We start from the raw sequence: 72089 nt of genomic DNA, 5'->3' as shown, positions 1-72089 counted from the left end.
GCGATCGCACGCCTGAGAAACACTTAACAACCGCGGGCTGTTGACATCGCGCAGGACCGGCGCTTCTCGCTTTTTGTCCCGGCTTCCTCCGACGTGACCAGTACTTTATTTTAAACTACTTTATCCAGAAGTATGTTTGGCGACCGTTCGCTTTAACTGAAACGGCCTAACTTGTCATCCACAAGCTAGCGACGGCGACGACTGCTGCTGGCCGTAAAGCACGGCTCGGCAGTCTGGGTCACACCGGCGTTTCACGTTCATCATATGCGTGCCCAGCGATGTAAGCAATAATTAATTTCAGGTCACTATTGCCAAAACTACACTCGGTGACCATTTTCATTCACTAAAGCTAGTGATTCGCTCATCACAACCGCCGCAATCACAGATCATATCCCACGGACCCGCTAGGCCTAGTCGTCGCGGAAGGGAAGGGAGTCGTCGTCGACTGAAATTAATTTGACAAGCGCTTATCGCTGGTGACTGTTCAGGTGTGCACATGTGAAATATGGCCGTTCGTTTCGCTCATTTAGAAGCGCGAACATATTTGCACCGCCGCCTCATCACCGTGCTTTCGCTCAGCCGCCGACAAGGCTGACCGTCCGCCGTTCGGATTCGTCGGTGTCGTTGGCCTGAAAAACGTGTCCCACTGCAATCATATTATAGTAAACTAGATATTTCACTATAATCACATGCTGCTGTAGACCGTGATAGTGTCGTTGTCGGAGCAGTGTGACCACCGCCGTCGTCATCGTTGTACACTGAAAACGAGCTGAGGCTTTCGAATGCGCTTGGAAGGTATCGTGTAGCACCGCGCGCGTCCGTCGAGTCCGAATGTCATTCCAGTTTTCGAATTTCATTCGACTCAGATGTCATTCGAACGTTCCCGTGTAGCACAGGTATAAGAAACAGCGATGGCGACGAGATGGCAGAGGAAGGCTTTCCGGTGATCAGGCGCAGTCGGAGAGACGGAACGAAAAGACGCGAGCGCGGCGCCGCAGGCGCCGCGGCGCTCCGTTTTCCCAGAGTGCTTTGCGCGGCCGTTTGGTGGCGCGGCGGAATTTGTGGAAAGGTCTATTCGCGCACGTACTGGCACGAATGTGTATATGTGTTTGTTTTTATTTTTAATTAGTGGTAGAGAGGGCGGTTTACCTTGTTGAAGCCGGAGGGCTGGCCATGCCCTTGACGAACCAATCATGTTAAGAGCACAACATGATTGGAAGCTACGAAATGTGGGCCGGGCCTTTAGGGCTTTAAAACCGGGCCCCGGAGCCGGAAGCGGGTTTCTGGGCTAAGGTGAGATGATACGCATCTTCGGCAACGCCGAGTAGGGGCCTCCCCTAGTATTAGCCAGTTCCGCCTTTTGGTTGTTTGTCTTTTTGCCGTTGTATCTAACTTGTATATTCTGTAAATATTTGTATATAAATCTTCAGTTATTCCCTTTTTTATCCCTGCGCCTCAACTCATCTTGAGACCGTCTATGACGGGGCACCTCCGGTACGAAGATCAAGCTTCAGGCTTCGAGTTATACCAAGCGTCTCTGGCGGGGAACCTCGGGTGCTAGGAAGGAAGGAAGAAGAACCTGTGAAATTTACTGGCGCAGTCGACGAGGATCCTGCGGCCATCGGAAGACGGCGTAGGAAGAAGATTGAACGCAGGGAGAAAGGCGACGGTCAGCCAACAGCAGCGTTCGAGAAAGGACCTGCGGAGAGACAGCGGTAAGGGCCACGGCAGCGGACCAGCGACGCAAGGAAGCCGGCCGGAAAAGAGTGCAGCAACTGGACCACCACCAGGAGCAAGCGAGACGACAGCAACGGGCGTGACGCCATCGGCATCAAAGGGAGAGTCTCTTATTGCTTCGTGCTGGCGTGAGCATTGCTGTCCAGTTAAGCTTGGGTGGGTGGCATGGATACGCGCTTCGCCCATTTAAACCCCGATAAGCAGAAAGCAAGGGAGATGGGCGACGCAGATGACACGGTGGTCATCGGAAACGAGACGAGCGAGGGGGAGACGCCGGAGATGCCACGGGTCGAGGAAAGAAATGCAAAAGTGCAGGACGACCTGCTGGTGTTAGAGAAGAAGTGTCAGCTGGCAAAGCTGGAACTTGAGCTTGCTCAGCTGAGACAGCGAGGAAGCGCTGGGGAGGACTCCAAGGTCGTTGAGAGGCATGCTAGCCCCAGCGAGCTAAGGCATTACTCAAAATTGCTTGCGGGAATACTCCCAAAATTTCCAAGCGACGCAGAAGTGCCAGTGTGGTTCGAAGCGGCGGAGAACGCACTAAATGCATATGAAGTGCCGAAAGAACGTTGGGGCCAAATTATTTTCCCGCTCCTTGCAGATAAAGTAGAGTTTCTGTCGACGCGCTTAGCGCCATCTCAGCACAGGGACTACGAAGCGGTGGAGAAATCGGTACTGGAGGAGCTGAAACTCTCCACGGGAGAGTATCTCAGTAGATTTAAAGGCGCGAGGAAACGGAGCACCGAAGGATGGAGAGCGTATACGACGCGTCTCCAGAGCTACTTACGCTTCTATATAGACGCGCGCAACGTCAGCACCTTTGAGCAGTTGCTCGAGCTGTTAGTGGCGGACCAGCTAAAGAATAACCTCTCAGACGCAGCACTAAAGTACGTTACGCTGCAAGAAGGAAACGGGTGGCGGAAAGCAACCGAACTGGCCGCACTGCTGCAAACCATCGAGGACGCGGAGGGGGAAAATAGTGCGGATAAGAGGGCAGAGCAGAAAAGAACGGACGCTCAAAGTGCAGGTGCCAAAAAGCCGGCTAAGGAACCGCATCGATACGATACAGGGAGATCACAGGCACCACAGGCAAGGTCACACCCTAGAGGTTGTTTCTCCTGCGGAGAAACGGGGCACCAAAGAGCGAACTGCCCGCACGCGAAAAGAAAGGATGCAGCAAACGCGCCTAACGATAAGCGGATCGAACGGCCTCTCAGCACGTGTTGCAACGCAGGAGGACTGAGCGGCACAACACCAGCGCGAGTAAATAACGCTAACTTGTCGAGATGGTGATATTGAGGCCATTCTAGACACCGGAGCTGACGTCACGGTAAGTTCGGGAGAGTGTAGTGCCGCCTGAACTGGTCAAGCCACACGGAACGATCAATCTGGTCTCCGCATTTGGAGAAAAGGTGCAGGCAAAGCTGGCAATCCTACCCCTTACGTTAAAGCGAAACGCGGGCACCTTGCCGACATCCGCGAGGCCGTGCCGGTCTGCTGAGGCATTTGATTCCTAAAGAAATTTAGGCGGGCTGAACAGCTGGGAAAGAGCGTAAAGCAGCCGGTTGACATTTTTTTTATTGAACGCCAGTTTTTGCAGTGGATCGCCTCCCTCACAGCATGAATGTTACTTCCCCCTACAACTCTAACATTTTGCGCCTAGTAACAGTTGTCTGGCATCAGCGCTTTCGCTCATATTCGCATTACCACGAAGCAAACGGCCGGTCACTATTTGCGGCGAATTATTAAAGAGAAGTGCTTTTTCTACTCTGTCTTTTCAGACTTGTGTTGACAGCACCTAACTCTGACAGCTGTTGCTTTGACAGAAACTTGGGAAAACACAAAAATGTGTGCGGGTGTCAGGAAAGCAAATAAACGCGACGCCAATTATGGATGGATATAATTTTTATTTATTTACTTATACAAATTACTCCTAAAGGTCCTCGACAGGGTTTTACATAAGGGGGACGTACAGGAAATTGATCAAAATAAAACAAAACCACAAATATAAAACAACAAATCCACCAATAAAACACTTAGAATGATATAAATATGCGAGAGAATCAAAAGTATGGCAGCGCGGCAATGAGTGAAAATTACTACAGTAATAATAGTATACAACTGAACTCTAATGCAAGAAGCATTTTAATATAACACCCTGGAAAAAAGGAAACCATGAACAAATAAAAGGACAATGTAGGGAATGAGTTAACCAGTAGTTATTGAAGATATCAGATTAAAATATTTATCAGGATCAGTGGTTGTTGCGACATGTGAAGGCAGAGTGTTCCAGTCAGACATTATGCGTGGTAAGAATGAATGCGCATTGTTGAATTTTCTGCACGTGAAACGCCTAATTTGTGGCTAATTGCGTTCCAGGAATAAAGAAGGATGTTCATGAATCTATGAGAAACAAACCGGGAACATTTCGTGTGTTGCCTGATAAAAGGGTAGCTTCGGGAAACTTAGCCCAGGAATACGTGACGCGTGGTGTTGAGCGTATACCAGGTCCAGGGTTTAATTGGCTCATGCAGCGGAAAAAAAAAATACAGAACAAGGAGGTAAACAAGATGCATTTTATCACTGGTGCATCACTGCATTTTAATGACATAGAGGCTATTTTCACAAAAAAAGAAGCTTTGATAACATTTTTGTTGAAAAATTGAAATAAATTAAACAAATCTGATGTAGCACGAAGAGAATAAATGTACTTTTTGAACATGCGGCAGAATTTTATACGCTGTTAACAAGGTAAATGACCAGTCTCAATAATGTAATAATGAAACTAGCATCAGAGATAACTTAACGAGAATCCGGTGGCGCTCGCACCGAACGAGAGAAGAAATGATAGAGGCAAAGCCAATCCTAACCTCAAAACAAAGACCTCCAAATATTGCTTCCTGTGAAGTGCGAAACGCCGGCAAAAGAGGAGAAAATATCCAATGTTTGAAGTTCTCCACGTATGTCACAAATGTTTGTTTTAGCGAACCCGCACGGTGGACCCTCTCATTTCTCTGGTAGGTTCTTGCGCTGTACGCGAGGCAATACGGCTCACAGTTCACGTCTGACCAACCTTTTCGGGGCTACTTCTATCTCGGAAAAGAAAAAGTGGACTATGAGCAAATGATATAAATTCGGCCAGTGGTGTTAAGTAGGTTTGAAGTGTTCGAATTAGAAATCCACGTTTAAATATTCTCTACGATGTCTAAAATAGGCTAAAAAGAAGAAGAAAATGATAGTGCTCTCGGCCACGTCCCAGCAGATCTGACAAAAGCACATCCTTCAGGTGCTACCACAACCGCTTCTCTTGGGACTCTGCTGAGGGAGACTACAGTGAATTCGAAGGCAATGCACATGGAGACGGCGGCGACAGTCAACCTGGCTCAAAATTCCACTGTGCTGAACGGAGCTACATCGCTGAACTTAACACAGCTGCCTCCGCTCCTTGAAATAGAGCAGAACACCTCGTGAGACGTAAAGCAGAACAAGTTCGTGTACACAGGCTCCGTGCAGACACCACATCACCCGAAGACCAAGAAACCATGGGTGAGCAATATCAAGGAACCCCGCCGGCCGCGGCCCAGAGCCACCCGTTGCCGAAATGGACCTTCATCCTTCTGCTACCGAGAATGTGAAGTGACGGACGAACACGTGAAAGGAATCAATGATTGGGGTGACCGGAAGAATGGCCACAAGTCAGCTTTCATTTCGGTGCCCGGCATAACTGTACTCATCGCCGCGACACTATGCCCTCATCCACCACGGTGACTGCTCCTACTGCTCTGGCTGAGCGATCGGCTCCGCTTTGAAGACATCCACGGAACCCCCCCCCTAAGCGACCGGTGTGCGTCTTTCTTCATCGTTACGCTGAAGGTGCACAGACAGTGAAGAGCAAACCGAGCAAATATCGTTCTCTCCTTCCTCAGCAGAAGAAACATTCGTGGCGTGTTAGGATACTTCCACTGTTTTTCCTCCTGAGCAGCTCCCGTGTCGAAGGAATCCACGCCGTGAGCGTTACGGTGGACCGAGCAAAGGAAGACTGCGTGCTGTACGCCTGGACGACAAGCGGAGATGGCGAATTGCAACGGCGTCATAGAGATCGACGCGTAGGTGCAGGCCTTGCGCCTGCTATTGGTGACTCTTCACTTGTCACGTGCCATAGAAAAAGAGCCACACTTTTCATGTAACTGATATTACATTGAACTACATGCCCTCCTTAAAATACTGCAGGTGCTGCTAGCCTGCAACGCGAACACCGTTCTGCAAAGCTTTGTGCCAGGAGTGCCGAGGAGTTTCGCCTCCCTACGTTTAACCTTTTTATTAAGTAACGAAAGTGAATAAACCCAGTACTGATGCAGGAATCTAGGTTCATTAAACGGGTGGATGATTGTGATTTAAAAGATAACGCGTATAGCTTGAAGTATGGGTTAGAGAAAAGTGCTTCTGCGGAGAGTGCCGCTGCCGACTTCAAGAGACGCTGTCGCATTTAAATTACTGCATGCAGAGGCTGGATTATAATTGGGCATTCGATATACACCGATGTTAACCCAATACTGTTGCTTTTCACTCAGTCTAAACATACCGTCGCGTTGAAACAGGAAGCGAGGCTTTGTTTTTTCACAAGCGATTTAAGCTTGTTGAGACAGCTGCTGTGTAACCAGCGTGAGGTTCAAGCATAGTCATGCGCACCAAAGGCAACGTAATATAATTTGCCTAGTCGCATGTACCTACCTCCGTTTCAGAAGAGTGCCAATTTGTGTGAGGATCGTTGCGGTTTGCTTTTATACGCGGGAGGAGGAGGACTGCGTCGGTAGCATTTGTTTCAAGGCTACATGATATGTTAAGCAAAAGACAGGTAATAATTTGCACTCCCTATTATTCAAAAAGCATGTCTTTGAAAATTCTGGACTCCATGTTGGCAAGTGCCGGTGCAGAAAGGAAAAACCGTTCTAAGCAAGATTAATCAATCAGAATTCAAGAGAAATTATTTTCCGCAGACTGTGGTGATGCCTAAAATATAAAACTAATTATCTCCATAAAAATTATCTTGTAGGACAGGTAGAATGGGGTCTATTCGCTTTTGCATAGTATATTCTTGTAAGTTATTTTCCTTCCTTTCGAACGGAGTGTGAGAAGTCCTCACCTGTGCAGTACGGTATGTACGGCTACTAGAAAAAGAGAAAAAGAGTATTCGTTTTGGCAATTTGACGGTTAAAATTGAGGCCTCAGCTGTTGACTCCTTCTGGCAATTTCTTTGGCGAAGATTTGATTGTTTTGCGCATTATACTTTTGGTTAAACTGGGAATACAACGTGCTCCGGGTAAAGATTCAAGACTATAAACGTAATAGAGTTTTTTGTAAAGAGTAGAGTTGATTTATGTTCCCACAGCCAAAGGCGTTGCTGCGAACTCTTTTATATCTTCTATGCGTCTTTTACGACACATATAATCGAGAGTAAGAGATGTAGTATCCCCAGAACTTAAGTTCTCTTGTGTCGTCTAAAACCTGTGAAAGTACTTTTCGCACAGATTGAGGAGAAGTACACGAGCATTAAATTTTTTTCTTTCTCTAATGATCAAAATGAGGAGAATAAAAAAAATTTGAAAGACAACATGCAGGTAAAAAGTGGAACTGCTGTTGTCGTCAGTGTGACAACGTACAGTGTACGAAATTTTGCGGAAAAGTTTTGAAATATCAAAGCAATATAAATAGAAAGACTAGTTGACTACTAGACCTTGCGGCATTGGTGAAAATATGTGCGATTTTGATGGTTATAATGATGGTTTCTATAGCGGTAGGGCTGCTTTCACCCAAAGGGCGCCATGGCACAAGGTACGAGGTCTGTTAGAAAAGTATCAGGCCTTATTTTTTTTTTCGAACACCTCATGGATATGAAAGAAGCGCGCTTGCATCAGCCGACCTTGATCCTTCGTCCGCATGCACGAATTTTTTCACGCCTTCCGAGAGCGTCAGTCGCTGAGACGCAGCGTTTGAGTCTGGTAGTGCGCAGTGCTCTCGTCGGTTTTTTATTGCAAGGAAAATGGCGGAGTGACTGGAGCAGCGCTACTGCGTCAAATTTTGCCAGAAACTGGGCGAAAGCCAAGTGGAAACCATTCAAAATATTCACGGCTTTCGGTGATGATGCTATCAGCAGCACACAGGTTAAGCAGTAGTACATCTGGTTTAAAGACGGCGGCACATCTGTGGAGGGTGAGCCACGCTCCGGTCGTCCATCAACATGCCGAAATGACCAGGTCATTGCTGAAGTTAACGCTGTGGTCATGCGGGACCGTCGTGTGACTATCTGAGAAATTGGGGAAGAGGTAGACATCGGCACTTCTACTGCACATTACATTATCACCGAAGATTTGGCCGTGGAGAGATTTGCGGCGAAATCGGAGCCGAAGCTGCTCGCGGAGGAGCAAAAGCAGCTTCCTGTTGAAGTCTCACAGGACATGCTGGATTCCGCAAGCAGTGACCCCGACTTCATGAACATCACAGTCACTGGTGACGAGTCTCGTGTGTACGGGTACGACCGGGAAACCAAACCCCAGTCGTCACAGTGGAAGCATTTCACGTCACCAAGAGCAAAGAAGACCTGCCAAGTCCGCAACAATGTCAAAGTGATGCTGACTGCTTTATTTGACTTCCGCTATGTGGTACACCACGAGTACGCATTACACTGTCAATGACCAAAGAGTACTGTATGTCCTCCGTCGCCTACGTGATGCTGTGCGGCGCAAGAGATCGGAGTTCAGGTCAACAGGAAATTGGCGCATTCATCACGACAATGCTCCTGCACATTCCTCGCACTTTATTCAGACTTTTTTTGGCGAAATATCATGCTCCTGGTGTTCAACAGGCTCTTTACTCTCCTGATATGGCCCCCTGCAACTGCTGGCTGTTTCTAAAAATCAACAGGCCATTGAAAGCAGCGCAATTCCAGACAAGAGAGGACATTAAGGCTGGAACTCCAGCTGAGCTAAACTCCATTCCCAAAGAGGCCTTTTCGAAATACTTTCAACAATGGCAGCAACGCTGGGAGAAGTGTGTGGAGTTCCAAGGAGACTACATTGAGGGTGATTAGGTTTCCAACGCTCTAGTTATGCCAGTTTTTTTTCTACGGCCAAAGGTCGGATACTTTTCTGACAGACCTCGTATTTTTTTACTGCACTGGCAGGAGTCCTACACCCGTTTCCCAAGGATTCAAGACCAAATAATCATATCATCGCGCCAGAGGAAGGATTGCATACGTTTTACCACCATTAAGCGTAGAAAGTTGGGCTAGTTGGTTGGTAGTAATATTGTGATACATTCCAGCGGCTAAAAAGACAGGGACGAAGGTAGACGAGACAGGACGAACGCAGGACACAAAACTTTGGGCCTTGGCTTAGCACTGCTTCGACCGTTTTAGGCAAGGAACACTCACCGATGCAGGTCACTTTGTTAGCTGCGGATTTCTTCCGCGCTTGTGCTTTCCTCAAGGCGCACAAATTTGCAAGACACACATTCCACAGCAAATCTGTAGTCCTTGCGGCTTCACGAGTAAGCGTCCGGAAAAGCGGTTCACCATTCTGGCCAGACATGTGCCGGCGTTCGTCCTGTCTCGTCTACCTTCGTCCCTGTCTTTTTAGCCGCTGGAATGTATCACAATAGTACTACCAACCAACTAGCCCAACTTTCTACGCTTAATGACATACTTTCTAGTACAATGGGCCCTGTGATCCCTCCTATTTTGTGTGTGAATCCTTCTTCGACGCTCGTCAATCTTTTAGCCGTGACCACTTGTCGTGCAAGGGAACTCACGTTTGCTCTTGACCACCACCTCGTTCTACCTGGCGTCAATACGCTCTTTACACCGTGCTTTCCATCTGCGCGGCATGCTAGAAGGATGATGAAGATTCTGCGTTCCGAGCTGTGGAGACAGATCAGGCATCTTCAAAACCAACTGCGCAGCTTCACCGCTTCGCACATGTCTGGCCAGAATGGTGAACCGCTTTTTCGGACCCTTACTCGTGAAGCAGCAAAGACTACAGATTTGATGTGGAATGTGTGTCTTACAAATTTGTGCGCCTTGAGGAAAGCACAAGTGCGGAAGAAATCCGCAGCTAACAAAGTGACCTGCATCGGTGAGTGTTCCTTGCCTAAAAAGGTCGAAGCAGTGCTAAGCCAAGGCCCAAAGTTTTGTGTCCGGCGTTCGTCCTGTCTCGTCTACCTTCGGCCCTGTCTTTTTAGCCGCTGGAATGTATCACAATAGTTTTACCACCGACGGGTAGCCGGCGGAATTGGGTATTATTCCCCGCACTTCCCTCATACAAGGCGGATCCTGAACCAATTAGCCGACCGCTCCGGCTAATTTACGAGATTTTAACGCGATGGGCACGTTTGAAAGCGATCGAGCTGCCACGAGAAGTAATTGGAGCGGCCAGTCGGCATTTCCACCGAAGCGGTTGAAGCGGGTGGGGCGTGTATTCCGGTGCGTTGTTACGTCGTCGCAAAGTCACAGATGTTGTTGTTGTCGTCGTGAAGAAGATAATGACGCGTACCCACTGCGGGGGATTTGCCAAGACACAGACGGCGAGTGAGAGCTGTTGAAAATGTAAAAAATGAAAAGTAATGAAAGGAAATAAAATTTTTCAAAGCTAATAGTAAAAATAATAATAATTAGTAAATAAAAAGGAATGCTGATTTGTTGGTTTAAAGAAACAAATCAAACACAGTCAGACTGGTGACTGGAAATGGGAACGGATTCGAAAAAAACCAGGGAGGAAAAGGAAGACGCCACAACGGCTTCAAAAGAAGAAAAAAAAAAGGAGTGCTAGCCCCGCTAAGATGGCGTCAGGCGGTGATGAAGAGTTGTCCAAGGAGGAGAAGGCCCGAGTACTGGCAGACTTCTGCAAAAAGGCATCAGCGGCCGAGGTCAAAGATGAGTTAAACCAGATCCACCACATGCCTCCCGGTAGGTCGCCGCCGCGCAAGCCATCGCCCGAGTCCTTCGCTCGAGCCCGGGATGTGAAGCGGAGTCCAATAGTGGACGCTGATGGATGCGAACACTTCGAAGGCACAGGAGAAGGACTGTGGCATGTGCCCGCTCTGCACCGTCGTGGGAGCCCTGTGCAGAGCCAGAGCACCGCAGACGACTCCATCAGCGAAGGGTCTCTGCCGATGCTCTTCGCGGGAGCCTCACCCGAGTCTGGGTGGTGGCCGTGGAGGAGGTTCGGGGAACCAAGCCCCCGTGCCCCGCCACCGAGGGGCGTGAGGCGCCCCCGTCGAATGCCGCCCACACGCCGGGAAGCTGGATCCGACGGCGTTCCTCTTGGAACTCCGGACGAAGGCTCTGAACTGGCTGGACTGTCCCTGGACGAGCGTCTGGACCGTAAGTTTAACTTCGAACATTAACGCGGCTGATGTGAAAGGACTCCTCGACATTGGGGATTAGTGACTACCGGGACGCAACCTGAAGGCTCAAGAGAGCTATGCAAAGAGATCAAGAGCACTTGCAAAAGTAAAGAAGCGCTCAGAACCCACGACATGGCTATCAAGGGGACGTACCGACTTCCTACGCTTACCCTAGAGACTGTCCTGGAGATTCCGAAGTGGGGTGAACTGGTTTGTTTAAATAAAATACTATCCTCCTCCCACTATACCTCGTCCGTGTGCGATTCCTCTTGCGGTGTTTTTCCTTCACAGCCTTGTATTTTAAAGACATAACGATGAAATCGGCGGACAGAAAATGATTGCACAGAAAAGCCCGTCGTTGCCACTCGGTCCAACCAAAAACAAACGTAACGTCTGCTGGGAATAGAGAGGTCTAGCACCGCGGTACGGTAAGTATGCTGACCACGGTAACAACAAACGCGGCAAGGCAAGCACGCACCTCGAACAATGGCGACGTGTTAACGTATAGCACTTGACGGCAGGCCGGCTGTGCTATATCTCTCAATTGTCTCGTCGCAGACTCGGAAGACAAGACGGTAACCGAGCGCGGCATGCGGCAATGTGGATTTCCTTTTTTTTTTTCGTCCTTGCTGGTGTGCTGCTCTCTAGACGCCATCCATTACGACGCTTTTTTCATGCCTAACGAGCTTCTTTGGTGGTACGTCTGCGCCGGTATAGAAACACTGCTGAGGCATTTGATTCCTAAAGAAATTTAGGCGGGCTGAACAGCTCGGAAAGAGCGTAAAGCAGCCGGTTGACATTTCTTTTATTGAACGCCAGTTTTTGCAGTGGATCGCCTCCCTCACACCATGAATGTTACTTCCCCCTACTACTCTAACATTTTGCACCTAGTAACAGTTATCTGGCATCAGCGCTTTCGCTCATATTGGTATTACCACGAAGCAAACGGCCGGTCACTATTTGCGGCGAATTATTAAAGAGAAGTGCTTTTTTTTCTCTGTCTTTTCAGACTTGCGTTGACAGCACCTACTCTGACAGCTGTTGCTTTGACAGAAACTTGGGAAAACACAAAAATGTGTGCGGGTGTCAGGAAAGCAAATAAACGCGACGCCAATTATGGATGGATATAATTTTTATTTATTTACTTATACTAATTACCCCTAAAGGCCTTCGACAGGGTTTTACATAAGGGGGAGGTACAGGAAATTGATGAAAATAAAACAAAACGACAAATATAAAACAACAAATCCACCAATAAAATATTTAGCATGATATAAATAAGCGAGAGAATCAAAAGTATGGCAGCGCGACAATGAGTGAAAATTACTACAGTAATAATAGTATACAACTGAACTCTAATGCAAGAAGCATTTTAATATAAAACCCTGGAAAAAAGGAAACCATGAACAAATAAAAGGACAATGTAGGCAATGAGTTAACCAGTAGTTATTGAAGATATCAGATCAAAATATTTATCAGGATCAGTGGTTGTTGCGACATGTGAAGGCAGAGTGTTCCAGTCAGACATTATGCGTGGTAAGAATGAGTGCGCATTGTTGAATGTTCTGCACGTGAAACGCCTAATTTGTGGCTAATTGCGTTCCAGGAATAAAGAAGGATGTTCATGAATCTATGAGAAACAAACCGGGAACATTTCGTGTGTTGCCTGATAAAAGGGTAGCTTCGGCAAACTTAGCCCAGGAATAAGTGACGCATGGTGTTGAGCGTATACCAGGTCCATGGTTTAATTGGCTCAAGCAGAGGGAAAAATATACAGAACAAGGAGGTAAACAAGATGAGGCTTGAAGTGACTCTGTGGAGAAAGTGCAGTTATCCTGAACCGGTTCATCACTGCATTTTAATGACATGGAGGCTATTTTCACGAAAAAAGAAGCTTTGATAACATTTTTGTTGAAAAATTGAAATAAATTAAACAAATTTGATGTAGCACGAAGATAATAAATGTACTTTTTGAACATGCGGCAGAATTTTATACGCTGTTAACAAGGTAGATGGCCAGTCTCAATAATGTAATAATGAAACTAGCATCAGACATAACTTAACGAGAATCCGGTGGCGCTCGCACCAAACGAGAGAAGAAATGATAGAGGCAAAGCCAATCCTAACCTAAAAACGGGGACCTCCAAACATTGCTTCCTGTGAGGTGCGAAACGCCGGCAAAAGAGGAGAAAATATCCAATGTTTGAAGTTCTCCACGTATGTCACAAATTATTGTTTTAGCGAACCCGCACGGTGGTCCCTCTCATTTCTCTCGTAGGTTCTTGCGCTGTACGCGAGGCAATACGGCTCAGAGTTCACGTCTGACCAACTTTTTCGGGGCTACTTCCATCTCCGAAAAGAAAAAGTGGACTATGAGCAAATGATATAAATTCGGCCAGTGGTTTTAAGTAGGTTTGAAGTGTTCGAATTAGAGTTCCACGTTCAAATATTCGCTACGATGTCTAAAATAGGCTAAAAAGAAGAAGAAAATGATAGTGCTCTCGGCCACGTCCCAGCAGATCTGACAAAAGCACATCCTTCAGGTGCTACCACAACCGCTTCTCTTGGAACTCTGCTGAGGGAGACTACAGTGAATTCGAAGGCAATGCACATGGAGACGGCGGCGACAGTCAACCTGGCTCAAAATTCCACTGTGCTGAACGCAGCTACATCGCTGAACTTAACACAGCTGCCTCCGCTCCTTGAAGTAGCGCAGAACACCTCGTCAGACGTAAAGCAGAACAAGTTCGTGGACACAGGCTCCGTGCAGACACCACATCACCCGAAGACCAAGAAACCATGGGTGAGCAATATCAAGGAACCCCGCCGGCCGCGGCGCAGCGCCACCCGTTGCCGAAATGGACCTTCATCCTTCTGCGACCGAGAATGTGAAGTGACGGACGAACACGTGAAAGGAATCTATGATTGGGGTGACTCGAAGAATGGCCACGAGTCAGCATTCATTTCGGTGCCCGGCATAACTGTACTCATCGCCGCGACACTATGCCCTCATCCACCACGGTGACTGCTCCTACCGCTCTGGCTGAGCTATCGGCTCCGCTTCGAAGTCCATCCAGAGAACCCCCTAAGCGACCGGTGTGCGTCTTTCTTCATCGTTACGCTGAAGGTGCACAGACAGTAAAGAGCAAACCGAGCAATCATCGTTCTCTCCTTGCTCAGCAGAAGAAACATTCGTGGCGTGTTAGGATACTTCCACTGTTTTTCCTCCTGAGCAGCTCCCGTGTCGAAGGAATCCACGCCGTGAGCGTTACGGTGGACTGAGCAAAGGAAGACTGCGTGCTGTACGCCTGGACGACAAGCGGAGATGGCGAATTGCAACAGCGTCATAGAGATCGACGCGTAGGCGCAGGCCTTGCGCCTGCTATTGATGACTCTTGACGTGTCACGTGCCAAAGAGAAAGAGCCACACTGTTCATGTAACGGATATTACAGTGAGCTACATGCCCTCCTAAAAATACTGCAGGTGCTGCTAGCCTGCAACGGGAACACTGTTCTCCAAAGCTTTGTGCCAGGAGTGCCGAGGAGTTTCGCCTCCCTACGTTTAACCTTTTTATTAAGTAACGAAAGTGAATAAACCCAGTACTGATGCAGGGATCTAGGTTCATTAAACCGGTGGATGATTGTGATTTAAAAGATAACGCGTATAGCTTGAAGTAAGGCTTAGAGGAAAGTGTTTCTGCGGAGAGTGCCGCTGCCGACTTCAACAGACGCTGTCGCATTTAAATTACTACATGCAGAGGCTGGATTACAATTGGGCATTCGATATACACCGATGTTAACCCAATACTGTTGCTTTTCACTCAGTCTAAACATACCGTCACGTTGAAACAGGAAGCGAGGCTTTGTTTTTTTTGACAAGCGATTTAAGCTTGTTGAGACAGTTGCTGTGTAACCAGCGTGAGGTTCAAGCATAGTCATGCGCACCAAAGGCAACGTAATATAATTTGCCCAGTCGCAAGTACCTACTTCCGTTTCAGAAGAGTGCCAGTTTGTGTGAGGTTCGTTGCGGTTTGCTTTTATACGCGGGAGGAGGAGGACTGCGTCGGTAGCGTTTGTTTCAAGGCTACATGATATGTTAAGCAAAAGACAGGTAATAACTTGCACTCCCTATTGTTCAAAAAGTATGTCTTTGAAAATTCTGGACTCCATGTTGGCAAGTGCCGGTGCAGAAAGGAAAAACCTTTCTAAACAAGCTTAATCAATCAGAATTCAAGAGAAATTATTTTACGCAGACTGCGGTGATGCCTAAAACATAAAACTAATTATCTCCATAAAAATGATCTTGTAGGACAGGTAAAATGGGGTCTATTCCCTTTTGCATAGTATATTCATGTAAGTTATTTTCCTTCCTTTCGAACGGAGTGTGAGATGTCCTCACCTGTGCAGTAAGGTATGTGCGGCTACAAGAAAAAGAGAAAAAGAGTATTCGTTTTGGCAATTTGACGGTTAAAATTGAGGCCTCAGCTGTTGACTCCTTCTGGCAATATCTTTGGCGAAGATTTGATTGTGTTGCGCATTATACTTTTGGTTAAACTGGGAATACAACGTGCTCCTGGTAAAGATTCAAGACTATAAACGTAATAGAGTTTTTTGTAAAGAGTGGAGTTGATTTCTTTTCCCACAGCCAAAGGCGTTGCTGCGAACTCTTTTATATCTTCTATGCGTCTTTTACGACACATATAGTCGAGAGTAAGAGATGTAGTATCCCCAGAACTTAAGTTCTCTTGTGTCGTCTAAAACCTGTGAAAGTACTTTTCGCACAGATTGAGGAGAAGTACACGAGCATTAAATTTTTTTCTTTCTCTAATGATCAAAATGAGGAGAATAAAAAAATTTGAAAGACAACATGCAGGTAAAAAGTGCAACTGCTGTTGTCGTCAGTGTGACAACGTACAGTGTACGAAATTTTGCGGAACAGTTTTGAAATATCAAAGCAATATAAATAGAAAGATTAGTTGACTACTAGACCTTGCAGCATTGGTGAAAATATGTGCGATTTTGATGGTTATAATGATGGTTTCTATAGCGGTAGGGCTGCTTTCACCCAAAGGGCGCCATGGCACAAGGTACGAGGTCTGTTAGAAAAGTATCCGACCTTATTTTTTTTTTCGAACACCTCATGGATATGAAAGAAGCGCGCTTGCATCAGCCGACCTTGATCCTTCGTGCGCATGCACGAATTTTTTCACGCCTTCCGAGAGCGTCAGTCACTGAGACGCAGCTTTTGAGTCTGGTAGTGCGCAGTGCTCTCGTCGGTTTTTTATTGCAAGGAAAATGGCGGAGTGACTGGAGCAGCGCTACTGCGTCAAATTTTGCCAGAAACTGGGCGAAAGCCAAGTGGAAACCATTCAAAATATTCAGACGGCTTTCAGTGATGATGCTATGAGCAGCACACAGGTTAAAGGGAGACTGAGGCGGTTTTCGAATCAGCTAATTTTTTAGGGTTTTGAAGTAGTGTCATTGCTGATCATGTCTGTGAATTTATTTTTTCGATTTTGGCTAAAACAGTGGCGCAATCACCAATTAAAAACGCGATGTTCAAATCTCCCGCGCCCCCCGCGAGCGTAGGAGAGGAGAAGAGCGGAGAGGGAAACCTCGTCCATGTCGGCCAACGTGACGTCACGTTGAGGAGCCGGGGATATTTCGGCGCACCCGAGCGAGCTTTCAGCGCGCGTTGTTTCTCGTGCTGCGTGCGTTGTGACGTACAAAGCGTGTCAGCCGACCTTGAGAATCAGATTCAACACGAGGTACTACTCTGCGTTCGTGTCCATGAACAAATACGGCCGAGACTGTGTCGTCTTCCACTGTTTTTAGCAAGATCAAAAGCTCGCAGCGCAAGCGCTCGCTGCTGTGACGAAGAATTCAAGCTGACCAAAGCAAGCCTACTCTGCTTGAAGCACTTTCGTAAGAGCGGCTACATGCAGAGCTTGTCCCTTATGTGACCTCTGGAGATTTCTGTCGAAAAGGCGCGGCTGAACCATGACACAGTTCCTTCGATTTTCTCGCGCATGAGAGGCGTGTCACCATTCCGAAGAAGCGCCTCTTTTAAAAGTAGAAACATGCTCACTTAGCCCCCTGAAGAAACCTTATAGAGGCTTAAGCATGTGTCGCTCTCCTCAGCTTAGGTGCGGCCAGACCACCTGAGACGTGCTCAGCAAGGCTCGGTTAGTGATTTTATACTCGGTTCGACGTGTCCGAGCAAGCAAGCAACCAGGCAAGCAGAACAAAGCACAATAAAGCAAAGCAAGCAAGCATCGAAGCTCTTCATATGCGGCATCTCGTTTAATCGTAGCTAAGCAATTAAAATAAAAGCGTTCTACGTTGATTTCGGATGCAAATTTATGAGAGAAATGAATTCCAACCGAGTTTTCGCAAAAAAACACCGCAACCTTACTCGGTTTCTTCATCAAGTTGTGGCAGCGGGCGAGTTGCAGCTAGCTTGGCTTTTAAACACACATATAGTTGGCAACTACTTCATTGAACGTAAACTGCAAATCTAGGAAGGGCGAACGTTTCCGAGGCAGCGATTAATATTTTGTGGCATCTGCTGAACGCGCCACGAGTGAAGCAGCAGCCTTGTGCGCGTATTTGGCTTGGTTTCCAGCGCACAATGATTGCGTCACTATCTTGTGGTCACATGCCTCGCAGTGCTTGGCCACTGCGCTTCGCTAATTTTGGCACCAACTTTGTGCTCCTTCATCGCTTCCTTGAAGTACTTTCTTGCCCCAACCTGCAACGCCGGGTACTGAGAACAGGATTTTTTGTACACAGTGCTTTGGGCCTTTTCTTTAGGATGACGCTCTTCCGGGCGAGCAAGGAGGCGTCCGGTTGCGGTAATTGACTTGAGTATTGTTCGCACCCCTTCCTTTCCGAGAATACGAGCCGAGGTTGTGCTGGCACCTTTTACGAATGGTCTCCATCGCGTCTTTGACGCTGGTGTATGCTTGTGCTAGGCGTAGAATTTTTTGCTTGTGTCTTTTTTGGTTTCAGGCGATACGTGGAATGAGCAAACTGTAGCATCCTTTTCTTCGGAGGTCAGTAAAAAAAATGGTCGCCGTATTCGCTTTTACAACGACACGGAAAGCTGCGATCTGCACTCAACGCAGCGCCGGATCCGCATCGGCAGCTTCTCCAGTCCTCAAAGTGAAGTCATGACCTCTCTTGACCAATCACGGGCGGCGGCGCGCCGCGCGGCGTGCCCCGCGGCACAGGCCGCATATTTCGGCTAAAAAAGGCAATTCTCGCTTGGTTTTGCCTTATTTGGATGCGATATTCCAGTATACAGCATGAAAAGCTACAGGATGCCGCTGCCAGCCCGATTTTCAAAAAAAGTGCTTAAGTCTCCCTTTAAGCAGTAGTACATCTGGTTTAAAGACGGCCGCACATCTGTGGAGAGCGAGCCACGCTCAGGTCGGCCATCAACATGCCGAAATGACCAGGTCATTGCCGAAGTTAAAGCTGTGGTCATGCGGGACAGTCGTGTGACTATCTGATAAATTGGGGAAGAGGTAGACATCGGCACTTCTACTGCACATTACATTATCACCGAAGATTTGGCCGTGGAGAGAGTTGCGGAGAAATCTGTGCCGAAGCTGCTCGCGGAGGAGCAAAAGCAGCTTCCTGTTGAAGACTCACAGGACATGCTGGATTCCGCAAGCAGTGACCCCGACTTCATGAACATCACAATCACTGGTGACGAGTCTCGGGTGTACGTGTACGACCCGGAAACCAAATCGCAGTCGTCACAGTGGAAGCATTTCACGTCACCAAGAGCAAAGAAGGCCTGCCAAGTCCGCAACAATGTCAAAGTGATGCTGACTGCTTTATTTGACTTCCGCTATGTGGTACACCACGAGTACGCATTACAGGGTCAATGATTAAAGAGTACTGTATGTCCTCCGTCGCCTACGTGATGCTGTGCGGCGCAAGAGATCGGAGTTCAGGTCAACAGGAAATTGGCGCAATCATCACGACGATGCTCCTGCACATTCCTCGCACTTTGTTCAGACTTTTTTCGGCGAAAAGTCATACTCCTGTAGTTCAACAGGCTCCTTAATCTCCTGATATGGCCCCCTGCAACTTCTGGCTGTTTCTAAAAATCAAGAGGCCATTGAAAGCAGCGCAATTCCAGACAAGAGAGGACATTAAGGCTGGAACTACAGCTGATCTAAACTCCATTCCCAAAGAGGCCTTTTCGGAATACTTTCAACAATGGCAGCAACGCTGGGAGAAGTGTGTGGAGTTCCAAGGAGACTACATTGAGGGTGATTAGGTTTCCAACGCTCTAGTTATGCCAGTTTTTTTTTCTACGGCCAAAGGTCGGATACTTTTCTTACAGACCTCGTATTTTTTTACTACACTGGGGGAGTCCTACACCCGTTTCCCAAGGATTTAAGACCAAATAATCATATCATCGCGCCAGAGGAAAGATTGCAGACGTTTTACCACCGATGGGTAGCCGGCGGAATTGGGTATTATACCCCGCACTTCCCTCATACAAGGCGGATCCTGAACCAATTAGCCGACCGATCCGGCTAATATACGAGATTTTAGCGCGATGGGCACGTTTCAAAGCGATCGAGCTGTCACGTGAAGTAATTGGAGCGGCCAGTCGGCATTTCCACCGAAGCGGTTGAAGCGGGTGGGGCTTGTATTCCGGTGCGTTGGTACGTTGTCGCCAAGTCACAGATGTTGTTGTTGTCGTCGTGAAGAAGATAATGACGCGTACCCACAGCGGGGGATTTGCCAAGACACAGACGGCGAGTGAGAGCTGTTGAAAATATAAAAAATGAAAAGTCATGAAAGGTAATAAAATTTTTCAAAGCTAATAGTAAAAATAATAATAATAAGTAAATAAAAAGGAATGCAGATTTGTTGGTTTAAAGAAACAAATCAAACACATTCAGACTGGCGACTGAAAATGGGAACGGATTCGAAAAAAACCAGTGAGGAAAAGGAAGACGCCACAACGGCTTCAAAAGAAGAAAAAAAAAAGGAGTGCTAGCCCCGCTAAGATGGCGTCAGGCCATGATGAAGAGTTGTCCAAGGAGAAGAAGGCCCGAGTACTGGTAGGCTTCTGCAAAAAGGCATCAGCGGCCGAGGTCAAAGATGAGTTAAACCAGATCCACGATATGCCTCCCGGTAGGTCGCCGCCGCGCAAGCCATCGCCCGAGTCCTTCGCTCGAGCCCGGGATGTGAAGCGGGGTCCAATAGTGGACGCTGATGGATGCGAACACTTCGAAGGCACAGGAGAAGGACTGTGGCATGTGCCCGCTCTGCACCGTCGTGGGAGCCCTGTGCAGAGCCAGAGCACCGCAGACGACTCCATCAGCGAAGGGTCTCTGCCGATGCTCTTCGCGGGAGCCTCACCCGAGTCTGGGTGGTGGCCGTGGAGGAGGTTCGGGGAACCAAGCCCCCGTGCCCCGCCACCGAGGGGCGTGAGGCGCCCCCGTCGAATGCCGCCCACACGCCGGGAAGCTGGATCCGACGGCGTTCCTCTTGGAACTCCGGACGAAGGCACTGAACTGGCTGGACTGTCCCTGGAAGAGCGTCTGGACCGTAAGTTTAACTTCGAACATTAACGCGGCCGATGTGAAAGGACTCCTCGACATTGGGGATTAGTGACTACCGGGACGCAACCTGAAGGCTCAAGAGAGCTATGCGAAGAGATCAAGAGCACTTGCAAAAGTGAAGAAGCGCTCAGAACCCACGACATGGCTATCAAGGGGACGTACCGATTTCCTACGCTTACCCTAGAGGCTTTCCTGGGTATTCCGAAGTGGGGTGAACTGGGTTGTTTAAATAAAATACTATCCTCCGCCCACTATACCTCGTCCGTGTGCGATTCCTCTTGCGGTGTTTTTCCTTCACAGCCTTGTATTTTAAAGACATAACGATGAAATCGGCGGACAGAAAATGATTGCACCGAAAAGCCCGTCGTTGCCACTCGGTCCAACCAAAAACAAACGTAACGTCTGCTGGGAATAGAGAGGTCTAGCACCGCGGTGCGGTAAATATGCTGACCACGGTAACAAGAAACGCGGCAAGGCAAGCGCGCACCTCGAACAATGGCGACGTGTTAACGTATAGCACTTGACGGCAGCCAGGCTGCGCTATATCTCTCAATTGTCTCGTCGCAGACTCGGAAGACAAGACGGTAACCGAGCGCGGCATGCGGCAATGTAGTTTTCCTCTTTTTTTTTCGTCCTTGATGGTGTGCTGCTCTCTAGACGCCATCCATTACGACGCATTTTTCATGCCTAACGAGCTTCTTTGGTGGTACGTCTGCGCCGGTATAGAAACACTGCTGAGGCATTTGATTCCTAAAGAAATTTAGGCGGGCTGAACAGCTGGGAAAGAGCGTAAAGCAGCCGGTTGACATTTTTTTTATTGAACGCCAGTTTTTGCAGTGGATCGCCTCCCTCACACCATGAATGTTACTTCCCCCTACTACTCTAACATTTGGCGCCTAGTAACAGTTGTTTGGCATCAGCGCTTTCGCTCATTTTCGCATTACCACGAAGCAAACGGCCGGTCACAATTTGCGGCGAATTATTAAAGAGAAGTGCTTTTTTTTCTCTGTCTTTTCAGACTTGTGTTGACAGCACCTAACTCTGACAGTTGTTGCCTTGACAGAAACTTGGAAAAACACAAAAATGTGTGCGGGTGTCAGGAAAGCAAATAAACGCGACGCCAATTATGGATGGATATAATTTTTATTTATTTACTTATACTAATTACCCCTAAAGGCACTCGAGAGGGCATTACATAAGGAGGGAGGTACAGGAAATTGGTCGAAATAAAGCAAAACCACTAATATAAAACAACAAATCCTCTAATAAAACACTTAGCATGATATAAATAAGCTAGAGAATCAAAAGTACGACAGCGTAGCAGTGACTGAAAATTACTACAGTATTAATAGTATACTAACTGAACTCTAATGCAAGAATCCTTTTAATAACATACCCTGCAAAAAAGGAAACCATGTACAAATAAAATGACAATGTACGCAAAGAGTTAACCAGTAGTTATTGAAGATATCAGATTAAAATATTTAGAAGGATCAGTGGTGGTTGCGATATGTGAAGACAGAGTATTCCGTCAGACATTATGCGTGGTAAGAATGAATGCGCATAGTTGAATGTTCTCTACATGAAACGCCTAATTTGTGCCTAATTGCGTTCCAGGAATAAACAAGGATGTTCATGAATCTATGAGAAAAAAACCGGGAACATTTCGTGTGTTGCCTGATAAAAGGGTAGCTTCGGCAAACTTAGCCCAGGAATAAGTGACCCATGGTGGTGAGCGTATACCAGGTCCAGGGTTTAATTGGCTCATGCAGAGGAAAAAAAAATACAGAGCAAGGAGGTAAACAAGATGACGCTTGAAGCGACGCTGTGGAGAAAGTGAAGTTGTCCTATACCGCATCAACACTGCATTTTAATGACATAGAGGCTATTTTCACGCAAAACGGACCTTTGATAACATATATTGTTAAAAAAGTGAAATAAATAAACAAATTTAATGTAGCACAAAGAGAAAAAACGCACTTTTTGAACATGCGGCAGAATTTTATACGCTGTTAACAAGGTAAATGACCAGCCTCAACAATGTAATAATGAAACTAGCCTCAGATATAACTTAACGAGAATCCGGTGGCGATCGCACCGAACGAGAGAAGAACTGATAGAGGCAAAGCCAATCCTAACCTCAAAAGCAGGACCTCCAAATACTCCTTCCTGAGAAGTGCGAAACGCCGGCAAAAGAGGCGAAAATATCCAATGTTTGAAGTTCTCCACGTATGTCACAAATGTTTGTTTTAGCGAACCCGCACGGTGGCCCCTCTCATTTCTCTCGCTGGTTCTTGCGCTGTACGCGAGGCAATACGGCTCACAGTTCACGTCTGACCAACTTTTTCGGGGCTACTTCCATCTCGGAAAAGAAAAAGTGGACTATGAGCAAATTATATAAATTCGGCCAGGGGTGTTAAGTAGGTTTGATGTGTTCGAATTAGAGTTCCACGTTCAAATATTCGCTACGATGTATAAAATAGGCTAAAAAGAAGAAAATGATAGTGCTCTCGACCACGTCCAGCAGATCTGAAAAAAGCACATCCTTCAGGTGCTACCACAACCGCTGCTCTTCGGACTCTGCTGAGGGAGACTACAGTGAATTCGAAGGCAATGCACATGGAGACTGCGGCGACAGTCAACCTGGCTCAAAATTCCACTGTGCTGAACGCAGCTACATCGCTGAACTTAACACAGCTGCCTCCGCTCCTTGAAATAGAGCAGAACACCTCGTCAGACGTAAAGCAGAACAAGTTCGTGGACACAGGCTCCGTGCAGACACCACATCACCAGAAGACCAAGAAACCATGGGTGAGCAATATCAAGGAACCCCGCCGGCAGCGGCCCGGAGCCACCCGTTGCCGAAATGGACCTTCATCCTTCTGCTACCGAGAATGTGAAGTGACGGACGAACACGTGAAAGGAATGAATGATTGGAGTGACCGGAAGGATGGCCACAAGACACCATTCATTTCGGTGCCCGGCATAACTGTACTCATCGCCGCGACACTATACCCTCATCCACCACGGTGACTGCTCCTACCGCTCTGGCTGAGTCACAGGCTGCGCTTCGAAGTCCATCCAGAGAACCCCCAAAGCGACCGGTGTGCGTCTTTCTTCATCGTTACGCTGAAGGTGCACAGACAGTAAAGAGCACACCGAGCAATCATCGTTCTCTCCTTGCTCAGCAGAAGAAACATTCGTGGCGTGTTAGGATACTTCCACTGTTTTTCCTCCTGAGCAGCTCCCGTGTCGAAGGAATCCACGCCGTGAGCGTTAGGGTGGACCGAGCAAAGGAAGACTGCGTGCTGTACGCCTGGACGACAAGCGGAAATGGCGAATTGCAACAGCGTCATAGAGATCGACGCGTAGGCGCAGGCCTTGCGCCTGATATTGGTGACACTTGACGTGTCACGTGCCAAAGAGAAAGAGCCACACTGTTTATGTAACGGATATTACAGTGAGCTACATGCCCTCCTAAAAATACTGCAGGTGCTGCTAGCCTGCAACGCGAACACCGTTCTGCAAAGCTTTGTGCCAGGAGTGCCGAGGAGTTTCGCCTCCCTACGTTTAACCTTTTTATTAAGTAACGAAAGTGAATAAACCCAGTACTGATGCAGGGATCTAGGTTCATTAAACCGGTGGATGATTGTGATTTAAAAGATAACGCGTATAGCTTGAAGTAAGGGTTAGAGAAAAGTGTTTCTGCGGAGAGTGCCGCTGCCGACTTCAAGAGACGCTGTCGCATTTAAATTACTGCATTCAGAGGCTGGATTATAATTGGGCATTCGATATACACCAATGTTAACCCAATCCTGTTGCTTTTCACTCAGTCTAAACATACCGTCGCGTTGAAACAGGAAGCGAGGCTTTGTTTTTTTTTTGACAAGCGATTTAAGCTTGTTGAGACAGCTGCTGTGTAACCAGCGTGAGGTTCAAGCATAATCATGCGCACCAAAGGCAACGTAATATAATTTGCCTAGTCGCAAGTACCTACTTCCGTTTCAGAAGAGTGCCAATTTGTGTGAGGTTCGTTGCGGTTTTCTTTTATACGCGGGAGGAGGAGGACTGCGTCGGTAGCGTTTGTTTCAAGGCTACATCATATGTTAAGCAAAAGACAGGCAATAGGCAATAACTTGCACTCCCTATTGTTCAAAAAGCATGTCTTTGAAAATTCTGGACTCCATGTTGGCAAGTGCCGGTGCAGAAAGGAAAAACCTTTCTAAACAAGCTTAATCAATCAGAATTCAAGAGAAATTATTTTACGCAGACTGCGGTGATGCCTAAAACATAAAACTAATTATCTCCATAAAAATGATCTTGTAGGACAGGTAGAATGGGGTCTATTCCCTTTTGCATAGTATATTCATGTGAGTTATTTTCCTTCCTTTCGAACGAAGTGTGAGAAGTCCTCACCTGTGCAGTAAGGTATGTACGGCTACTAGAAAAAGAGAAAAAGAGTATTCGTTCTGGCAGTTTGACGGTTAAAATTGAGGCCTCAGCTGTTGACTCCTTCTGGCAATTTCTTTGGCGAAGATTCGATTTTTTTGCGGATTATACTTTTTGTTAAACTGGGAATACAATGTGCTCTGGGTAAAGATTCAAGACTATAAACGTAATAGAGTTTCTTGTAAAGAGTAGAGTTGATTTCTGTTCCCACAGCCAAAGGCGTTGCAGCGCACTCTTTTATATCTTCTATGCGTCTTCTACGACACATATAGTCGAGAGTAAGAGATGTAGTATCCCCAGAACTTAAGTTCTCTTGTGTCGTCTAAAACCTGTGAAAGTACTTTTCGCACAGATTGAGGAGAAGTACACGAGCATTAAAATTTTTTCTTTCTGTAATGATCAAAAATAAGGAGAATAAAAAAAATTTGAAAGACAACATGCAGGTAAAAACTGCAACTGCTGTTGTCGTCAGTGTGACAACGTACAGTGTACGAGATTTTGCGGAACTGTTTTGAAACATCAAAGCAATATAAATAGAAACACTAGTTGACTACTAGACTTAGCAGCATTGGTGAAAATATGTGCGATTTTGATGGTTATAATGATGGTTTCTATAGCGGTAGGGCTGCTTTCACCCAAAGGGCACTATGGAAAGGTACGAGGTCTGTTAGAAAGTATCCGACCTTATTTTTTTTCGAACACTTCATGGATATGAATGAAGCGCGCTTGCATCAGCCGACCTTGATCCTTCGTGCGCATGCGCGAATTTTTTCACGCCTTCCCAGAGCGTCAATCGCTGGGACGCAGCCTTTGAGTCTGGTAGTGCGCAGTGCTCTCGTCGGTTTTTTATATCAAGGAAAATGGCGGAGTGACTGGAGCAGCGCTCCTGCGCCAAAGTTTGCCAGAAACTGGGCGAAAGCCAAATGGAAACCATTCAGAATATTCAGACAGCTTTCGGTGATGATGCTATGAGCAGCATACAGGTTAAGCAGTAGTACATCTGGTTTAAAGACGGCCGCACATCTGTGGAGAGCGAGCCACGCTCAGGTCGGCCATCAATATGCCGAAATGACCAGGTCATTGCCGAAGTTAATGCTGTGGTCATGCGGGACAGTCGTGTGAATGTCTGAGAAATTGGGGAAGAGGTAGACATCGGCCCTTCTACTGCACATTACATTATCACCGAAGATTTGGCCGTGGAGAGAGTTGCGGAGAAATCTGTGCCGAAGCTGCTCGCGGAGGAGCAAAAGCAGCTTCCTGTTGAAGTCTCACAGGACATGCTGGATTCCGCAAGCAGTGACCCCGACTTCATGAACATCACAATCACTGGTGACGAGTCGCGGGTGTACGGGTACGACCCGGAAACCAAACCGCAGTCGTCACAGTGGAAGCATTTCACGTCACCAAGAGCAAAGAAGGCCTGCCAAGTCCGCAACAATGTCAAAGTGATGCTGACTGCTTTATTTGACTTCCGCTATGTGGTACACCACGAGTACGCATTACAGGGTCAACGATTAAAGAGTACTGTATGTCCTCCGTCGCCTATGTGATGCTGTGCGGCGCAAGAGATCGGAATTCAGGTCAACAGGAAATTGGCGCATTCATCACGAATATGCTCCTGCACATTCCTCGCACTTTGTTCAGACTTTTTTTTTGGCGAAAAATCATGCTCCTGTAGTTCAACAGGCTCCTTACTCTTCTGATATGGCCCCCTGCAACTTCTGGCTGTTTCTAAATATCAACAGGCCATTGAAACCAGCCCAATTCCAGACAAGAGAGGACATTAAGGCTGGAATTACAGCTGAGCTAAACTCCATTCCCAAAGAGGCCTTTTCGGAATACTTTCAACAATGGCAGCAACGCTGGGAGAAGTGTGTGGAGTTCCAAGGAGACTACATTGAGGGTGATTAGGTTTCCAACGCTCTAGTTATGCCAGTTTTTTTTCTACGGCCAAAGGTCGGATACTTTTCCTACAGACCTCGTATTTTTTTACTACACTGGGGGAGTCCTACACCCGTTTCCCAAGGATTTAAGACCAAATAATCATATCATCGCGCCAGAGGAAAGATTGCATACGTTTTACCACCGATGGGTAGCCGGCTGAATTGGGTATTATACCCCGCACATCCCTCATACAAGGCGGATCCTGAACCAATTAGCCGACCGCTCCGGCTAATATACGAGATTTTAACGCGATGGGCACGTTTCAAAGCGATCGAGCTGTCACGTGAAGGAATTGGAGCGGCCAGTCGGCATTTCCACCGAAGCGGTTGAAGCGGGTGGGGCTTGTATTCCGGTGCGTTGGTACGTTGTCGCCAAGTCACAGATGTTGTTGTTGTCGTCGTGAAGAAGATAATGACGCGTACCCACTGCGGGGGATTTGCCAAGACACAGACGGCGAGTGAGAGCTGTTGAAAATGTAAAAAATGAAAAGTAATGAAAGGTAATAAAATTTTTCAAAGCTAATAGTAAAAATAATAATAATAAGTAAATAAAAAGGAATGCAGATTTGTTGGTTTAAAGAAACAAATCAAACACATTCAGACTGGTGATTGAAAATGGGAACGGATTCGAAAAATCCAGGGAGGAAAAGGAAGACGCCACAACGGCTTCAAAAGAAGAAAAAAAAAGGAGTGCTAGCCCCGCTAAGATGGCGTCAGGCGGTGATGAAGAGTATTCCAAGGAGGAGAAGGCCCGAGTACTGGCAGACTTCTGCAAAAAGGCATCAGCGGCCAAGGTCAAAGATGAGTTAAACCAGATCCACGATATGCCTCCCGGTAGGTCGCCGCCGCGCAAGCCATCGCCCGAGTCCTTCGCTCGAGCCCGGGATGTGAAGCGGGGTCCAATAGTGGACGCTGATGGATGCGAACACTTCGAAGGCACAGGAGAAGGACTGTGGCATGTCCCCGCTCTGCACCGTCGTGGGAGCCCTGTGCAGAGCCAGAGCACCGCAGATGACTCCATCAGCGAAGGGTCGCTGCCGATGCTCTTCGCGGGAGCCTCACCCGAGTCTGGGTGGTGGCCCTGGAGGAGGTTCGGGGAACGAAGCCCCCGTGCCCCGCCACCGAGGGGCGTGAGGCGCCCCCGTCGAATGCCGCCCACACGCCGGAAAGCTGGACCCGATGGCGTTCCTCTTGGAACTCAGGACGAAGGCACTGAACAGGCTGGACTGCCCCTGGAAGAGCGTCTGGACCGTTAGTTTAACTTCGAACATTAACGCGGCCGATGTGAAATGACTACTCGACATTGGGGATTCGTGACTACGGGGACGCAACCTGAAGGCTCAAGAGAGCTATGCGAAGAGATCAAGAGCACTTGCGAAAGTGAAGAAGCGCTCAAAACCCGCGTCATTGCCTTCAAGAGGACGTAACGACTTGATATGCTTACCCAAGGGACTGTCCTAGACATACCGAAGCGGGGGGAACTGGGTTGTTTAAATAAATTACTATCCTCCTCCCACTATCCCCTGTTCGTGTGCGAACCCTCTTTAAGTGTGTTTCTTTAACAGCCTTGTTTTCTAAAGAAGTAACGATGTAATCGGCGGACAGAAAATGATTGCACAGAAAAGCCCGTCGTTGCCACTCGGTCCAACCAAAAATCAACGTAACGTCTGCTCGGAATGGACAGTGCTAGCACCGCGGTACGGTAAATATGCTGACCATGGTAACAACAACAAATGCGGCTAGACAAACACACAGTAGTAACGGCGACCTGTTACCGTATAGCACGTGACGGCAGCCCGGCTGTGCTATATCTCTAAATTATCTCGTCACAAACTCGAAAGAAAAGACAGTGACCGAGCGGGGCATGCGACAATGTGGTTTTCCACTTCAATTCTCGTCCTTGCTGGAGTGCTCTCTATACACCAGCCATTACGACGCATTTTTCAAGCCTAACGAGCTTCTTTGGTGATACGTGTGCGCCGGTATAGAAACACTGCTTGGGCATTTGATACCTAAATAAATTTAGGCGGCTGAAGAGCTCCGAAAGAGTGGAAAGCAGCCGGTTGACATTTCTTTTATTGAATGCCAGTTTTTGCAGTGGATCGCCTCCCTCACACCATGAATGTTACTTGCCGCTACTACTCTAACATTATGCCCCTAGTAACAGTGAACTGGTATCAGCGCTTCCGCTCATATTCGCATTACCACGAATCAAACGGCCGGTAACTATTTGCGGCGAATTATTAAAGATAAGAGCTTTTTTTTTCGCCATCTTTTCAGACTTGTGTTCACAGCACCCACTGTCACAGTTGTTGCTTTAACAGAAACTTGGGTACACACAAAAATTTGTGCGGGTGTCAGGAAAGGAAATAAACGTGACGCCAATTATGGTCGGATATAATTTTTATTTATTTAGTTATAGAAAATACCCCTAAAGGCACTCGAGAGGGCATTACATAAGGAGGGAGGTACAGGAAATTGGTCGAAATAAAGCAAAACCACTAATATAAAACAACAAATCCACTAATAAAACACTTAGCATGATATAAATAAGCTAGAGAATCAAAAGTACGGCAGCGCGGCAATGACTGAAAATTACTACAGTATTAATAGTATACTAACTGAACTCTAATGCAAGAATCATTTTAATAACATACCCTGCAAAAAAGGAAACCATGTACAAATAAAATGACAATGTACGCAAAGTCCATGGTAGAGAGAGGGTGTGGTTGATGGTCCTTTGCGATCACAAAAATGAACAAGGGAGGGGAAAACCTCAGGTTGCTTGAGCCAACGTTTCGACAAGGGGACTTGTCTTCGTCTGGGCAAAGCTTTCATCATTGGCAGGGATTAAATAGGGCCTTCGCTCCGAGGAGGAAGGCCCCGGGTGGGAGAAGGAAAGTGGTGTGAGAGGGGATGCGTGTCAGGAAGGGGAGGGAGGTGAACCTTGATTCGTTAAGCTGCAATAGTGGAAAAACTTATATCCGGGGGGTGTGTAATGAACAAAGGCTTTGAAGGGGCTGCGACGGGGGGAGGCGCTGTAGGACCTGAAAAACTCAGATAAGAGGATTAGTCAGCGTGGTACAGGGAAATGAGAAGAAGGCAAACAACATAGGCTGGCACTGGAAGGCAGGGCATTTCCAAGGAAGGACAAGGCAGGGGGGGAATGGCTCGAGTTCAGAGAAAGCCAAAAAGTTGGGGCGGAGGGGGTAACAGGAATGTCATGGTTTCCGAGAACTGATAGTAGGGGATTAGGAGAAAAAAAAAGGGGGGGGGGGGGGGGGGGTGAGTCACAGGGAGACGGTGAGAAGGCCGGAAATGTGGTGGAAGATATGACTTGGGAAGGGTGCAAAGAGCGATAGTATACTCGGAAGTACTTGTATTTGGCCGTGTTGGTTCATAACTTTTCAGGAGGACACAGGGGCGCAACAAAAGACCCGGACATAGAAGCAGACAGGGACAAGCCCTTGTCCCTGTCTACCTCCACGCCCGTGCCCCCCATCCCGCCCCTGTGTCCTGCTGAAAAGATAATATACTTATGCGAGGTTCTAGGAAATGGTCTGAGCACGTGATAGACATTTGTTAATTTAAAATTATGCTAACCCTGGAATGTACCTGAGAGATTCCAGGTTTCCTCTAGACATGTTAATCCCTGTTGGTTGCAGTGTTTTAAATTTGTGTATTAGGAATGCTTCTCTGTATTTTCTGTCCCTAGTCGATTTGAAGCCTGACTGAAGAATGAACAATTTGAGTTCGTCGAATTTGTGATGGCGTTGATTAAAATGGGTCGACACTGCCTTCTGTTCATTCCGTGTTGTGTCAGCCCGGTGCCCGTTTAATCTGGCACTCATTGTTTGCCCGGTTTCCTCGATATACGCAAAGAGTTAACCAGTAGTTATTGAAGATATCAGATTAAAATATTTAGAAGGATCAGTGGTGGTTGCGATATGTGAAGGCAGAGTATTCCAGTCAGACATTATGCGTGGTAAGAATGAATGCGCATAGTTGGATGTTCTCTACATGAAACATGCCGCCGCGGTGGCTCAGCGGGTATGGTGCTCGGCTGCTGACCCGAAAGACGCGGGTTCGATCCCGGCCGCGGCGGCTGGAATTTCTTTGGAGGAGAAATTCTAGAGGCCCGTGTACTGTGCGATGTCAGTGCACGTTAAAGAACCCAAGGTGGTCGAAATTTCCGGAGCCCTTCACTACGGCGTCTCTCATAGCCTCAGTCGCTTTGGGACGTTAAACCCCATAAACCAAACCAAACCATCTACATGAAACGCCTAATTTGTGCCTAATTGCGTTCCAGGAATAAACAAGGATGTTCATGAATCTATGAGAAACACCCCTTGAACATTTCGTGTGTTGCCTGATAAAAGGGTAGCTTCGGCAAACTTAGCCCAGGAATAAGTGACGCATGGTGGTGAGCGTATACCAGGTCCAGGGTTTAATTGGCTCATGCAGAGGAAAAAAACATACAGAGCAAGGAGGTAAACAAGATGACGCTTGAAGCGACTCTGTGGAGAAAGTGAAGTTGTCCTATACCGCATCATTACTGCATTTTAATGACATAGAGGCTATTTTCACGCAAAACGGACCTTTGATAACATATATTGTTAAAAAAGTGAAATAAATAAACAAATTTAATGTAGCACAAAGAGAAAAAACGCACTTTTTGAACATGCGGCAGAATTTTATACGCTGTTAACAAGGTAAATGACCAGTCTCAATAATGTAATAATGAAACTAGCATCAGACATAACTTAACGAGAATCCGGTGGCGCTCGCACCGAACGAGAGAAGAACTGATAGAGGCAAAGCCAATCCTAACCTCAAAAGCAGGACCTCCAAATACTGCTTCCTGTGAAGTGCGAAACGCCGGCAAAAGGGGAGAAAATATCCAATGTTTGAAGTTCTCCACGTATGTCACAAATGTTTGTTTTAGCGAACCCGCACGGTGGACCCTCTCATTTCTCTGGTAGGTTCTTGCGCTGTACGCGAGGCAATACGGCTCACAGTTCACGTCTGACCAACTTTTTCGGGGCTACTTCCATCTCGGAAAAGAAAAAGTGGACTATGAGCAAATGATATAAATTCAGCCAGTGGTGTTAAGTAGGTTTGAACTGTTCGAATTAGTGTTCCACGTTCAAATATTCGATACGATGTCTAAAATAGGGCAAAAAGAAGAAGAAAATGATAGTGCTCTCGGCCACGTCCCAGCATATCTGATAAAAGCACATCCTTCACGTGCTACCACAACCGCTTCTCTTGGGACTCTGCTGAGGGAGACCACTGTGAATTTGAATGAAATGCACGCGGAGACGGCGGCGACATTCAACCTTGCTCAAGATTCCACTGTGCTCAATGCAGCTACATCGCTGAATTTAACACAGCCGCCCCCGCGCCTGGAAGTAGAGCAGAACACCTCGTCAGACGTAAAGCAGAACAAGTTCGGGGACACAGGCTCTGAGCAGACACCACATCACCCGAAGACCAAGAAACCATGGGTGACCAATATCAAGGAACCCCAGCGGCCGCAGCACAATGCCACCCGTCGCCGAAATGGACCTTCACCTTCTGCTACCGAGAATGTGAAGTGACGGACGAACACGTGAAAGGAATCAATCATTTGGGTGACCGGAAGAATGGCCACAAGTCAACATTCATTTCGGTGCCCTGCATAACTGTACTCAGCGCCGCGACACTACGCCCTCAACCACCACGGTGACTGCTCCTACTGCTCTGGCTGAGCTATTGGCTCCGCTTCGAAGTCCATCCAGAGAACCCCCTAAGCGACCGGTGTGCGTCTTTCTTCATCGTTACGCTGAAGGTCCACAGACGGAAAAGAGCAAACAGTACAAACATCGCTCTCTCCTTGCTCAGCAGAAGAAACATTCGTGGAGCCTTATGATACTTCCACTGTTTTTCCTCCTGAGCAGCTCCCGTAGCGAAGGGATCCACGCCTTGAGGGTTACGGCGGACCGAGCGAAGGAAGATTGCGTGCTGTACGCCTGGACGACAAGCGGAGATGGCGAATTTGCAACGGCGTCATAGAGATCGCCGCGCTGGCGCAGGCCTCGCGCCATCCATTGGTGACTCTTGACGTGTCACCTTCGAGAGCGAAAGAGCGGCACTGTTCATGTAACGCACATTACAGTGAGCTACATGCCCTTCTAAAAATACTGCAGTTGCTGCTAGCGTGCAACGCGAACACCGTTCTGCAGAGCTTCGTGCCAGGGGTAGCCGAGGAGTTTTGCCTCCTTATGTTTAACCTTTTTATTAAGTAACCAAAGTTAATAAACCCAGTACTGATGCAGGGATCTAGGTTCATTAAACCTGCGGATGATTGTCATTTAAAAGATAACGCGTGTAGCTTGAAGTAAGGGTTAGTCAGAAGTGGTTCTGCGGAGAGTGCCGTTGTCGACTTCAGGAGCCGTCGTCGCATTTAAATTACTGCATGCAGAGGCTGGATTTTAATTGGGCATTCGATATACACCGATGTTAACCCAATCATTTTGCTTTTTACTCAGTCTAAACATACATTGGCGTTGAAACAGGAAGCGAGGCTTTGTTTTTTGACAAGCGATTTAAGCTTGTTGAGACAGCGGTATAGTTCAAGAAAGCTGCTGTGCAACCAGCGTGAGGTTCAAGCATAGTCACGCGCGCCAAAGGCAACGTAATATAATTTGCCCAGTCGCATGTACCTACCTCCGTTTCAGAAGAGTGCCGATTTGTGTGAGATTCGTTGCGGTTCGCTTTTATACGAGGGAGGAGGAGGACTGCGTCGGTAGCGTTTGTTTCTAGGCTACGTGCTATGTTAAGCAAGAGGCAGGTAATAACCTGTACTCTTAATTGTTGAAAAAGCATGTCTTTGGAATTCTGGACTCCATGCTGGCAAGTGCCGGTGCAGAAAGGAAAAACCTTTCTAAATTAGCATTATAAATCAGAATTCAACAGTAATTATTGACGCAGTCTGCGGTGATACCTAAAAGATAAAGGTAATTGATTTCATAAAAATGATATGTTGTAGGGCAGATAGAAAAATTACGAGGAACTTTAGCGGCTAAAGTGGTGAAAGGCGAAAGCCTGCGTGCTGCATTTTGCTACGCAATTGTTCACTGCACATTTTGTTGGTGCATTAATTAACTGCCAATTAATGACGCTTAAGCTTCACCTTTAGGAGTGGAACGGGACAGCGTGTTGTACCACTGCCACGGAGTCCAAGGAACGCCACCACCCGTTCGGCGCGATGCGTTGCACTTAGAACGCAACGCTTTTTGAGGAAAGGAAATGGGGCTGTAATTCTCTGTCATCTAGGTGGACACCTGAGCCGCAGCGTACATGAAAGGGAGGAAGTGTGAGTGAAAGAAGAAAGAGGAGCCGTAATGAAGAAAATGAAAATTGTATTTGAGGAAAGGAGGTTGCCCAGTAACTGCGTCACATATTTCGGTGGACACCCGTCAAAATTCGCGCGCGGTGACGTCACGACAATTTGGACCAATCTGGAACGCGGACAAATGCGCCTTGCTCGTCGGTAAATTGGTTTTTGAGGAAAGGAAATGTATCTGTCTCTCATATCTCGGTGGACACCTAAACCTCGCCATAACGGGAAGGGAGGAAGATGGGAGTGAACGAAGACACCGTATTCACGAGACGCACCTTTGTTCATTCCAAACCGTCTAGCTGGCATGGCGGAGTGGTAGCGTGCTCGAATCGCACTCCGGAGACCGGGGTTCGATTCCCAAGCTCGGCCAATTTCCTACTCGGTTTTATTTATTTATCTGGTCTTACTAGAAAGGCTAATTAGGCTAATTGGTTAAGTAAGCGATTAACTAAACTCAAACTTACTTGGAGCATCACTATACGATCTCTGGTTAGCAGGCAAAGTACAATTGGCCCCGTTTGAAATTCGCGCACTATGACGTCACGACTGTTTCGACCAATTGAAAAGCGTGACATTTCTGTCGACAGCTCCTGCATACAACGATGAGGCATTAAAGGCTCCCGCCTTAATAGTGTGTATTCGTTTTTTACATAGTATATTCATGTAAGTTCTTTTCCTTTGTTTCGAACGGAGTGTGGGAAGTTCTCACCTGTGCCTAAGAGTATGTGCGGCTACTAGAAAAAGAATATTCGTTTTGGTTGTTTGACGCTTCAAATTTACGGCTGAGCTGTTGACTCCTGCTGACAAATTCTTTGGCGATGATTCGAAATCTTTTTTCGTATTATACTTTTCGTTAAACTGGAAATAGCACGTCGTCTGGGTAAATATTCATAACTATAAACGTTATAAAGAGTTTTGTTTTAAACAGTAGAGTTTATTTGTGTTGCTACAGCCAAAGGCGTTGCAGCGCACTCTTTTATATCTTCTATGCGTCATGTAGGACACATATAGTCGAGAGTAAGATATGTAGTATCCCCAGAACTTAAGTTCTGTTGTGTCGTCTAAAAGCAGTGAAAGTATTTTTCGCACCGACTGATGAGAAGCACACTAGCATTAAATCTTTTCTTTCCCTAATGATGAAAATGAGGAGAAAAAATTTTTTGAAAGAGAACTTGCAGGTAAAAACTGCAACTGCTGTTGTCGTCAGTGTGACAACGTACAGTGTACGAAATTTTGCGGAACAGTTTTGAAATATCAAAGTAATATAAATAGAAAGCCTAGTTGACAACTAGACCTAGCGCCATTGGTGACAACATGTGCGATTTTGATGGTGATAATTTTTGGTTTAAATGGCGCAAGGGCTGCTTTCATCCAAAGGGCGCCATGGCACAAGGTATTTTTTCACTACAGAGGGGGAGTCCAACACCCGTTTCCCAAGGATTCCATAGCAAATAATCATATCACCACGCCAGAGGAAAGATTGCATACGTTGTACCACCGATGGGTAGCCGGCGGAATTGGGTATCATCCCCCGCACTTACCTCATACGAGGCGGATCCTGAACCAATCGGCCCACCGCTCTGGCTAATACGCGAGATTTTAACGCGACGGCCTCCTTTCAAAGCGATCGAGCTGTCACGTGAAGGAATTGGAGCGGCAAGTCGGGATTTGGACAGAAGCGGTTGAACCGGGTGGCACTTTTATTGCGGCGCGTTGTTACGTCGTCGCCAAGTCGCAGATGTTGTTGTTGTCGTCGTGAAGAAGATAATGACGCGTACTCAGTGCCGGGGATTTAGCAGACACAGACGGCGACTGATAAGTGTTGAAAGTGTAAAAAAGTGAAAAGAAATAAAAGGAAATAAAATTTTTCAAAGGTAATACAAAACAATAATAATAATTTGCAAATAAAAAGGTATGCAGATTTGTTGGTTTAACCCTTTTACCAAACCAACCAAACCAAACACAGCGAGACCGGTGACTGAAAATGGGAGCGGATTGGAAAAAATGGCTGAGGCTTAACTTGGTTAAGCCTGGAGAATGCGAAGCATCATCGTGTCGCGTAATTTGGAGGCGCACAACCACAGCGACGGCGCGAGGTGGGCCCCCGTTTCTCCACTGTCGTGACATCATCGTGTCACGTGGTGTGACGTCATGTATCGCGTGACACGTGGTGTGACGTCACGTGTCACGTGATCGTGACGTCATCGTGTCACGTGGTGTGACGTCATGTATTACGTGATTTGGAGGCGCACAACCACAGCGACGGCGCGAGGTGGGCCCCGTTTCTCCACTGTCGTGACGTCATCGTGTCACGTGGTGTGACGTCATGTATCACGTGATTTGGAGGCGCACAACCGCAGCCACGGCGCGAGGTGGGCCCCCGTTTCTCTACTGTCGTGACGTCATCGTGTCACGTGGTGTGACGTCATGTATCACGTGATTTGGAGGCGCATAACCACGGTGAAGGGCTGAAGTGGTAGCTAAAGTAGTATGCTTCGCATAAAAAACCAGGCAGGAAGAGAATGACGCCACAACCGCTTCAAAAGAAGAAAAAAAAATGGCTGAGGCTTAACTTGGTTAAGCCTGGAGAATGCGAAGCATCATCGTGTCGCGTAATTTGGAGGCGCACAACCACAGCGACGGCGCGAGGTGGTCCCCCGTTTCTCCGCTGTCGTGACGTCATCGTGTCACGTGGTGTGACGTCATGTATCACGTGATTTGGAGGCGCACAACCACAGCGACGGCGCGAGGTGGGCCCCGTTTCTCCACTGTCGTGACGTCATCGTGTCACGTGGTGTGACGTCATGTATCACGTGATTTGGAGGCGCACAACCACAGCGACGGCGCGAAGTGGGCCCCCGCTTCTCCACTGTCGTGACGTCATCATGTCACGTGGTGTGATGTCATGTATCACGTGATTTGGAGGCGCACAACCACAGCGACGGCGCGAGGTGGGCCCCCGTTTCTCTACTGTCGTGACGTCATCGTGTCACGTGGTGTGACGTCATGTATCACGTGATTTGGAGGCGCATAACCACGGTGAAGGGCTGAAGTGGTAGCTAAAGTAGTATGCTTCGCATAAAAAAGCAGTACAAGCCGCGCTAAGATGGCGTCAGGCGGTGATGAAGAGCTGTCCAAGGAGGAGAAGGCCCGAGTACTGGCAGACTTCTGCCAAAAGGCATGAGCGGCCGTGGCCAAAGATCATATTCATATTCTCATATTCTCATTTTCATATTCTCAGTGCTACCGATGCCTCGCAGGATCGTGAGAAGGCAGGTGTGGGCATTTTTTCACCTGCATTGGGATGGTCCTTTGCTCTCCGTCTCCCTGACTTCACTCCATTTTATCTGGCCCAATTATTGCCTGTAATTATAGCCTCACGTAAATTAGATCCTGCCGTTTCCCAAGTCATGGTTATGTCGGACTCTCTATCTATTTGCTCCACATTATCAGCACCCACTGAGGCTCGCGTATTACGAGTCTTTAAGCAGCTGTTCCCGCTCCATCTAAATTCGGTGCGGTTGCTTTGGGTACCGGGTCACGTCGGCATTCAGTTAAATGAGGTTCCTGATTCCTTAGCAAGGGCGTCTCTCTGAGGCCCAATAATTGCTGTCCTGCTAACCTGCGCATATACAGCTGCGGTGAGGTTTCGCAGCTACACATTATTTCAGAAATTTTCAGCCTCGGCGCTTACTTCATCTCCCTAGTATCAGTACCTTCTGCACCATTGGAGCAGCACAGACTGGCGCTCGCGCAGGCTGGAGGTCTCTTTCACGCGTTTGCGATGCCGAGATCCTCTGCTGAATTTTTACCTTCACAAATCTGGTCTGGCGGTTTCTCTACTGTGCCCATTTTGTGCCGAGCCTGAGACCATGGATCACTACCTGCTGTCCTGCCGCCGATTCTCTTCTTTGAGGAGGCGCCTATTAGAAATTTAGCTTCACCAGCTGGGTCTGCCTACGTCCACTGTGGTTGTTCTTTCCTTCGCGCTACTTCGCTTGCACGAAGCAACAGGGGTGCGCGCTGTACTGTTCAAAAGTTTCTTCTAGAAACACAGCGACTCCCATTCTAAATTAATTTAATTTATTTATTTTTCTAATTGTTTTCACTTTTCTGATTATCAAACAGTTGATTTATAATTTTTTTTGCTCTCTTTCAGTCCATACAATTTTGAACCATTCCATACGTTGCATTCGAATTTGCTCATAAAGCCATCGTCCCATCTTCGATCTCCCAGCTAACAGGACCCCTGTCGTGGCGTCGTCCAATCTGCCAGCCTATACCCTATTACTACTGCTTTTTCTCTAAAAACTGCTAATCTTTCGAACAGTTCACCGCCTGTGTTTTCGCTACTCCCCTGTAGTGGGTATGTGCCATTTTACTTGAGGCCAACCAAACAACCAATGATGGCATCAGGCGGCGATGAAGAGCTGTCCAAGGACGAGAAGGCCCGAGTACTGGCAGACTTCTGCAAAACGGCAGCAGCGGCCGAGGTCAAAGATGACTTCAACGAGATTCACCACATGCCCACAGGTGGGTCGCCGCACAAGCCATCGCCCGAGTCCTTCGCCCGAGCCCGGGAGTTGAAGCGGGGTCCAGTAGTGGACGCTGATGGATACGAGCACTACGACGGCACAGGAGAAGGACTGTGATGTGTCCCCGCTCTGCACCGTCGTGGGAGCTCTGTGCAGAGCCAGATTACCGCGGACGACTCAATAAGCGAAGGGTCGCTGCCTATGCCTATGCTCTTCGTGGGAGCCTCAGCCGAGTCTGGGTGGTGGCCCTGGAGGAGGTTCGGGGAACCAAGCCCCCGTGCCCCGCCACCGAGGGGCGTGAGGCGCCCCCGTCGAATGCTGCCCAAACGCCGGGAAGCTGTACCAGACGGCATTCCTTTTGAAACTCCGGATGAAGGCACATTACTGGCTGGTCGGTCCCTGGAAGGGCGTCTGGACGGTTAGATTAACTTCGAACCTTGACGCGGCCGATGTGAACGGACTCGTCGACGTTGGGGGTGCGTGGCTATGGGGACGCAACCTGAAGGCTCAAGAGAGCTATGCGAAGAGATCAACAGCACTTGTAGAAAGTGAACAAGCGCTCAAAACCCGCGACATGACCTTCAAGGGGACGTACCGACTTCCTACGCTGACCCAAGCGACTGTCCTGGGCATGCTGAAGTGGGGTGAACTGGGCTGTTTAAATAAATTACTATCCTCCACCCACTACACCCCGTTCGTGTGCGATACATCTTGTAGTGTTTTTCTTTCACAGCCTTGTATTCTAAAGACATAACGATGTAATCGGCGGACAGAAAATGATTGCATAGAAAAGCTTGTGATTGCAACTCGGTCCAGCCAGAAATCAACGTAACGTCTGCTGGGAATATAGGGTTCTGGCACCGCGGTACGGTAAATATGCTGACCACGGTACATAGGTCGTCACACTCACTTATGAGCGCCCTCATATCGCCTCACTCACACTCATACTCACTTCTGTGAGCGAGTGTGAGTGAGTGGACATGAGCGTGAGTGCGAGTGAGTGGATGTGAGTGTGTGTGGTCATGAGTGTGAGTAGGAGTGAGTGGTTGTGTGTGTGTGTGGACATGGGTGTGAGTGCGAGTTAGTGGATATGAGTGTCGGTGGTCATGAGTGCGAGAGCGAGTGAGTGGTTGCTAGTGTGAATGGATGTGAGTGTGAATGCGAGTCAGTGGATGTCAGCCTGGGTGGCCATAGGTGTGAGTGTGAGTGAGTGGATGCGAGTGTAAGAGGAGATGAATGTTAGTGCGAATGAGTGGATGTGAGCCGACGTGATTGGCAATGAGTGGTTGTGAGTGGACGTGAGTGGCAATGAGTGGTTGTGGGTGGACATGAGTGGCATTGAGTGGACTTTCGTGGCAATGAGTGGATGTGAGTGGTGAGTGGACGCGACAGCGAAGTCGGTAGCGAATGTTTCGCGACGACGATGCCCGCTTAGCTATTTTCATGTTGGTGACAGCTGATGGGAGTAAATATTCACTACTGAGGGCACTCGAGGCAGCATATGGCATCGCGCCGGTGCCTTTGGAAAAGATTCTGCTGGCGCCGGAACGGCAATATTTCGTTGCATTTGTAGTTCATCGTTGGCACAGGCGCAAGCCCTTAGAGGATAAAATGGGCCGCGACGAGTTCTGTGAGATCCTTTATCGAATTTCGCATTTGCAGTCCTCAAAATATAGATATATGTCTCTTTCCACGCTTCCTGCACGGCTCGATCTCCTATACACATGAGTTACAATGCTTCCTGCTGAAACGACTGTCCGCTTCTCGGCAATAACTGCCGTAAGAGCGGACCTCGGGTGCTGCAGTGGACTTAGGTTTTTTTTTTTTCTGTGCCCAGGTGTGCGCACTGCACAGCTCTCCTCTGGTTGGAATTTGTTCATAGGCCTCGACCCACGCGGTAACCTTACCTATTTAGCCCAGCTCTCGAACTGCACAAGACCGGCTCAAGCCCGGAAACGACGCGGAAACCAAGTGCGCTTTTCGGTAACGGCAAACGATTCTTTTTTCGGTCATGTACTTGAAGGAGCCCTGCGTCGCAGATCAAGAATGTGGTTTTATTTATTTTTTGTATGCAAAACATCAGACATGGTAACGCCTTTGACGCCCAAGAGGATATCCAAAATGGATATATTTTTTGTTTTAATTTGCGCCAGGAATGATTGTTTCGTGCCGATAGTGAGAGTGAAGTTCGCGGTCCGGTGCATTGTTTGCCGCTTCCGGGTTCGCGATAAAGGAACGCCCATTGAGTTTTCTTTGTTTCTGCCCTCCGCACAACTGCAGAGAAGGGGGTGAGTCACACTGGCTAACCAGCGGGACAAGGGGAGCCGGCTAGCGGAGGAATTGGGGAGTAAGGGAAAGGTCAAACTCACTCCGGGAACCTATAAGTCAGGTCACATCCCACTGTGCACCTTCTTGCGGAAAGCCGGATCCGCGTTGCGTATCTTTTTTCCCATGTCTATTTCAGCGCGCGTTGACAGCTTGAGGGGTCGTCAAAAGGACATTGCCATGCTAGCTGCAGGCATGAAGACAGTTAAGCGACGATACTGAACAGATGGGCCTTGAGGTGACTTTCCTCGAACCCGGGTTTATCAGAGGTTGAAACAACCTGCACCGTGGGAAATAGAGAATGTTTGCGAAGCTCACGGGAGGAAGGGAGAAACCTCCTAAATCTTGATGGTGGAAAATGTACATATTTGTGCAGTGCTTATGGAGATGAGTTATCTCCTTTGCAAAATCATTGATTGGCTGAGTTGTTCTTTACCAACGTTGATTGGTGATGTTTTCCTTTCCCCAATGATTTATTGGGTGGATGTTTGTGGAGTTACCTGATTGGTTACTGTCTCCCCCGAGGGCGGGGCCATAGAGTTTAAAACTAACTGTTTCGGCGGGACCTAGGGCTGGTTTCATCACGTAAAACTACTAGTCAGTCAAATGTAAATAAGTTTCCTGCTTGCTTGTATCTTTCTTTGTTTATTAATTGTTAATAAAAAGTTAAGCTCTCCAGAAGTGTCCTAAGACAATGTGATTGAGCAATATCGAATCGGCAAGATTTCAAGCATCCTTGAAAAATCATCATCAATGCAACTTCCATCTACAAAATAGAAAGGGAAACTCAACTGTGCTCAAACGTTGCGGCGAATTTCGGCAGTGGATATAATTTGGCAGCCAAATTGGCCGCAGCCTTTTTGATTGGTTGGACGTACAGTTCGAAATTAATTCTTATGTACTCGAGAAAGAGATATAAAATAGAATGCCTCTCAGTACTGTCACTGTTTCAGTCGACAAAAAAACTAGAAAAGAAAAGCAGTACACGCGATTGAAAGTTAATAAGAATCAAGCTATAGCGACAGGTATCCTTTAGCTTAAAATTATAGTGCGAGCGAGTAATACTGTTCAAACTGCCTATACCGAGAAGGCGCCGAAGAAAAAAACGTCCGCCGCCACAGCCAAAAATGTGACCAGAAGATAACAGAAAACTGAGGGTGGCGGGCGGAAGGGGGGCCAGGAAGTTTTCATAAACATGTCGAAGGGTTAACATGTTCGACAATGGACTGTGATCGTAGAACAGGAAACAGTTGAAAATTAAGTTCCACACACGCTCTCCTCAACATCGAAAAAGATCCTTTTTTTGTGGTTATGAAAAGACTCCCGTCAGCATCTTGTAATCAGAACTACGCCGTTGACAATTTGAGAGGCTAGGGCTGCTCTGGCAAGTCAACAACTGCATACAAACTTCCGCTGTATGTATGCGAGGCCTGGTTCTGAATTGTGTCGCCTAATATTTGGCATTTGGCGAGTGAAATCCAAATAAGCTTGTGAAATGCGATTTTGTTTATCTTTCGTGTTTTCAGTACAGCAAGTGGATTAACTTCTGTTTGCACGCACAGATTTCAGCAATCCTACTCTCACCAATATCTGGAGCATTAGGTATCCTTTGAACCGGACTACGATTTCCTCCAAGAACTTCTGGATAGCGCTTTTTCCCAATAATCATATCGTTTCAGATTGGCTCAACTTGGCTCACAAGTTAGCTGCATACACATTATTCTACGTACGACGTTGGAGAATAATCTTCTGCAATGTAAGCACCCTCTATTGCCACGCGGATGCGCACGTGGTGTCCACATGCACTGTACTCAAAAACACCGCGTTGTTTTGTAAAACTTCCTACAGACAGGAATTATGTGCAATGCAGAAAACGTACTGCCCTGCAGAGATTTCCACATATCGGTCACACATAGCAAGCTTGGGAGGTTTTTTAGATGAATTGCTAATGTCAACTCCCCTTAGCATCGTTATTACGCGGGGAAATCCTGTACTTGCGGCCCATTCCAGCATACTCATTTGCATGACGAAATCACTCGATGGTTTGAAAAACACTCTCCGTTTTCCTTGCCGCGAAAAGTATCCATAGTCGCCACTTGACTCCGATATGTTCATGCATATTCACGGACACGTGATTGTCAAAGAAGACCAAATCTTGGTAAGTAGACACCATCCAAGACTATTGTCAAGGCAAACTCATTGCTGTTGCTTGGACACCGTCATAGGCGCGCGCACAAGGGAAAGGGTGCGCCCCCCCCCCCCCCCCTAATCGCCAAGTTTGCCCCATACATTTAATCTGTCGCACCTGTTCCTTCATTGCTTACAGTGTAGTGCTATGGCCAAGCAGGTTTTTCGAAGGCCAAGGGCCCATGATACTGCATTCCAAGAACTGTTTACTTGCCGGGTCATTTGGAGACAATCTTTTCAGGTTCTTTTTTGCAGTGACAGTAACCAAAAACAAATCTCTCACATTTTCTGGGGTCTAGAGAGAATATAATTTACTCCGGAAGCGCGGTGCTACATTGATGCTTCAGCGACGCTGTGACTGCCTTCCTCTGCCGGTACTCACGTGGTGAACAAGAGAGGAGAAATCCTCATTGTGTTTGCGAACGTTTCAACAAGAGGACTGTCTTCATCTGTGTGGAGACAAGACCTCTCGTGGAAACGTTGGCAATACTCTTAAACTTTCCCCTCACTTGTTCACATTTTGAGCGTCAACAAACCAGCCGCTTATCCTCACTGTACCATACATTAATCAGCTGATGTTAAAGACTAAAATAAAAACTACACCTCTGTAGCCCTTTTCATGGAGAATCCTGCACACGCCTATGGACACCGTTCAAAAACTTAGCAACTTAGCTGCTGACGCTATACACACTCATCGTCTCAGCAGCAAGTGAGGGAGCACACGTGCGTAGCATTCGGGGCATGGAATATGCGTGATGAGTGACCACTTTCTTCGAGCATAGAAACTGTAAAAGCTAGCCAAATAGCCCGACCAAGCCTGGGCGGCCCACCTCATCTTTGCGACTGATACTATGCTAGGGGACCCACGAGGGCAGTCGGCCGCGACAGTAAATCCCTCATGCCCTCCGTTGTCAGCAAACAAGGGAACAGTGAGTGAACGTGAATGACAGTGAGTGGACATGAGGGTGAGTGAATTGTTGCGAGCGCGAGTGAGTTGTCGTGAGAGTGAGTGGTCATGAGCGTGAATGAGTGGTTGTGAGTGTGACCGGACATGAGTGTGAGTGAGTGGTTGTGAGTGGTCATGAGTGTGAGTGAGTGGTTGTTAGTGCGAGTGGTCATGAGTGCGAGTGTGAGTGAGTGGTGCTTAGTGTGTGTGGGCATGAGTGTGAGTGATTGGTTGTGAGTGTAAGTAAGTGGTTGTGAGAAAGTGGTGATGAGTGTGAGTGCGAGTGAGTGGTTGTGAGTGTGACTGGACATGAGTGCGAGTGTGAGTGAGTGGTTGTGAGTGTGAGTGGCCATGAGTATGAGTGCGAGTAAGTGGTTGTGAGTGCGAGAGTGAGTGAGTGGTTGTGGGTGTGTGTGGGCATGAGTGTGAGTGATTGGTTGTTAGTGTGATTGAGTGGTTGTGTGTGAGAGTGGTGATGAGTGTGAATGCGAGTGAGTGGTTGTGGGTGTGACTGGACATGAGTGCGAGTGTGAGTGAGTGGCTGTGAGTGTGAGCGGCCATGAGTGTGAGTGCGAGTGAGTGATTGTGAGTGTGATTTGACATGAGTGCGAGTGTGAGTGAGTGGTTGTGAGTGCGACTGGTCATGAGTGTCAGTACAAGTGAGTGGTTGTGAGAGCGAGTCGTCATGAGTGTGAGGGAGCCACCTCTCATGGCGCCGAGGTATTGGGCGTAACACCTACTTGCCCCATAATCACGTAAAACGCTCGAGTCAGGAGTTCTCTTTGACTGAAAAATTTGTGTATGTGTTTCACCTAAGAAGTTACGCAATTAAAAAAATTGCCTTTTCCGTTACAAGACCGGTTTTTCGCCATATATGTGGCATTGTCAGCTTTGTAGAAGACATAAAAATACTGATAAGATACGTTCACTGGATTTTAGTATTACAGTGAGGCCCATTAATTATTTAGAGGCCTGTAGTCGATCGTGAGTAATATCTCTGTCAATTTTTAGAATTTAGGAACCGCAGTTACTGTTGGCGCTGTGGTCATACAAATTTTTGCTATTTCTACCAGTTACGGGCACAGGAGAGGCTGCTTTGCCTGCAAGCTCCTTGAAGCGCATGTATTTTGGCGACATGAAACCAGAATTTCTTCGGTCACAGCGCCGAAGGCGTCCGTGCTTCCTAACTTCTAAAAACTGCTATGGGTATTATTTACTGGGGGCTAAACGCCTCTCAATGATTAAGGAGGCTAACAGTATTTTTAAAAGTTAACTATTCAGTGAGTCGACCGGCCTGTGAGTCAGGACGTATTTGCTGTATGTTGAAGTATTAGAGCATTGACAATGCTATGAAGCAAAAGTGCTGTTCTAACTCAGAAAGCCCATTTTTAAAAGCTGTGTTAAATCTTAGGTGAACTATACTCTTTGTGCTTATCATCCTTTGAGCTGGTAGGAGCGCTGCTCTGTGGAAACTGCCTTATGGGAGCCCTCGTATTGAAGACAATATGCATGCCGCCTTAAGTGATTTTCATGGTAAATGCCCGATAGATAACCACGCTTAGAGATTTACCTCTCCGGTTGAGTTCAATTACTCATTGCACATCTGCCACAAAAGCTTTAATTTAAAACCCAACGTTTCGAAGCCGGCTCGGCTCCTTCTTCAGGGTTCACTGGGGGCAGTAGCTAGCGTCTGTAAGTGTGCATTGAGGGAAGCAAGAACTGGAATGAAGGCAAGCGGTGATGCTAAATGCTCGAAGGTGAAGGTAGGGGGTGGGGTGGGGGGATAACTCAGAGAACCACGTTGTCAAACTGTGCGAAGGCGGTCGATAGCGAATTTTCTTCTTTGAGCTGCCGAGCGAAGCCCTTGTGTATACAGGGTCTCCCAGATAACTTGGATCACGATTTAAAAAAAAAGCCTAAGCGTTCTTCAGAACTGAAGTTGCGTGGATGTTGTTAGGGTTTATCTAAAGGTACAGTACCATTTTTCCGCTCCTCCTATTTAAACAATTAGACGAGATAAATTAATTAACTTTTTAAATATAGCTTCAAACGTTCAGGCGTCAGTAGGAAAGATGTGGAGCTCCACAAATATTGTCCAACTCAGGCACTTACTATGAGATAGACATAGCATGGTCGTTTTTATTCGTGAAAAACGAAAGCCCGAGGAGTTTAAAAAAAATACTCAGTGACAGCGCACTTCATGCTCCCGAATGCGCCGCGATTACAGCGCCCCCATTCGTGCTTTGTGAAAAACATCGCTCGCTTCGCTGCTTTCGAGCTGCCCACGACAGAGCTTCGCGTAGTGCTTGGTTCCAAGACAAAAGCCAGTGGGTTCGGGCGGCAATTGAAAGGAAGCGCAGCTCACGTTTCTGCGGTGATAATTTTGCTCTTCCGCGACATGGGCGAGCGACTGCTTATGAAGCTCTTTTTTGGAGCGCCGTCTCCAGCCTCTGCCGGTAATGTTAGAGCCAAGCAAAGGTTGAAGCCCTTTCTCTCAAGCAAAGAGAAGGCACAGCGCGGGCAGTGGTTTTACAAAGCACAGATGAGGACGCTGTAATTGCGGCGCATTCGGACGAACGAAGCACGCTATCAAGTGGTAATTTTTAAACTCCATGGGCTTTTGTTTTTTCTGAACAAAAACGACCACGCTAAGTCAATCTCATTAGAAGTGCCTGGGTTGGACAATATTTGTGGAGCTCCACAAATTTCCTTTTGGTGCCTGAACGGTTCAAGCAATATTAAAAAAGTTAATTTATTTACCTCCAATAATTATTTGAGTAGGTCGAGCAAAAAATGGTACTGTAACTTAAAATAAACCCTAACAACGTCCACACCATTTCAGTTCTGCAGAACGCTTGGTTTTTTATTGTGAAAGCAATACTGCCCTAGGTTTTGAGCCTTCAGCGTCGTCCTGGCGGATCCACGTTTGACCTTTAGCTTGACCTCGTTAGACCTTTAGCTTGACCTCTGTTGTGACGTCACGCCAGACGGAGAGAAAACTGGGGCCCAAATCAGCTCGTTGCTGCTGTCCCAGCGGTTCCACGCCGTGCCGTGCAGCAGCTGCGCACAGCTGCCGCGAATAAGAAAAAAAAATAAGAATAAAAATAAATAAATAACAAACGAAGTAAACAAATAACAAAATAAAACAACGAAAAAAAAAATAAAAACAACGAAAGAAAAGCTGAGCATGGTGGCAGTTGCCACCACCCCGTTTCAAAGAGGCGCTCCCATCCATCCATCCATCCATCCATCCATCCATCCATCCATCCATCCATCCATCCATCCATCCATCCATCCATCCAATCCATCCAATCCATCCATCCAATCCATCCATCCAATCCATCCATCCAATCCATCCATCCATCCAATCCATCCATCCATCCAATCCATCCATCCAATCCATCCATCCATCCAATCCATCCATCCAATCCATCCATCCAATCCATCCATCCAATCCATTCATCCAATCCATTCATCCAATCCATCCATCCAATCCATCCATCCAATCCATCCATCCATCCAATCAATCCAATCCATCCAATCCATCCAATCCATCCATCCATCCAATCTAATCCAATCCAATCCAATTCAATCAATCCAATCCAATTTAATCAATCCAATCCAATCCAATCCAATCCAATCCATCCATCCATCCATCCATCCATCCATCCATCCATCCATCCATCCATCCATCCATCCATCCATCCATCCATCCATCCATCCAACGGAACCGCAAAGTAGGTAGCAAGGAGTTGGGTAAGTGCGTCGCCGATGAAAAGAAATTAACGGACTTTTTTTCACATTCAAGGACATTAACCATGTTTTGCGCCAAGTTTCTATCTGTGAAAGGTCAGTTTGGAGGGCATGAGCATCGGCTTGATTGTTAATAGGACGGTAAATAATGCAATCGTCGGCAAATAGGCGAATGGAAGATGAGATGTTTGAAGCAATGTCATTTATATATATTAGAAAGAGTAGCGCACCAAGGACAGTACCCTGATTCACACCTGAAAGTACGGGAGACCTGGAAGAGGCGGTATTGTTAACATACACAAACTGCTGGCGGCTATTTAAGAACTCACATATCCATCCATATATGCGCATATCAAGGTTTAGACACGAAAGTTTTAAAAATAGCCGTTTGTGAGGAACCTTGTCAAAAGCCTTTTCAAAATCTAAAAATATGGCGCCAACGGGAATGTGATTATCGAGGCTAGAACTAAGATCATCAATGAATAATGCTAGCTGAGTGTCACAAGAGCGACCTTTAGGAAACCCATGTTGGTTGGGATGAAAGGAATTATTAGATAATAGAAAGTTTACGACATGCGAGTGAATTACATGTTCCATTAGTTTAGAACAAACGCAAGTGAGAGATATAGGACGATAATTACTGGGCGACTGTGAAGGGCCTTTTTTCGGGACTGGAATGACCTTGCCTAGCTTCCAATCTTGTGGAACAGTGCTTGAAGAAAGGGGGAGTTTTTCTTTAAAGTTATTCCGCAATTCTCGAACGTTGACAAACGTGCATGAGGGTTACGGATATTATAATGTATATATTGTGTTTTGCTGCCGCTAGTGTTCTTTTATCGGACGACGAGGATGGAAAGAATGTTGGAAGTTGCGGAAAACCTTCACATTTGCCCGCAACAGACGGCCAGCTAAGTTTCGGTATGCTTTTGGGCTGCCCGGCGATGTCGCTTTGAGTGCCATCTTAGTTTAGTTCTTGATGCACCTCGATGACAAGTACGCAGTAGCAGAGGAACTCTCTACCCCACTAAGCTTTTCGGTCTAACTTCATGTTACTCCACGCACCTGCGTCAAGGGAAACACGTGCGGCTAGCTATAATATTGCACGATCGTCCACGTTAGCAAACGCATCACTCGGCGTGTTGAGTACGACAACGTACCAGGAAGCTGGTCTGCATAATCGGTGCTACTAGGACTATTATTCAAATATGTCCGTACGTACCAGTCTCTACTCATCAGCGGTGGCGGTGGCACGGAGATGACAGTTGCCGCGCCAGTAGCTTGGCTTGCTGCTGACGCTGTCGACTCCTCGGCACTTCGACAATCCTGCGAAACCCGCCGCCTGAGCCCTCAAAACATCGCACACTGAGTGGGTTGATGTCGCGGAAGTGCAGGCCGCAGATCTTTGCTAGGACTTCATGACTGGAGTCGGGGACGGGGTCCAGGGTAACCTTTCCAAACGTAAACGAATCGACGGTAGGTAGGGATGGCTGATAAAGACCTTCAACGTCCCGACAGCAGCAGTACTCCTTTCGGCTGCCGCTGGGCTGTACCACTCCCTCATTGCAACCACGGAGTCCTCGTTTGCGTCCGTTTACGTCACTTTTCGGGTATTTCGTCATCAGAGTGTCCCGAGTTTGAATCAGAGCAGCGGAGAAAAGTTTTACTTAATGCGGTTGCAACTAAAAATCTTGTGCGAAGCCTCGGAGTAAGTCGGGTAAGCTACGATTAGTTCGGAGGAGCGTCGCTCAAGCTGCACGCAGCCAATGGAAGGATGCTCGGGTAAACGCGAAGGAGCATTGCGCCAGCTGTACCTTCTGTCCTCATGTGTCCTAACCTCACCGACCCCTGTGACATCCCGTTTAACGCCCGCTAGTTTCTATAACACCACAGTTAGGCAAGCCTCAATGGATAAGGTTCTAGCGTTAAACGTTACCAGGAACAGTTTCCAATGGCGGCCTGTCCGGAGCCACAGATTCTTAGACCCTTCCGCTGCGTCAAAGGTCTGAGCGCAGCCTTGGTCAGTTGCTCTTCACGCTGGATACTGAAGGCCGAGGGTTAAATGGGTTGTTCATAGAAGGTTGCGGCCAAGTAGTGCACCAGGGTGGCCAAATCATGCTCTGGCGAGAAAGTGCGTTGTAGGTTCTGGTCATCGAGATCATGCTGCACTCCAGGCCTGCAATTCTATTCTACCCACGGAGTATTTTTTTGTTGTGGAAGCAACACTACGCTAAGTGTGAGCGATTTCGTGCAGCCCCGGGGGGCCCCAACTGCGCATGCGCGAGGAGCGACTGACGTCAGAGCAGCGCGGAGCCGCCGCCGACTCCTCCGCTGCGCGGGTGACTCAAAGGTGCCGTCGCCGCTGCGCCAGCAGTGCATTCTCCAGGAAGAGTGACGTCACACGGCGCACAGCTGCGGCGCTGGGGCCACCGCCGACTCCTCCGATACGCGGGTGACTCAGAGGTGCCGTCGCCTATGCGCCAGCAGGGCATTCTCCAGTAGGAGTGACGTCACACGGCGAAAAGCTGCCGCACTGGGGCCACCGCAGACTCCTCCGATACGCGGGTGACTCAGAGGTGCAGTCGCCTATGCGCCAGCAGGGCATTCTCCAGGAGGAGTGACGTCACACGGCGCTGGGGCCACCGCTGACTCCTCCGATACGCGGGTGACTCAAAGGTGCCGCCGACGCTGCCATTGCCGCGCTGTTACTTCCGCAATTCTACTCGGGATAGCCATTTGTGAAACCACAGCCATTTTTTTTTTCACTATATACCTTGTGCTGCTGGAACTTTTTAACGAAGATAAACGTGCAGGGTGTTGGCTGGACTACACTGTTTGAGGACTTCCAGTCCCTCGCCTCATCATCCACTGTTTCCGGCAGAACTGAGCGTCAACAAGCATGAGAGGCGAAGTACTGTATGCAGTTTAGGCGCTTTTGCCGCCGTCATAACGACTCCCCGCTTGCCTCACTTTGCAACGGTAACAGGAACCGAGGTTTAGTGACCGTGCACGCCTGTTCCTTCGTAGTAATCATCGTGACCGAACGTAAATGCGTCCCTCCTAAAATAAGTCCTACATCTGTGTGTGTGTATGTACTGTATCATTGAGCTCTATTCTTACTATGCACTCTGGTTGAAGGACATACTTTAACATCACATAACAAATTGTTTTCATTTCACGTACATTGTAGGATGGGGAAAAAATCGCCTAGGACATTTGCTAGAGACAATTCCAGTGAGGAATTGCTTGAGCGGAACGCACTTTGCACCTCAATCAAACGAGCTGCTACTAAAAAAGTTGACCGTCATGTTGCGCTTTACTGGAACGCGCCTCTTCGGGAGTACTTAAGGACGTAGGACCATTCCCAGTCTCAGCCCCGCCTGGGTGGCTCAGTGGTTACGCCACTTGGCTGCTGGCCCGAAAGACGCAGGTTAGATCCCGGCCGCGGCGGCCGAATTTCGATGGAGGCGAAACTCTAGAGGCCCGTGTACTGTGCGATGCCTCACAAGAGAAGTTTATTTGAACTCAAGATCAAAAAGGGACATCCGTCCCTCTACAAAAACTAAGATACATTGCGGCAATTGATGTCGCCCTATGCACACACACTCACAGGGAACGTTACAGTCAAAAACAAAAAGTGTCCGAGAAAGTTCTAGTGGGTCCATACGCGGGGGAAGCACGCCGGGTTGAAAACCGCGCACAAAAACCCGCGCACGAACAACGCGCACCACACACGCGCGCCACACACGCGCGCCACACTTAATATGGCAGGGACCGCGCCCTAACACAGCCGCTGCCTACGATGATGAAGCGGGGAGACCAACGCCGAAGGAACTGGTGCTACTCCAGTGACACGAGGTCCACGCACGCCTGGGCGAACATGCGCGCACGCACCCGCCGCAACATGGGGTACATGGCCCCTTCGGCCGTCCTTGTAGAGCCGCTGCACCTCTCTGGCGCCACATTACGAACGCCCCGACACAAAGAAGCATACGCACAAAAGGGTCGCGGAACCTTGAATTGCGGCCAAGGGTCGCCCCGAACATTCGCGACTTAAGGACCCAAAATGTCCTAGCTACCGAACACTCAAAGATCGCGTGTGGCAAGGTCTCTTCAAGTCCGCACTGTGGACATCGGGAGGAGGGGGCCACGCCCCAAGCCGCCAAGCGATCTGCCGTAGGCAGGGCCCGCCAGGCCCGCAGCCAGCCGAAGTCTCGCACGTCTGCGGGAAGAGATGAAGACGTCAGGTCCCGCCATCGCACCTCTCTGCTTATCGCTAATTTCTCCTGTGGGGCATCCTTGATTGCCAGGAGTTCGCATATCCGAGAAGCAGGAGTTGAAAATAACTCTACCTCTGTACGATGCCAGTGCACGCTAAAGAACCTCAGGTGGTCGAAATTTCCAGAGCCCTTCACTACGGCGTCCCTCATATCCTTAGTCGCTTCGGGGCGTTAAACCCCAATATACCATTAAACCAAACCAATCTCAGTCTCCTTCCTAAGCGATATCCAACGAAGTTTTACTTCATGCTTATGCAGTTCAATGACATGCATTATGTTTTTTTTTTTTCAGTCACATCATACATGAACTACAACCTGTTTGAAGCTTAACACCTCGTGTAATTTCCCACCGTGATCTCCTAAGCAAGCACAATAAAACAGCGCTTGCCAAGGCAGACATATGCAAAGCATCCCTTTCTTCAGTACCGAGCTGATATAATTACCAAAGCCATGCTAAGCCCGTCAGAAAAAAAGAACGGATCTGGAGGGAATGCCAAGAGCACCCGCGATCGCCTGAGTGAAGGTGGGGCGGTTGAAAGATGCACGCTTCGTAATCGCATCTATTTGCTATAAAATCTCAAACGAAATGAAGACACGTATTGTGTCGCATCTCACGCTCTCGCTTGTTTGCTGCGGCGCTGGCTGCAAGCATCAACGGCAAAGCAATAGCTGTGTTCAATGTGAAATGATCCAGAACTGATCCAGAGATCGAGAACGAAGGTTATAAAAAAGGGTAGCAGACAAGACATCGGCTCATTTCGTAAACCGTTGAATGAAAACCCAGTTTACTGACTGAAACGAAAGCGAAACACTCTGCACATGCAAGTAACGTTGACTTCTTTTTGGGGATTGAATTATAATATACTTTCATCAGTGAAAATTGCTTTTATTTTACTGACTTCATCTTCTGCATTCCATTCCTGATCCTGAGGATGCCTCTAGTCGACTCGTGGTTATTGCCTCGGAATGATGTTGTGCTATTTCCTATTTGACAAGAACAACGGCAACCTTTCAAGAAGAGCACAGGGTTCCCAGGAAGCGCACTAAGCATGAGCTGACCGCTACAGACGTGAGTTGTTTGAGATGGAGCAGCGTATATTGATGGCTGACGTGGCTGCCAGGCGAAAAAGTCTGCTACCACAAAACTTCGCGGCCTCAATTCTACGTTTCTCCACAAGTTCCTGAAACGGTCTGCAGCAGGAACTGTTTGCGGTGTCCGTTATGAGTCTAGCGCATTCTTTAATTTATATCACTTTTATGTTCAGCGTACAGCTTACACGGCGTCATTTCCTCTTCCCCCCTCCCTTACGTCCTCTTTGCTGACTACCAGTAAGCTCACGCGCCCACAAGACCGTCGTGTCGAGGACGAACGAGATCCAAAAGGAAACTGGCGGAAGCTGCTGCTGTCTCTCCGTCGCGCCCGCAATTGCCGCTTCTAGTCTACGCCAACACGACGCTTTTGCTGTCATGTGGTTTTGTTCTTAGATGTGTTGTCCTTTCATTTGGAAAGTAATGTTTACGCATCTAAGTCCTGATAGTGCTTTATAAACCAGGAGAAATATGCATTGATGGGGTGACGGCAGAACTCGACTCTCGACGAAAGTGAACGTGGCTTCGTATGCGCTTTAAGGGTCAACGTTCACCGGTAATCGAGGTTAGAATAACGTGGCCGAAGAGCCTGTGGGAGAGTCGCTATTGCCCCAAGCAATTACGTACCGTAGGGGGCTATCCTTCCTGCAATGGATGGTAGGGTCCGCGTTCTAGATTCACCGGGATGAAGAAACGTCCTGCTTATTAGTGGAAAGGTTGCTTATTTTTTCATATCTTTGCATAGTTTATATATCCATGGTCGGCCTTATCTACCTGGCATCATTCAAAACAGTGATTATTCAAGCACAAGGAAAACCCCAGAAAAGTTTTACTGCTTTAACATTTTTTACGGTAGTTAGCCAGCAATTTCCTGCTCTCTACGGGCCCCGCTTCAGCTGTCGGCAAAACTTTGAGAAATCTATCAATCTCAGCAGCTGCATGGGAGGAAGTAGCTAACAAAGAATGAGTCAGTGGCGCCAGTGAGGGTTTCTTGTAGACCCTCCATTTCGCCACGGCTAGCTTTTCGCGGCAAACTTCGCCTCCAGCTGAAAATATTCCTTATTTTGAAGAGACTTTAGCTGGAATAGCTAAGCGGCGTGTGGCTACTGTCGTGTATATCCCAAGCCCGCGGCGAAATGTTTTGCGACGCAAGTTGCTTCCTCAACCAACGTCGCAGCAGCCAGTTCAAACGTAGTCTGTAGAAGCTGCGTGTAGACTTGCATTGCGGCACCAACGACGCCAGCCAATGCATCCGTAATAATGCGACCTCAGAGGCACATATTTCCCGTATTTGTTAGTTCACCATATAGCCGAGCTTCAGCGAAATCCGTTTGCCCTTTTACTTTGGAGTTTTGTCTGCTCGCAGCAGCCGCTGATAAAAAGGTAAGCATGCAAGCTTATTACATAGCTCGGCAATTTTCTTCGGAGCATCCGATAAGCATTTCTTCAGCCGTGGCCGAATCCCGGGTATGAAAAAAGAAGACGAAAGACGTGAATCAGTCTTCCTTTTGCTTCAACAATGTTAACGAAAACACCGTCGCCAGTTCACCCCCTTGAGAGCCCTTGGCTTGGCAGTCAGGTAGCCGCTGTATAATGCAAGCCAGACAATCTGACATGACAGTCTCAGTGGGTGGGATGTGCGGAATAAGCTGAGCGTTGTTTAGCGCCACTGATCCAATCGGGTGTCCTGTTGACACTCTGCCTCTGCCTAGCCTGATAATACAGCTGTCTGCTTAGCTTACATGACACGTTTTGCGATAACAAGGATGAGTTAACTTCTTACATTTATTTTTACAGTCCCGGTAGGCATGGTCTGTGGAGGCAGCTCAGAGGCTAGGACGAAAGCCGCCTACGTCAGCGAGCGTTCTCGCGAAGGCTCAACGTAGCAATAATGAAAAAAAAATATTCGACTATTTTTTAAATCCTACAGGAATGATCTTCTGGCACCACCGTACTGCTCAGCCATATTTCGAGTGCACTCAACATCGGTCTGACAACTTTATGCCGAAGTCGAAGGCAGTCTTAACTGCATCTGCAAGACAAGAAGTACTTGTAAATGCTGAAACATATTGCCTCTTAGTAAATGAAGGGGCGTACCCTTATTACACCGATGGCGGTGGGAGCAGTCGAAGGAGCTAAGAAGGTGCAAGTCAGGAAAGAAAAAAAGCAATCATGTATTGTGTGTCAGTAGGATCATGGTCGGGAGGAAGCAAAACGTTAGAAGACCCGCTATTTTCATTTCACGGGTTTTGTTCTTTACACAGCTTCCCGATCAGCACTAAACTAGACAAATTTCGCCATTAAAGACTCTTCTGTGATTAGTCTATTAGAACGCTGGGACATATAGGCCCTCATAAAATGGGTACACTGTTAGGAAAACAAAAGATGATACCAAAGGGTCTCTTCTGCCACAAAGATCGAAATAAAACTCCTAAAATGAGCAGAAAGGGGCTTTCAAAAAATTATAACAGTAAATAAACATTTTCAGACAGATCAGCACCATATTTATTAGCGGCTTCGTCATTTCGATAAGAAAACACTGGAGGCAGCCTTTTCCACAGATAAACCGTGCAGGGATCCGAGTTGTGAAGAAAAGCACCTGCAGTGAAGAAAAACACCTGAAGACAGAGCAGCGCCAAATTCATTACTGGCTTTGTCATTTCTATAAGAAAACACTGGAGGCAGCCTTTCCCAAAGGTAAAAATTACAGGCTTCGGAGTTGTCGTTGATTCGTCGGGACACTGTCCGTCGTCACTATTGTTCACAGAGTTCAAAACACTAGAAGTTGTACCAGCCGCGGTATCTGGGCTTCTGTAGTCCAATAAAGGTCGACATACAATGCTGGAAGCAGGGGCGGTTCTCAAGTTTCAGGAAGTGAGGCGCCTCGGAAACACGGTTGCTCAACCTTTGACTCCTCGCTCTGGTCCTGATCCACGTAATGCACCTGGGTTTTATGAGGTGCACGTGCAACCCTTCCAGCAAAGGAAGACTGCGCTGCAATGATGTGGCGCAGTTCAGCACAACCATCTGCGGTGCTCCGCACTCTGACAAGAGGCTGAGAAATTGTAAGCTTCTCAGCTTCGACAGCTGAGCCCACAGTCTGCAGGAGTCTAAGGCTAGCTCCGTGTGCTCGATGGTGAGCTTACTGAGGTTGGGGTTGCCGCACAGTAGTCCTATCAGCTCTAGTAACCGGGCGACACTCATAGCGTGCACTGCAGACAGACGCAGTTCTGCGACACGGCACGCCGTCAGGAAGTCGAAGGAATACAATCTTGGCACTTCATACAGGGTCAGAGATTGAAGACCTGTGGCCCTAACTAGGTGGGCTAACCAGCGCAACACAACTGCTCCTTGCAGGCTGAGCACAAATGGCTCCTTTCTGTGACAAGACAAACAAGGCCATGCACGGTCACCAATAAGGTTCGAGCGCAAGTCCAGTTCCTCCAGTCTAGGACAAGCGAACCCAAGCTGTTCCATCGAGAAGCCATTGCCCCTCAGAGCGCACGGAGCGACAGACAGAGCACGGAGTTGGTGTAGACGAGACAGCTCGGCAATGGCGGAGAAGCCGAGTTCTTTGGAGAAGTGGAAGGCATTGAGGTTAAGTTCAGTGACGGCCCTGAAGACTTGGAAAAAGCTGACGAGGTCGTCCTTGCTCTTTGGCGGGGCGCAGGTCACGGGTGGATTCCATGGGTAGCCGGGAGGTTTGGATACAGCGACCACTGCCAGACGTGGCTCCAGCAGGCGTTTTCCGCTATTTCTTTCAGTCTGCTAGCGGTTTCTGCGGTAGCATTGATAGTCAGTAGAATTTGCTTCGCCCTGTACGCATGCACAGGGTCGCATTGTAGACTGGATCTGCCGCAGATAGCCCATGAATTTTGTAAAGATGGTACACATATCTCTACATTCCCGCAAACGGTGATCATCGCGATGAATAGGTTTTCAAATTTCAGACCTCCTTTGAACTCTTCAACCCTCTCGTCAGTGGTGTAGGTGAACACTTGGAGGCGGTCAAATGCAGCCTTTGCAAGAAGCGCGCACTTCGAAACTATCAGCGCGTGCACACCACGCACTGTGTGCACATGAAGGCGGTGCAAATCGGGACACTGTTCCAGGAAAGGAAACAGGGTGTTGAAAGCCGCGCTATAGGTGGAATGCACCTCGATGTACATATACCTGAGGGGAAGTGTTCTTGCTTCAGAGGCTTCGCCACGGCTGAAGTAAGAGCTGTGTGGCTTGTTTACGAAGGAAGGGTTGAAGAACAGAGAGAACTCCAGCCTTTCAAGTTTCCGGAGGCGTTGCGGAATGAGTCGGAAGAGCTCTCGCGCGTCGAGAGGGCATCCTACGCAGAGCAGCTCGATCAACTGCCCACACATTGCTACGCATTCTAGAAGGACGTTCTGGTCGCTCAGGAAGCAGTTGGTGAGGCACAGAACACGCACGTGCTGACTGCGGACGAAAACAAGGGTTCTTGTGAGGTCGTTCACAGCGTTGGTAGCGCCGCACCGAACCATCCTCAAAGCTTCGCCACTGTAGTTGAGGATGGCAAACTTTAGTCCCAGTGCAGCGATGGAGAGCCGCGACTGCACATCGAGGTTGTGCAGGATTGTGATCCATGCCTTTCTTGGAAGGCGACCGTAGTCGGGATCCTCTGCTGCGGACGCGCCTTGAGCGATTCCGGTGACCGACGCGACGCTGCACGAGAAATCAGGCGAAACTGCACCACCAAGCATTGTCTTGGTTAGCGAAACGACGACATGCGACAGTAGTATCCTCAAGATAAACTAATGCTCTTGCAGCCGCAACACGCTTATATATACTGAGGCGTTATCTTCCGGCTGTCTGGAAATCCACTTTTACGTCGCTGAGTTTGATTTTCCATTACTTGCGCGCAGTCGCAGTGGAAACCGCGGCCGCCGTAATCATATCTGCGAAGCATTTCAGCCCCGCAAGAAGAGCTAAAAATTCCGTCCCTCGCCGTGTGACGAAATGATTACCGCTCATGATTTCACGGCACATTTGCTTGGAAGGAATTCGTCAGTAAGGTCCGGTGAGACTTTAAAGAAGTATTAATGAAGTGTTCTGCAGCAGTTCCTTCCACAAAGCCGCGTCACGAAACTTATCACAAATAATGCTAGAAATGGTTGTTACAAAAACTTCTCAGTTGGGAGGAAATTAGATTTTTCTGTTTCTTTTTACCCTTCTGAGCCGTCTTCTTGAGAAATAGTTGTTAGCAGAGAGCTGAAAATAACTATGCGGATCGGCGGATTGATTTTACAGAAAAGAACCTCTGGTGGTCGAAATTTCCGGAGCCCTTCACTATGGCGGCTTTCATAGCCTGCGTCGCTTTGGGACGTAAACCCCATAAAACAAACCAAGAAATGCAACCAGAAATTTTAGCCTCAAAGATGAACTATATTTTGCAGAGTTTCTTCCTCGTTTTCAGAGAGTGAATACACTCACATAAAGCGTTGAATAAATTCTAGAAAATGTAATTTGAGCTCTAGATTTTAACTGTTACTTTTCTCTAACGTAGGTCAACATTTTTTCGCATCTACTTTGAGCGCTCTCTTGCCAGCCAGCTCTTGTAAGTAGGGCTAAACGGGAAACAGAATAAATAAAGATGCTTCGAAAATGTTTGACAAATTGTAGTCTTTGGGCAGCTTATAAGTCTGTTTACGTTTGTGTCAGGTGTCATTACGTAGCTTTCATTATGTCATTGCTGCATTATATTGTCACGTGGTGGTGACAATGACAGGACCAATATTTGAGCAGAGAGGCTACCGTGGCCAACTAGTCATATGGCTCACCCGTGCTCACGCAGAACTGAATGGCTAGGCGCCGCTAGTAGCAACACATGTGATCGGAGGTCGGCGAACAAAAAGATAGTCGCTCTCGGCCACGGTCCGTATAAAGCTGGCAATGAACTTTCGAGGTAAGACGCGGGGATCAAGAATGAATATCTGGTACTACGGAGTTCTGGCTGTGCGCGTCTGAAACATTCCAGGTTATTGTGCTAGCATGCATTCCAGGTTGATAAATGCGCATACCGGCCACGTCGAGCGCGAACAAGCAAACTACAAGTTTTCGCGCAAGTGTTTCATTACTAATTATTATAATGTCTCACACAACCCTAAATGTAAGCTCACCTTGAGCGCGATTATTAAATTTCAGAAATTTTAACTTTTAACTAAATTTCCCAATAGTCGCCTCATTTCCTATGGACAATGAATTGGAATTGCATTGCGTGCTATCGTAGTTATGTCAAACGAGCTATCATAGACGACTACCTCATCCTGTTCAAATGCCAGCCTCGGAAACACAACTGTAACCTCATTCCCCATAGCTCTAACATTTTTGAGACTACTATGTCTGGCGCAACCTTGACCACATAACTTCCCATAAGCAACCACCTTAGTTAGGTTCCTTGACTTCGTTTTAACCTTTCACCTCCACCACCTCCGCTGTAAGCACACCCCTCACGCAGAAAAATGTTCGCTACCTTTCCAATCTGCGGACTCAAAGGTACCAAAACACGGTATCGCCACCGCTGCAATGAGGGACGCACTAAGAAGATTATATCCCCAGGAACTTGGCCCCAGTTTCTGTTTACAAATAAGGATTTCGAAAGAGGCGGGTTTTTCCCTGGTCTCTCTCAAGGACCTGCCAGAAGTGCTCCCGAGAGAAATGCGCCTAGGCAAAAGGAAGCGCGACAATGTGCAGAATTTGAAGACCGCATAATTAATTATGTTCACCCGGCCAAATCATTAACTGGCTTGGGCGTTACATCGCTAAATGCACCGTGTAAAAGCTTTTTTTTCGGCTACACCGCTGGAATATTTATGCTGCAATTTGACGAGTGAAATGGCATTTCGTGGTACCATTTTCGTCAAATATTGTTAGAGTGGAGTACTTATGTGTTTAGATCAAAGTTATCAGAAATATTCATCTTTTGCCTCTACGAAGAGCCGAAACAAGTGGAATACGCAGCTATGGTTCTCGGGGTGCATTTTCGCTTACTGGAGGTAAACGACTTGTCCGGCATGAATGTAGTGGTAGTTTACCCAAAGGAGGAGGCCATATGGACCAGAACCATTGCTGCGTATTTCACTTGCTTCGGCTTTTCGTAGTGGCACACGATGAATATTTCTGATAACTTTGATCTAAACACGCAAGTACTCCACTCAAACAATATATGACCATAGAGGAGCCACGAAATTCCACCTCACGTGCCATATTGCAGCATGAGTATGCAAGTGGTGTAGCCGAAAAGTACCTTTTACAACGTGCATATAGCGATGCAACACCTGAGCCGGTTAAAGATTTGGTCGGGTCTACTATCGGCGTCAAATAAAATGCGATTAGCGGAGCGCGTGGCTAAAGGCCCAGTTTATTACGTCTGTCTGTCATAGAGAAAGATATTTGTCTGTCGCCATCAGAGATAGGCGCGCTCATCCGGTTTGCAGTGCTGTTTCTTTCACGTTGATTTTCTCGCTTTGCAAGTGGGTCCCCACAGTCACGCTTTCTACCGATCTCGACTTGCTCGGGGCGGTTTCACTGGCGGCACCGTCTGTTGACCGCTTGGAGAAACCGAGCGCTCTTAGTTATCTGGCCTGCGGCGCTTTGATATCGCTTCAATCATCGTCGCCTTCTCAGCGTCTGCTTCAGTGAAAACAACCAATCGTGTTGCGGCCGGTGCCCAACGCGACGGTTCTTGAATCACTTGTTTCTGCTAGCGGGCACAACTTTATCGCCACCAGAAAAGTTCAAATGCCGTCGAATATTCACGTGTTAGCGTGGGCCCGAAAGTAGCGCGCGAATCGTTTCTTTTCGCCGTCACACAGTGAAGCAACGCGTCATTGCAAAGGAAACAGGTCGACCACTGTCTGCAAATGCCAGAATTTTCCAGGCATTCTGCGGTGAGGGACGGCTCGGAAACTCGCCCCGTGGGCACAGACCGCGTGTTACAGGCAAGGATTAAGGCCTGCTTATTGTGGCCGCTGCAGCCGACACAGCGAACATTATGGCTCGCTATATAAAGGACATCTTTCAGTTGTGTGCCAGCACGTGAACCATAAGACGTTGTCTACACAAGGCTGTTATATGAAGGCTTGTACTTACCTTCGCAGAACCCCGCTGTCTCGGGATCAAGCAGAGAAGCAAGGCTTGTGTTTGCACGGGACCATGCACCATGGACTACGGAGAACTGGCGCTGGGTGATGTTTTCTAACGAATCAACTTTTCATTCACTGGGACCCGCTTCAGCCAACTTGGAGAGTCGACAACACCAGGTGTGCCTTTCCTGCTTTGTATGCATGTTGACCTATTATACTGGAGGTAGAGAGAGCTCTTTAATGAAACGCAGATTTCAGCTAACATGAATATTCGCTGACATGCTATTCTACGTAGGGGGGTGGGGTGGGGAGGGGGGAATAGGGGAGTAAAGATGGAAGAAGAGTGCTAGAAAAGAGTGCGGTGATTGAAGTCGTGTGCAAAGCAATAGTTCACTGCATGATGGCTCCTTTGTCAAGTTCTGTGGTCAAGGATTCTGTGGGTGGTCAAGTGTTCAGGCAATTTCGAGTTTGTCTAAAACACCAATTGCGTCCAAAATAGCGAAATACGAATGTTAATTCACGTCGCTGCTGTCTGTAGCAGCCGTAAGAGTCCACTGTGAGTGGCACTTAGGTGACGGACGGCATGCATTGGTCATATTGCGCACGTTCGTTGGCGTTGCTGGATTCCTTTAATGCAATGGCCATCATATTGAATACAAGAGGCCTTCGTTCATTTCTTAACACACGGAACCGGTAGACCATTAGTTCACAGCGGAACCAGACGCTGATAGCACAGCGTGGATTGAAGCAAAGGCAGAGCCCTGCAGGCCTGGGAGCTAAGAGCGCATGCTTCACCCAAGCCGGCCACAGCCGTGGCCACCAGCGTTGTAGTATACTGCGCTGCGCATGTTGCGATTTGTGGAAATAATTCACGGGGCGCTCCAGAGGGAAAGCGAGAAAAACGAACCCCAAGGAAAACAGAAGCAAAGCTATCGCAAAGCGGGTGAGCGCGCCTATCTCTGATGACGGCAGGCAGACGGCGTAAAATGGACCTTTGGCCACGTGCTGTACTGTTAGCATTTTATTTGACGCCAATTTAGTACATGCTGTGTCCCACCGGCTAAAGAATGCTGAAAATCACGATCGAATTCGGGTTGTCCTTTCGGCACCAAGCAAGCTATAGGCGGCCTTTGTTGCAAAGTCATTTGAAAAGAACAAAAACGGCCGTCTTTCACAATAAGACGTGAAGCCCACTATGTTTTTGCCACAAAGATGTAGTTTTCGAGATATCGCTTTAATGTGATCGCACATATGTCGGTCAGAAAGGACGTTGCCTTAATGACCGGCTGCGGGAGCACGCTATGTCAATGAACACCGGCACAGAAAGATATCTCCCGATCCACTGCAGGTGGCGTGACACTTGCGTCCCGGACCTCCACTGGGCGCACGTTATTAAAATTTATCAAGAAAGAACAGCCAGAGATATTCACTAAGCTTACATCATCCAGACGAGGGGAACCAGTTACGTCACCGCGCCTTCGATCGCGCTTTTGTCCACTATCTGTGTCCGAATAATTTTCTTTTTTAGCTGCTTAGTACATGCAGTGTATGTAACCATTACCTTTTTCTCATCGGTATACACTGCTTACGCAAATAAACGACTCTTCAGTTGGTAGTAGTCAGCGCATGCTTTTGTCTTTCTCCGTCGTCGCTTTGTTTGCGCTGCTTTGATTTCCTGCTTAAATTTGCTCTGCGTCTATTGAATATGTCATGACTAAAGTCAGAGCCTTCTGCCTGGGTAAGGCTTGTTCTCCAGCTCAGATTGCCTCGAGGTCAGTCTTGCTTTCACGTGACCAGCAGTGTTCCGCCTCCGCGCCCCGTTTCGTGTTCATTTGTTCGACACCGTCTTTGTGCTGCTTCATTCCTTCGACGAAGTTCATTGTTCGAAGTTCAAAGCAATATTTATTCATACACAGAGGAATACGTATGGAAATATCTGGACCGATAGCCGTAGGGCTAGTTGATGGTCCAGTACAAGGTAAACTTCATCATCCAGCCGTAACAAAAATAGGAAAGAGAGAAACAAAGGCATCAAAATGCCTAGAGCAAAGTATACATTCCAGTGAACAGCAGTATAATACAAAGCAGAAACAAAGAATAAGGGAAGAAAAAAATTTAAAAAGCAGGGCGCGGGGGCGGGGGGCGCTCAGGGCACTTGCTGGCTGTTAATGAAGGACAGCTTTGAACTGAGCTTAAAGTTATTTGTAAGTTTCACTTTCATAGGTACTGCATTCCAAATTTTTGCTCCTGAAAATTAAATCAAGCGCTCACGCCACACATTGCGACAGGTAGGCAGGTTGAAGTTGCCATTTAATGGGTGTCTTGTGTTTCGGAATGGTACCAAGAAAATATTGAATGGCAGTGGAATACTAGTATTAATAATTCGTTCTTCGTTTTGGCAAGAAGATTGCAGCGCCTCTTGCGAATGTAAAGTCAAATCCATTGTGTTGACATATTTGTAACGGGAATACAAAACTTTTGATGAACAATATGCCCACGGCACTTCTATTATTATCCTCATCTTAATATACGTAATCAAGAATTACTTCGACTTTTTGTTGTTACCATATGTCTTCCTTCGTTCTGTAAAGGAAAGCTAACAGTGACGGGTACCAAAGAAGTCGTAAGAGAATTTTTAGATCTCTTTTTTAATTTTTTGTGTTCATAAATTTAAAATTATTAGTCTAATTATTTCTCGCCTGCAATCTGACTTGGGCAGAAAATAAAATAAATGAACAACCACATGCCAAACAGACATTCGTAGCTACGACGTCCGTGTTTCGTGTACGGTTCTCTACCAACTGAGCTACAACGGCAGCGGTCTAACCTCCTACTTGGGCTAGCATCTAAAGTTGCATGTAACCTAACTTAAAGTTCTCGCCCGCCCACCCTACTCCATACCGGGGACCTAATGTACGTACTGTACTAGCGCGAGTGTCTCGTGGGACGGGATTAGCCGCTGATGGCAGAAGCTGTGCGAAAACAATGTTATTGTTGCCCTGCTAGCTATGGCTTCTAAATAGTACCGGACGTTTGGCACCCCCTCTTAGCAGTCGCATTTTCTGTAGTGTTGGGCGTCTTCTGTCTCCGTGGCATAGCCATTTCTAACACGGCGCCAGAGGACGGCGTGTTTTTATACTGTTTTTCAATGTTTTTCCACTAGGTCTTCTTCTGTCCGTCCTAGCACTTGAAAGCGATAAAAAAAATCTATATACCTGTGTTCACGCTGAATGTGTAAACGCGAAAAATGTGCCTTTTTCGCCATCATTCTTTCGCCTCCTTCAATGACGGAAGTGGTTGGAATGGGACAAAACTATTCAGCACCGTTTTACACAGCCTCCTATGGCACCAAAAAGAAAAAAATGTGTTCGGCACTGTTCACCCTCAGCATGAAATACACGCAAGACCGCCTACTCGACCTACTTTGTTCAATGCGTTGAGCCTCGATTTGCCCGCTGGCCCGAAGTTTACTGCTGTCCTTTTGCACTTGGGGCTACTCGGCCACCGGTTCTCTTCCTGATTTCGGATCGTCGCTTCGAAAACGAGCAGACAAGAAGTTGTGTTTCTTCTTATCGGGTTGAACGGCAAGCGTAGCCAAAGATCGTGAGCCGCATTTATTCGCAAGTGCGAGGGGATGGAAACGGACCAGCACAATCGAAGACGCCCGCTTGGTCTGTGTCGTGGAGGGAAGGAGGGCGCTGAAGGTAGCCAGATCGGTCGTCGTCGCCAGAGGAGTAGATTGCAATGCTGGCCATATCGAAGGAGTAGAAACGGTCGCTTTTCATTATTGTATTTTCTGCAACAATGCTCTGGCTAGCGTTCGCCACTTCACTTGAGTGGCGAAAAACAATAAAAGAAAACCTTCCCAGAGCGAAATGAAAATTATTGGACCTTGGGGAGCTTACGCATCGGTACACGAAAGGGACTTAATCCAGTTTCAGGAATGCTTCAAGAAAGAAAATAGTAAGTGTAAAACTACAACAGTATAAATAAGCACTGACGTCAGAAAGCTGCCCAAAAGCAGGCCTTCTGGTGGAAGTATCCTTTTCGTTGCCGTACTAGAGTGTGCTCACAAATTAGCCGCATCGCTCCAGTAGGGCTCTGCACCAAGTAATGGATGGTGACTTGGCTAGCAGGAAATATGCGCTGTCTGTTTATGTCCTAGACGGCGTTAAAGGGATTGATGGTATGCATCATATGGGTACAAGGAGGAGAAACTGATGTTGGCTTGCACCCATAGAAAACCAACTTTTAACCACAAGAAGACCACATCTGCTGAAATTGAAGTTCCTGTAAGGTAGAAAAGAGCAAGTATTAAAATACGGGTACCATCGACACAGGCCAATCTCGCAATTAAATGCGCGATGACAATATACGCGATAACGGTACTGATCCTACAGGCTGGCAATCTTCCGTATATATAAGTTTCGCTTCGCAACCGCTAGTGCACTTTTATCAGGCGACGAGGACGGCAAAAGACAACCTGTGCATTGCAAGCCTCAGAAAACCTTTTCTTTAAGACTAAATAGACGGGCAGCAGAGTTTCGGTATGCTTTTGTGCTTCACGGCGATGTCGCTTTAAGTGCCATCGCAGTTCAGTTCTCGACGCACCCTGATTTGCAAGTACGGAGCAGCAGAGGAACTCTCTACCCCACTAAGTGCACTTCGGACGAAGTTCATGTTACGGCACGCACCTGCGTCAAGGGAAACACCTGTGGCTAGCTAACGTTGCCCGATTGTCCACGTTAGCAAACGTATCTCCTGGTGTGTTGACTCCGTCAACGTACCAAGAATGGGGTCTGCATAATCGATGCTACTAGGACTATTATTTAAATATGTCCGTACGTACTAGTCTCTACTCATCAGTTGTGGCGGTGGCTCGGAGGTGACAGCTACAGCAGTAGCTTGGCTTGCTGCTGCCGCTGCCGACTCACCGGCGCTCGGACTATCCTGCCAGACCCGCCGCCTGAGCCCTCAAAAGCATCGCACACGGAGTGGGTTGATGTCGCTGAAGTGCAGGCCACAGTTCTTTGCTAGAACTTTGTTGCTCGTATCGGGAACGGGATCCCTCGTAACCCCTTGCAAACGCAAACGAAGCGAAGGTAGGGACGGCTGATAGAGGCCTTCAACGTCCCGACAGCGTACCACTCATTTCGGCTGCCGCTGGGCTGCACCACTCGCTGATAGCAACCACGGAGTCCTCGTTTGGGTCCGTTTGTGTCACTTTTCAGGTATTTCGTCTTCGTCATCAGAGAGTCCTTAGTTTGAATAAGAGCAGCGGGAAAAAAAATCTCTGCCTCTTCCGTAACCTAGAGTAGAGTAAGCATGAAATGTTTGCGGGCATAACACATTGTTTGTAGATGGTACTAGTAAAAATCTTCAAATGGGTCTAGTGTTCGTTGTCGGCAGGGCAGGGGCGAGCAGTCTTCTTCTGTGGCGCATCACTCGCAAAGCGATCGCTTTCCGCAAGACGCTTCCTACCTCTCGTTTTATCAGGCTCCATTGCTCGGCTTGAGCAGCTGTGACGGTGGCGGCATTGAAATGCAGGACGATGCAGAAGCGTACGGGGACACGGCGAGACGCAGGCCTGACAAGAATGTATATGAAGCGCGTTCGAATACTCCGCGAGCGTGTATACATCTGCCTGCCAGAGGGAGAAACGGCATGAGGTGAAGGCCCAGCGGCCGGTCTTTTACATGCGTGAGTGTAGGACCGTAGCGCCATCCTTGGGGAGGGCGCGAAAGCAGTTTTCCGCCGAAAGCCCTTCTCGCCCTGGAGCTCCCCTCTTTTTCTAAGCGGCCTTCTCTCAAAGCCCCTAACAGATCACGTATGACAACGAAGTGCATCGTGGCATGTATGTGCTTTTTGCACCCGTTATTAGAAATCGGAAATTATAATTCCGTGCATTATCAAATGCACAGCTCGAGTGATATCTTGATGAACATTGAGAAGACACTGGCAGCAGTTATTTTTTGTGACTCGTTTGGAGAGCAACCGGCGCTTTTTATGCCGGTCCCGTAGGAGGGCTTAGAGAGTCTCGTTGAACCTGGTTAAATCTCGTACGGTGCCCGGATGTTCTCGTTTCAGTGCTCGGATGTTGGCTCTCGGTCTCGGCGTGACGTGACCACACTGCCGACAAGGGGAGCTAAAAGCATTTCATGCTTAAAATTTGTGTGAATGGAATACTTAATGCGGTTGCAACTAAGAGTCTTGTGTGAAGCCACAAAGTGACTCGGGTAAGCTCCGGTTAGTTCCCAGGAGCGTAGCACAAGCTGTGCCTTCTGTCGTCATCTGTCGTCATCTGTCCTTCTAACCTCACAAAGCCCAATGACAACCCATTTAATGACCACCAGTTCCTCAAACAGCACTGGTATAGGCAAGCCTTATTGGGTAGGGTTCTAGCGTTAAACGTTGCCAGAATCAGTTTCCAATGGCGGTCTGTCTGGAGCCAGAGGTTCTTAGAGCCTTCCGCTGCGTCACAGGTCTGAGCGCAGCGTTGTTCAGTTGCTCCGCACGCTGGGGACTGAGGGCCGAGGGGTTAGTTGGTCTGTTCTTAGTAGGCTGGCAAGGTGGCCAAATCCTGTTCTGGTGAGGGAGTGCGTTGTCGGTTCTGGTCACCAAGATGAGGCCGCACCCAAGGCCTGGTTGTGCGATTCCATCAACAAGGGGAGTTTCTTGTTCTTTTTTTTTAAACCCGGTTAAGAATTGAGCGCCACCGGAAATCGAACACCGGTGCTCTTACACGCAAGGTGGATGCTGTACCACTAAGCATCACTGCACCTCTTCAGCGTAACTGACAGAGCTGAAACAAAATTTCAAGAATACTTGGAAAGGTAAAAGAATATAATCCTTCAAAATGGCTCTAAGGACTTCTAGACTTGAATGCGCAAGTTTTTCCAATATGTTTGAGGGATAACTGCTGGTGTCTGTGACTTGTTTTCACTATAACGACACCACTGAAACGAGTTCCTCCGTTCTGTTTCTGAGTAGAATAGTAGAGTATTCTGCTCTGATGCCTCATTCGCGATGAGTGATATCGGAGACCGCCTGGAATTTTTTTTTGTTTTCGGTACGTTGACACGAAATTACAATCGATAAAGCGGTCTTGGTCGCGTACAAACACCAGAAGATTATATAACTCCATATTTATATACTGCTTGATGCGTTGAAGGCAAGGACATTCAGAGGGGGAGCCACTGCCTTGCGCGCCTTCTATTGCGTTGAGTTCCGACAGCGACCGTGCTCAATGTTTCACCGATAGCGACATTGGCTGACCTTGTTCAGCTCACTCGATCAGCCTGGTAGTGTTTTCTCGCGTTCTCATACGCAGGTTGTTGTTTACTCGTTTATGGGGGTTTAACGTCCAAAAGCAACTGAGGATATGAGGGACGCCGTAGCGAAGGGTCCGGAAATTTCGACCACCTGCAGTTCATTAACGTGCACTGACATCGCACAGCACACTGGCCTCTAGAACTCCGCCTCCATCGAAACTCGACCGCCGCGGCCGGGATCGTCTTTCGGGGGTCAGGAGCCGAGCGCCATAACCACTGAGCCACCGCGGCAGCAGGTGATCAAGCACAACGTTTTGGACATAACTAAGTTGGCTGAACTTGATCGTTTGAGACAGAAATGGTAATAGCGCTGCAATAAGACGTACACAAGAAAGACTGTCGTGTGTCAGTCTTTCTTGTGTATGTCTTACTGCAGCGCTATTACCATTTCTGTCTCAAACGATGCACAACCTAGCCCAAATTCACGTTCTTCTAAATCATCTGTCGAAACGGCCGCCTCGCGGAGCTGGAGCGGCCGTTCGCGCCCGCAGGGTTCAAGGTACGCGGCGCGCACACGTGTTTTCGAATGGGAGTAGCGTGCAGGCGCTACTCCCCTGCATGCGCCGGTGGAGAAGGCGTGTCAGCCGTGACAATGTGTACATCAATCACATAAACAGATGGGAAACTAAGAAGTTTCAGCAAGCTCACAATAAAATAATTGCATAATCAATTGTATCCACTTTCATAATTATGTTTTTGGATTTCCCCGCAGGGAGGCGTCTGCAGCATGCAGACGTTGGTGAGTGGCGACACCACGGGGTTAACCCGAGCATCCGCAGGGACATCCCCTCAGGGGGATGATGGTGAACAATGCGTCACCACGGACCCGAGCATCCGCGCTTAGCCGTGCGTGGCATCGCCGTGTCCGGGGAAAAGGGGATCCTGGTGGTTGAGCCGATGCCGAGCGTTTGGACCCTTAAGGCCCCTCGGCGGAGGCAACACACCACTTTGGCCCCAGCTTCCTGTAGACGGCATCTCCGGCCTGACCCGACCGGGGGAAATCGGCAGTCGCCTTTTCCTGTCCTCCCCTCTACCTTTCACTTTCCTATTTACTTTCTTACAACTTTCCTGTATCCTCCTCTCTTCTTTAATTTTTTTCTTTTTCCTGGCGGCGAGGGTTAACCGTGTGTGACCAACTACCCTGAGTTGAGTCATATTAGGTTATAGTTAAGGTGTACAGCTGGCGTGGGCAGGACTTTCTTTCAAGTACCTGTCGCGTCCCCTTGTTGGACTCCATGGTGGGTGGCTGGCACCATGACCGAAAAACTACATTTTTTTATGGCTCCCCCCCTTTCAAAACTTGATCGCTCTCTCAAGAGAGGGCGGACCGAAGCAGATGACTTTTTCCAGAAAAGAAAAGTATCCTTTCCAAAATTTCATGTCATTCACAGTAAAGCAGAAGAAACACAAGCAAGGATAATATCCCCATTCCAAGTCTCAAAACGCTTGACGGATGCCTTAGGCCTTGGCTACAAGGTGTCAAAAATGGCCAGTGGCGACTTACTTCTTGAACTGCGCGACAGCATACAACACTCAAAAGTTGCGACAATTGTATCCATTGGGGACATCCCTGTCTCTGTGACCCCACATCGGTCTCTGAATACTGTACGAGGCGTCATCTCTGAAATAGATTTTGTCCACCTTTCTGAAAAGGAAATGCTCGAAGGACTTACTGACCAAGAAGTTATAGATGTCCACCGGATCAAGATCCGGAAGGATGGCAAAGAAGTGGACACCAAACACCTGATCTTGACATTCAACATGAGCACATTACCCGAATCCATTGAAGTAGGCTACCTGAAAATAAATGTAAGACCGTATATTCCCAACCCACGCAGATGTTTCAACTGCCAGAGATTTGGCCACGGCTCCCAGAGTTGTCGCGGCCGCAAAACTTGCGCAAAATGCTCTTCGAAGGACCACCAATCCGAAGAATGTGTTGCTAACCTACGGTGTGCAAACTGTGATGGCGACCATGCTGCCTACTCCAGGGCTTGTCCGTCCTGGAAAAAAGAGAAAGAAATCATTACTCTCAAGACTACGCAAAACATTTCTTTCAAAGAAGCAAGAAGGCAATACTCTCAAACAAACAAATTCACCTTCACTGCAAAAACAAACTTCGCCGATGTGGTGCGTGGGCGCGGCGCACCACACCAGGCTTCGGCACCTGTCCAGGCCACACGTAGTGAGCCTGTGGTGGGGCCATCCGCGCCGTCTGGTGGAGTAGCTCACGCTACTCCGCCTACCCCAAAGGAGGGGACGCAGACCCCCGGGTCGGCAGGCCCAAAGACCTCTTCCCACAGGTCGAGGTCAAATTCGAAAATCAATGTGCCTCCTGCACGGTCGTCCAGTGCCTCCGCAGAGGCGATGGACACGACCCCGGGCAGCCCCTCGCCGTCCACGTCGGATGGTCGGCGGAGCTCCCTGGATCGGTCAAAAAGAGACAGGCCCCGAGTCACGGGGCCATAAACAACTTGATCTAGTTTTTTCAATCAGTACAAACACAAAACTAAGATGGCTTTCATAATACAATGGAACTGTAGAGGAATGTTGAGGAACTACAGTGATATAACACATATTCTAGGGTCAGTGATGCCTCTAGCTCTATGTCTCCAGGAGACCAATCTTGGTCCACAACATTCAAATATCTTAAAACATTATAAAACTTTTAGACGTGATCGCGAACATGCAAATAGACTGTCGGGAGGCGTCGCAATCATCACCCAAAGCGGCGTCCCGGCTCAAGAAATCAAACTGAAAACGAAACTTGAGGCGGTTGCGGTTAGCGTCATCAGCTACAAAACCATAACAATATGTTCCGTATATTTTCCCCCACACATCACATTAACATGCCAAGATCTAGAAGGCCTGATCGATGAACTGCCGGAGCCATTTCTGGTAGTTGGCGATTTTAACGCTCACTCTCCGTTTTGGGGAAGCGAACGCTGTGACTCTAGAGGACAAACAATCGAACATTTTATACTTTCTAATAATGTCTGTCTTTTAAATACGGGAAAAGCCACATATTGCTGT

The sequence above is a fragment of the Amblyomma mixtum genome, chromosome 3 (assembly GCF_055824585.1).
Source record: "Amblyomma mixtum isolate Tamu chromosome 3, ASM5582458v1, whole genome shotgun sequence".
Classification (NCBI taxonomy): Eukaryota; Metazoa; Arthropoda; class Arachnida; order Ixodida; family Ixodidae; genus Amblyomma; species Amblyomma mixtum.
This window is presented reverse-complemented; position numbering follows the sequence as displayed.